The sequence below is a fragment of the Piliocolobus tephrosceles genome, chromosome 20 (genome assembly GCF_002776525.5).
Source record: "Piliocolobus tephrosceles isolate RC106 chromosome 20, ASM277652v3, whole genome shotgun sequence".
NCBI lineage: Eukaryota > Metazoa > Chordata > Mammalia > Primates > Cercopithecidae > Piliocolobus > Piliocolobus tephrosceles.
In genome coordinates this window covers 14150512-14220343 of record NC_045453.1, presented here as the reverse complement: position 1 = coordinate 14220343, position 69832 = coordinate 14150512, and the positions used below count along the sequence as shown (strand labels likewise).

General features: G+C 51.7%; 2 protein-coding genes and 1 pseudogene across 3 annotated transcripts; 2 read left to right on the top strand and 1 right to left on the bottom strand.

The window, feature by feature from the left end:
• Positions 1-24309: 24309 nt before the first annotated feature.
• Positions 24310-24417, top strand: LOC113225030 (annotated as a pseudogene).
• Positions 24418-27198: 2781 nt separating this feature from the next.
• On the top strand, positions 27199-33790 carry EMILIN3 (elastin microfibril interfacer 3). The gene is made up of 4 exons (XM_023227947.2): positions 27199-27584; positions 28893-29015; positions 30212-30435; positions 30710-33790. The coding sequence occupies exons 1-4, from the start codon at positions 27418-27420 to the stop codon at positions 32494-32496; spliced, it is 2301 nt and encodes a 766-aa protein (XP_023083715.2). The 5' UTR covers positions 27199-27417; the 3' UTR covers positions 32497-33790.
• LPIN3 (lipin 3) lies at positions 33175-47864 on the bottom strand. 2 transcript variants are annotated; one of them, XM_026455305.1, is made up of 19 exons: positions 47673-47864; positions 46039-46134; positions 44798-45066; positions 44513-44596; positions 43750-43870; positions 43240-43582; positions 41878-41977; positions 41566-41726; positions 41086-41179; positions 40925-40994; positions 39070-39162; positions 38945-38988; positions 37764-37902; positions 36592-36740; positions 36329-36415; positions 35737-35889; positions 35420-35534; positions 35229-35332; positions 33175-35050 (listed from the first exon to the last, which is right to left on the bottom strand). In XM_026455305.1, exons 1-19 carry the CDS (start codon positions 47862-47864, stop codon positions 34906-34908), a joined length of 2559 nt encoding a protein of 852 aa, XP_026311090.1. In that variant the 3' UTR covers positions 33175-34905. The 2 variants fall into 2 exon arrangements, with proteins under 2 accessions (XP_026311090.1, XP_031790557.1); XM_031934697.1 differs by having other exon boundaries at positions 44513-44593.
• Between the last annotated feature and the right edge of the window lie 21968 nt (positions 47865-69832).

Sequence of the window (69832 nt, the reverse complement as noted above, 5' to 3'; positions counted from 1 at the left end):
ATGAGCCTTTTTATAAAGAGTTTGGCTGGGAGCCAGAGAGCTTTTGGAAAGTGTATGGGCCAAGCCAAGCTGTACAAACCTGTCTCCCTCCCGGAGCCGGAAGAGGCCAGGTTGTTCCCAGACAAATGCAGAGGCGGGGCCGGGGGTTGGGAAGAAGAAACGGGGCTATTTTAGGAGGACCTGCATACTGCAGAGCCCCCACACAGCAGCAAGGGGTGTGGGGAGGCTCGGCCAGAGGCAGCAGAGGTAGGGACCTGGTACCAGGTGTTTCATGTAGACATACACATGAAACATACGCATACACCCCCAAACGCATGTGGGCACAGACACAAGTCACACAGATACACAGGCTTGTGACTGTGTAGAAGCATGTGCTGATGTGTACAGAAATATGCACAGGTACATACTAGGTAGTCACACCTGCAGCTGCAGGGACATGCACACATGCTCACACGTACAATCACACACCACCACGTACACACACATGCACAAACACTTAGAGATGTACACAAAGGATTCAGACTGAGCAATGCCAGGCTAAACGCAGGAGGCTGGGAGAGGGCTTGCACTCCCTGACAGCCCAACTCCCTGAAACCCAGCACACATGTGCGTGCACACACACACACACACACACACACACCCGGGGAGGAACCGCTTCCTCCGTAGGAACTTTTGGATCCAGGGCAACATGCAATCAAGACCTTGTGCTAGGAAAGAAAGCGCCTTTGTCTGCTGGGACCAGGGCTGCAGGAGCAGCTGCAACCTCCTCCAGGATAAAAGCCAGGCCAGTTCCTTGCCCTGGGGAAGAAGGTCAGGCCAGGCCCTAGATGGGGGGTGGAAAGAGGGAGCTGGGGGCTCCAGCAGGCCCTGCCACCAATCCCAGGACCCTGTGTCTGGCTGGTGGCAAAGAGCCCGGAAAGCTTGTTGTTCTCAGGCCTAGCCACCCTGACCTCTAACCCTAGCTTGGCCCTGTCTCCAGAACGACTGTGGTTCTGACCGCAGCCCTGGTGCGACACTGACCCAGACTGAGACCTGGCTCGCCTGGGGCTCCATGCCTGCCATGTGCCTGTGACTTCACTTTTTTTCAGCAGAGTGCAAAAAAAGTCAGGCTCTGGAATTAGAAAGATATGAAATTCAATCCTGATTTTGTCACTCTCTGAGTGATTTTGAGAATGTGCTTGACCTTTTTGAGCCCTAAATTCAAACTCCTGTTATACAGAGGCAGATCTTTTTATTTATTCATTTGTTTATTTAGAGACAGGGTTTCATTTCTCATTCCATCTCCCAGGCTGGAGTGCTTGCCATAACCTTGAACTCCCAGACTCAGGTGATCCTCTCTGAGCCTCCCAAGTAACTAGAACTATGGGTGTGCACCACTCGCCTGGCTCATTTTTTTAAAAAATGTATCATAGAGATGGGGTCTTGCTGTGTTGCCCAGGCTGGTCTTGAACTCCTGGCCTCAAGCCATCCTTCCAGCTTGGCCTCCCAAAGCACTGGGATTATAGGCATGACCCACCACACCAAGCCTAAATCCTCTTTATTGAGCCCACTGCATACAGCTGCCTTCTCCCTGTGTACACCTTCTCTTCTGGGCCTGGTGAAGCTGGGTTGGTCCTCTCAGCCCCCAGCACCCCTGCCCAGCACCCTCTCCTGCTGCGCTGGCCCCAGGGAGGAATGCAAGACCCAGGCCTGATCTCTAGGGACTGCCATCTTGGGAGCGCCCCTCCTCCCTTGTGCCCTTTTCTCACCCCCTGTGGTCCCGGCCATGTCCCTGAAACTGCCCCGTGCCCCTCTGCACTCCTCATCACACTCTGAAGGCTAAAACTTCAGTGAGAACAGCCCTGTTTTTCTAACTCAGGAAAAGGATTTAGCTTTGGAGGCCCTTCAGAGGTAACATAAGCCCCCTCCAGACACTTCCAGAACTAATTTCAGTCCTTCCATTCAACAGATATTTACCAAAGGCCTACTATGCTCTTCTAGATGCTGGAGATTCCACAGTGGGCAGATAGGCAAAACTTCCCGCCCTGGGGCTTACATTCAGGCTCCCTATGCCCCATGCTGCTTGGGAGCCTTTAACCTCACACATTCTCCACAGCTGCCTGAGGGCTGCAGTCACTGTGCAAGCGCAGACACACCTCCTCCTTCATGTTGCCACAAAACTTTGGAATGTCACTATCATCAGTGTCGCAGCTCTTTCTCCCACTAAGGCGCTCCTGGCTGATGCTAGGAATCTCAAGGGCAGGAATGCGCCTGGTGGGAATGCACTTGAACTACTGAAAGCCATTGCGGCTCACGCTCTCTCTCTCTCTCTTTCTCTCTGCCCCACCACCTCCTGCCCTCATGTAAGATGTGCCTTGCTTCTCTTTGCCTTCCACCATGATTGTAAGGCCTGCCCAGTCATGCAGGACTATGAGTCAGTTAAACCTCTTTTGTTTATAAAGTTTTAAAAAATTGGGCCAGGTGCAGTGGTTCACGCCTGTAATCCCAGCACTTTGGGAGGCCAAGATGGGTGGATCACGAGGTCAGGAGATGGAGACCATCCTGGATAACATGGTGAAACCCCGCCTCTTTTTTTTTTTTTTTTTTTTTTTGAGACGGAGTCTCACTCTGTAGCCCAGGCTGGAGTGCAGTGGCCAGATCTCAGCTCACTGCAAGCTCCGCCTCCAGGGTTTACGCCATTCTCCTGCCTCAGCCTCCCGAGTAGCTGGGACTACAGGTGCCCGCCACCTCGCCTGGCTAGTTTTTTTTTGTATTTTTTTTTTTTTAGTAGAGACGGGGTTTCACCATATTAGCCAGGATGGTCTCGATCTCCTGACCTCGTGATCCGCCCGTCTCGGCCTCCCAAAGTGCTGGGATTACAGGCTTGAGCCACCGCGCCTGGCTGAAACCCCGTCTCTACTAAAAATACAAAAAATGAGCCAGGCATGGTGGTGGGTGCCTATAGTCCCAGCTACTCGGGAGGCTGAGGCAGGAGAATGGCGTGAACCCGGGAGGCAGAGCTTGCAGTGAGCTGAGATCGCACCACTGCACTCCATCCAACCTGAGCAACAGAGTGAGACTCCGTCTCAAAAAAAAAATAAAAAATAAAAATAAAGAAAGAAAGCGAGCCACTGTGAAGTCTGACAGCAGCTTTCAATAGTTCAAGTGCATTCACGTACCAATGTCCCTTAGTGTGTCTTCTGATCTTACTATAACTTGGTATCTTTCAACTATGATGCAATTATAAGTTATTACATCATAATTGAATTATACAAAATTATTTCTCTTAATTGCATCGCCGTTAAATAACTTGCCCTTATTTTAAATAAAAGCACACTGTTTTAGGAAAAAAATCAGCCTTGCACAGCGGCTCATGCCTATAATCCCATTACTTTGGGAGGCTGAGGCAGGAGGATCTCTTGAGGCCAGGAGCTTGAGACCAGCCTTAACAACATAGCAAGGCCCCATCTCTACAAAAAATAAAAAATTAGCCAGGCACAGTGGCACACACCTGTAGTCTCAGCTACTTAGGAGGCTGAGGTGGGAAGATTGCTTGAGCCCAGGAGTTCAAGGCTGTAGTGAGCCGTGATCATGCCGCTGCACTCAAGCCTGAGTGACTGAGCGAGACCCTGTCTCAAAAAATGTAAAAGAGATGGACTGAACCTGAAGCTCAATTAGTGTCAGTTCAATTGCCCTGGTCTGTCACTCACAGTTCGATGCATTTGTTCATGAAATTTTAATTGAACACTTGCTCTTTGCTGGATATGGAGAGGGGGAAAGGGGTCCCCGGAGCCCCCTGTCTAGAGTGAGCCAGTGAGCAGAAAATGACAATGCAGTGTAGTAAGTGCCGAATAGACTAATGGGCAGTTGCCATAGGAGCCCAAAGGGAGTTCCTTGGGGGCAGCGGGGGCAGATGGATTAAAGACAGTTTTGCAGAACAGGGGATATTTGAGCTGAGCCTTGAAGGAGGAGTTGGATTTTTTTCAGGTAGAGATGAAAGAGAGTGAGCCAAGCAGAAGGACCAGCATTTGCAAAAGTCATGGAAACAGGGAAATGCCTGATGTGTGAGGAAGATGGCAAAATGTTAAATGTCCCAGGTGGGGAGGCTAGGCTGGCTGAGGAAGTGACTGGCACCAGATAAGACTGTGAATGCCAGGGAGAGTGGGGAATCCCTGCCACATGGAGGTCACCCAACCCTGGCCCTGGAGCTGTCCCCCTGAGCTGTCCACCCCCAACCTGAAAACTCTGTTCAGCCCTTCCCCTCCTACCTTCCTCCTGCCCTTAGAAACCCTGATTTCACTGTGGTCAAATTCCCCTCCATTCTTAGCTTAGGGGAAACAATTATGAGGCAGGAATTCTTGTAAGAGCTTTTTCTTTTTTTTTTTTTTTTTTTTTTTTGAGAAGGAGTCTCGCTCTGTCACCCAGGCTGGAGTGCAGTGGCCGGATCTCAGCTCACTGCAAGCTCTGCCTCCCGGGTTTATGCCATTCTCCTGCCTCAGCCTCCCGAGTAGCTGGGACTACAGGCACCTGCCACCTCGCCCGGCTGGTTTTTTGTATTTTTTAGTAGAGACGGGGTTTCACCGTGTTAGCCAGGATGGTCTCGATCTCCTGACCTCGTGGTCCGCCCGTCTCGGCCTCCCAAAGTGCTGGGATTACAGGCTTGAGCCACCGCGCCCGGCCAAGAGCTTTTTCTATATTAAAATGCTTGATCCTCTGTTAAATATTGTCTGTCATTTTTTTTCACAGTTTGACCTTATTTTATTATGTTTTAATGGAAAGAAGCCTCCCATTATCATGTGGTGAAATCTGTCAGTCTGTTCATATGATGTCTTCTTAGGAATTTGTCCCCTATCCTAAAGTTGTGTAAGTTTTCGGATTCTTTTATGGTTTACCTTCTAGCATTTAAATCTTTAAGCCATCTGCAGTTTATTTGGGTTTAAGGTAGAAATCTAACTTTTTTCCAAATTGTTAGCCAGTTGTCCAGTCCCACTTCTTAAGTAATCCATCATTTCTGCCCTGTTTTTTTTTTTTTTTTTTCAAATTTTCAATTCCTCCCTCTCCTCGATTTTTAAAGTTATACCTGCTATCCAGAAAAAAGAAGAGGAGTGAGCAGGCGGGGAATGAGAAGTGGGGAAATGAATGGCTTAGGAAGTAAAAGCCCTCCTCTCCTTTCACCTCCCTGAGGTAGAGGCAATAACTGTTCATTGTTTGTTATATATCCTATTATTATTAGTGTTACAACACTTACTAGGTTTCTCTTAAGTGCAGAGATGTTCAAAAGAGAAAACCCAAAAAGAATCAAAACCTCTGGAACATATTTTGGCATAAAAACATGTTGGCCTCTCAGGTGAAGGAGGTTGCAGTGAGCAGAGATCGTGCCACTGCACTCCAGACTGGGCAACAGAGCGAGACCCTGTCTCAAAACAAACAAACAAACAAATATATATATATGTATGTGTGTACATATGTATATGTGTGTGTGTGTATATATATGTTGTTTTTTTAAAAAAAAAAAAAAGAATACATATAGCAGGGCGCAGTGGCTCACACCTGTAATCCCAGCACTTTGGGAGGCCGAGGCGGGCGGATCACAAGGTCAGGAGATCGAGACCATCCTGGCTAACATGGTGAAACCCCATTTCTACTAAAAATACAAAAAATTAGCTGGGCATGGTGGTGCGTGCCTGTAGTCCCAGCTACTCAGGAGGCTGAGGCAGGAGAATCCCTTGAACCCAGGAGGCAGAGGTTGCAGTGAGCCAAGATTGCACCACTGTACTCCAGCCTGGGCAACAAAGCAAGACTGTCTCAAAAACAAACAAAAAATAAACAAACCAAAAAAACCATATATAAGGTTGGAAAAATAAAGCAACTCTAAAAGATACAAAATGAAAAATAAACACTTCCCTCTCACTCGCTACTGTCCCACGCCAAGTCCCGCTCCCCAAAGGTAACCACTGTTGAAATTTCCTATTTGCTTAGTGTGATGTGACATGCATTTCCTTTTTTTTTTTTTTTTTTTTTTTTTTTTTTTTGAGACAGAGTCTCGCTCTGTCGCCCGGGCTGGAGTGCAGTGGGGCGATCTCCACTCACTGCAAGTTCCGCCCCCTGCCTGGGTTCACGCCATTCTCCTGCCTCAGCCTCCTGTGTAGCTGGGACTACAGGCACCTGCCACCACGCCTGGCTAATCTTTTGTATTTTTAGTAGAGACGGGGTTTCACCGTGTTAGCCAGGATGGTCTCGATCTCCTGACCTCGTGATCCGCCCGTCTCGGCCTCCCAAAGTGCTGGGATTACAGGCTTGAGCCACCACGCCCGGCCTAGTGTGACATGCATTTCTTTGCCACATTCCACATTCTCATCTGGAGATAGGTTTACTGCTCGTGTTTCCATTTTCTGTGCCATTTCCCTCTCTGCTGCGCTGGCACAAGTACCATAATGTTGAAGGTATTCTAGTGTTACCTGAGTTTTAACATCTGGGAGGGTAAGTCACGCCTTAATGTTTTTCATCTGCGGAGATACGGTGAGTATTGTCCACTTAGGTTCTACTTTTTATTGCACCCTCTCCCTACCCCCGCCAATTTGATTGGAAATTTGTTGGAAGGGCATTGTTCGTATAGATTAATTTGGAGAAGATGATGAGTTTATCTCTTTGTGGACATCTCGCCCCTGTGACTGCATTCAGATATTGTGACTTTTCTTTTTTTCTTTTTGAGACAAGATCTTGCTCTTTCATCCAGGTTGGAGTGCAGTGGCTCAATCATGGCTTACTGCAGCCTTGACCTCCCGAGCTCAAGTGATCCTCCCACCTCAGCCTCCCAGTTAGCTGGGACCACAGATGCCACCACCCCTGGTTAATTTTTTTTGTTTTTAGTAGAGACAGGGTCTCTCTATGTTGCTCAGGCTGATCGCAAACTCCAGGGCTCAAGTGATCCTCCTCGGCCTCCCAGTGTGGGGATTACAGATGCGAGCTTGGCCCTTTTCTCTTTGAATTGGAGTGAAGGCATACCGGTTTTATTAACACGTACACAGGGAGAACCACAGTCATTCCCCCAGACATTGTGACTTTTCTTGTTTGGGATTTGGAACACTTCTCCTTAGAGCATCTTAATCTTTGTCCATCTGATGTCATAACTGCAGCTGCCTACTAGGAAAAGGGTCGGGAGACTTGGTCTCTGTCTTCCCATACTCGAGGTATCAGGTGAAAGAGGGTGTGGCCTGCTCAGCAGAGCTCCAGAGAGCAGAACTCAGACCAGTTGGGGGTCACACAGAGGCCGTCTTTGGCTCAGTGAACGGAAGAATGTTCTATCCGTTGGAGCTGCAGGGCCATGGAACGAGCCGCTGGGGGAGGTGGTGAGCTCCCCACCTTGGCTCTTTTCCAGTGTTCCAGGGAAAAGGCAGCCCGTGCTGCCCAGGGGCATCTGTGTTGCTGAGAGGAGTAGGGGGAAGGATGCTTGGTTACTTGGGCCCCTGTTCTCTCCACTCTGCCCAAAGGGAAAGCCAAGGCTTTCTGAGCCCCGCGCTGTGCTACTTACTGCATTTCATTTTGCACAATGACCTCTGTGGGCAGAATGGCGTTATTCTATTTTCCATTCAAAGACAGGGAGGCCAAGGGACTTCTCCAGGCTCATCCAGCTAGGCCTGCTTGAACTGGATTCCAAAGCAGACCCTCCCCAAGCTGCCTGTCTATGATTGTCCCCTGGGAGCCCCTGCTCAGAGTCAGGGCTGGGAAAAAGGGAGCGGGAAGACCCTCCCTGCCTTTCAGTCCAGGGACAGCTGCAGGGCAGGTGAGCGCCCAGTGGGCAGCGAGAAGGCACCCTGGCTCCTCTCCCATCCCTGATCCTGCACGTCCATGTCTCTCCCCCAGGCAGCTCTCAGCTTGGCTCACAGTGTCCTCAGGGGGCCAATGGGCTTCTTGATTCCAGGCTGCACATCTGGAAGTTGACGCTATTAAAACAAACCCCATTATATAACAAACGGACATCTGGAATCCGTTAGCAATGAGTTTTTAGAAAAAGAAATTGTTTTGGATGTGCTCTCTCCTAAGAATGTGGCAAAGCGCCCTCACCCTGGCTGTCCAGGAACCCAGGGACCCAGGGGCCTCTCCTGGGCCCACTTTTCAAGGTATCTCAGGCCAGACCAGAGGTGGGCTGGGGCACAGAGACAGACTCCTCCCTGCCCCCACAGGCAACTTCACTGTCTCCTGCTGGCTCCATCTTCGGAAGGCTCCTTTCCAATTTCATGTAAATATTCATTCAGCAAACACTTGTGTGCCTACTATGTGCCGTCAACTGCATATCATTCATATGGCCATGCCCAACTTCTCCACTGAACCTAAGCACTCCAACATAGCTTAAGAAAAAACATCATGGACTTCCCTGGATTCTAAACAGCAACGCTAAACAGCCTGAGCCTCAGTTTCCTCAAACACAGAGCCCAAACGCCTTAGCTAGTCCCTAGAACTCCCTAGCACCCTCAGGCCTCTTTCTGAATTGTCTCCCTACTCTTTCTTCCTGGGCACATTGGTGGGGAACACAAGGACAAATGACTTGGGCATAGGCTTGTGGCAACCTTGATCTAGCAACGAAGAAAGATTTTATGAGAAACGTCTAGCTAATATTTTCAAATGGAAATTTTATCCCCCCCAACATTTTATGACGAAAAATTTCAAACATACAGAAAAGTTGAAAGAATTATACAATGAGGCCAGGCACAGTGGTTCATGCCTGTAATCCCAGCACTTTGGGAGGCTGAGGCAGGCTGATCGCTTGAGTCCAGGAGTTCGAGACCAGCCTCCGTAACATGGTGAGACCCAGTTCGTATAAAACAATACAAAAATTAGCTGGGTGTGGTGTCACACGCCTATAGTCCCAGCTACTCTTGAGGCTGAAGTGGGAGGATCGCTTGAGCCCACAGGACGGAGGTTGCAGTAAGCTGAGATCACAACACTACCCTCCAGTCTGGGCAACACAGCAAGACCCTGTCTCAAAAAAAAAAAAAAAAAAAAAGAAAGAAAGAAAGAAAAAGAAAAAAAGAAAAGAAAGGGCTGGGCTCAGTGGCTCACACTTGTAATCCCAACACTTTGGGAGGCCGAGGCAGGTGGATCACTTGAGGCCAGGAGTTTGAGACCAGCCCAGCCAGCATGGCGAAACCACGTCTCTACTAAAAACATACAAAAATTAGCCGGGCGTGGTGGTGGGCACCTGTAATCCCAGCTACTCAGGAGCCTGAGGCAGGAGAATCACTTGAACCTGGGAGGCAGAAGCTGCAGTGAACCTAGATCACACCACTGCACTCTAGCCTGGGTGACAAAGCAAGACTCCATCTCAATAATAATAATAATAATAATAATAATTGTACAGTGAATCCACCATCTAAAGTCTGCAATTGTTGGTAGGTTGTTATATTTGCGTTTTCAACTATCTATTCATCTGTAGACCCAGCCATCAGTTCAAAAGCTATTTGCAAACAGCAGTACACTTTATCCCTTAACAGTATGCATGCATATTATTAACTAGAGTTCAATATTTGTTTCTGGTTTTCTTTGAGGCAAAATTAACAGACAATTAAATGCACAAATTGTACGATTCCATGTACAATATGGACTACATGTTTTATTCCAGTGAGTTTGACAAATGTAGATACTTTTTTTTTTTTTTTTTGAGACGGAGTCTTGCTGTGTCATCAGGCTGGAGTGCAGTGGCGCAATCTCAGCTCACTGTAACCTCTGCCTCCTGGGTTCGAGTAATTCTACTGCCTCAGCCTCCCGAGTAGCTGCGACTACTGGCGTGTGCCACGATGCCCAGCTAATTTTTATATTCTTAGTAGAGACGGGGTTTCACCATGTTGGCCAGGATGGTCTCAATCTCTGGACCTCATGATCCACCCACCTCAGCCTCCCAAAGTGCTGGGATTACAGGCATGAGCCATCGTGCCTGGCCAACAAATGTAGATATTTGTATAACCCAAACCCTATCACCAAATCCAGTTTTCCATCAACCCCAGAAAGTCCCCCAAACCCCTTCCTAGTATATCCCTAATCCACACTCCTCCCAGAGGCAACCACTATTCTGGTTATTTTCACCATAGTCTAGGTGTTGTGGGCTAATTGTGTTCTCCCAAAATCCACATGTTACAGTCCTAATCCCTAGTATTGCAAAATGTGACTGTATTTGGAGGTTGGGTCTTTAAAGAGATGATTACATTAAAACGAGGTCCTTAGGGTGGAACGTAATCCAGTATGCCTGGTGTCCTTATAAGAAGAGGAAATTAGGACACAGATACACACAGAGGGACAACCACATGAAAACACTGAGAGAAAGCCGCCATTTACAAGCCAAAGAGAGGGGCCTAAGAAGAAACCACCCCTGCCAACACCTTGATAGAGGCTTCTGGCCTCCAGAACTGTGAGGAAACGAATTTCTGCTGTTTAAGCCACCCCGTCTCTGGTACTTTGTCATTGGTAGCCCTAGCACAATAATACACTCAGTTTTGTCTTTTTTAGAATTTCATATAAAGTAATTTGCTCTGTGCTCTTTCATGTCAAGCTTTTTATTTGGCCCAGTGTAAGACTGTTGAGATTCATCCATGTTGCTACATGAATCAGTACCTTGTTCCTTTTCATTGCTTAGTAGTATTCCATTATATTAATACTCCACAGTTTGTTTAGCCAGACAAATTTTTTATTTTTTAAGAACAGAGGAATGGTTTGGCAGCATTTCACTTCAGTGTAGGCCCTTTATGCCACCCCAGCAACAAACCAGACATTCCGTGGCCCACTCTATTCAGCAGGAGCTTCAAAACCATACGTGGATGTCCTGATAAAAGACGTCATAACTCCAGGAATGAACAGTTCTTACAGATGAGACTAAAGTAATAGCACATCATTTTTATCTCAGCAAATATAGATGATCCATTATGTCACAGGAGCCTCAGATCTTCACCCGTTTGGCTGCAAACCGAGCACAGTGATTACACTGGCTTGGGAATCAGGCTAGGTTTGACTTTTACTTGCTGTGTAACCTTGGGCAGGTCACTTAACATCTCTGACCCCTACTTTCCTCCTACAGCAAATGGGACTAGTGATTTCTTCCTGCAGGGTTGCTTGAAGACTGAACGAACGAATGAGTTCAGGGTGTGTATTAGTCCCTTTTCACGCTGCTGATAAAGGCATACCTGAGACTAGGTAATTAACAAGAAAAAGAGGTTTAATGGACTCACAGTTCCATGTGGCTGGGGAGGCCTCATAATCATGACAGAAGGCAAAAGGCATGTCTTATATGGTGGCAAGCAAGAGAGAGAATGAGAACCAAGAGAAAGGGGTTTCCCCTTATAAAACCATCAGATCTCGGCTGGATGTGGTGGCTCATGCCTGTAATCTCAGCACTTTGGGAGGCCGAGGCAGGCAGATCACGAGGTCAGGAGTTCAAGACCAGCCTGGCCAACATGGTGACACCCTGCCTCTAAAAAAAAACACAAAAATTAGCCAGGTGTGGTGGTGCATGCCTGTGGTCCAAACTACTCAGGAAGCTGAGGCAGCAGAATCACTTGAACCTGGGAGGCAGAGGTTGTAGTGAGCCGAGATGGCACCAGTGCACTCCAGCCTGGGCCAGAGAGTGAACTCTATCTCAAAAAAAAAAACAAAAACAAAAAACAAAAACAAACAAAAAACCATCAGATCTCATGAGACTTACTCACTACCACAAGAACAGTATGGGGGAACCCCCTCCCATGTTTCAATTGTCTCCTACCCAGTCCCTCCCAACCCTGTCCCTCCTGGGAGCTACAACTCAGGATGAGATTTGGGTGGAGACACAGCCAAACCATATCAGGGTGGAAAAGGAAAGACTCGGGAAACATTCGATATGGTTTGTCTCACTCTGCAGCTGTTGGGGCCAGAACCTCTAACTGGACAGAGCAGCAAAAGTGGGTTTCTAAGCCACTAAGAGTAGAAAATGAGCTTTCTGCACTGCTATTGTAATCGCTGAGACTAAAGAGCAGTGTGGTGAAGACAGTGTCAAATCACCAGGCTGCCAAGATCAATTAAGTTGATACAATCGTAGCAGAAGTGATCTTTTTGGAGTTTCATAAAACACACTCTGAATTGTGGGATTTAGAGTGCTTCCAGGCTGCACAAATTTTGCACGTGTTTGGCTATTTCTATGTATTATTTAATTTCAACTGAATGGGACTGCTCAGAAATTTGCTTCACTTCAATATGATCATTTCTATGAAACTGTAAATTTAAATGTAATCTAGGAACCCATCCTTCATAAGAGACATTAATTTAATACTTTTCTTATGAGAAAGTAGGAAAAATGCATAATTGGAATTGCTATCATTTGTTTTATCTTAGAAGTTCTTTTCTTCTGAAGGAAATATTTTTCAACTTTGAAGTCCTCAGGAATTGGAGGAATTGGTTTTTGGCATAATTTATCCACTCTGTCCCAAGTGGCCTTGAAAGGCTCATAATTTCTCTCAGATGATGATCTTTTTTGGCTTTTAAAGGCAAAGAAAATGTCTATAGTTTCACTTTGAAGCTCTTTAGAAAAAAATCCTGGGACACTTATCATGTGGTTAAAAAAAGGTAAAACAAAAGATAAAATCAAAGTTGGAATCAATGATAGCAATTGTACACTTTGATCACCTGCAAGAGCTGAAGAGTCATTTGTTACAACTTCCTGTGGTCTAATGGTATACGAAAGTTCTTCAGCCACAGCTGAAGATGGACCGTGAGGCCCAGTCCAAAGTGTTTTCAAGAAATTGGCCAGGCATGGTGGCTCATGCCTGTAATCCCAGCACTTTGAGAGGCCGAGGTGGGTGGATCACGAGGTCAGGAGATCGAGACCAACCTGGCTAACACGGTGAAACTCCGTCTCTACTAAAAATACAAAATGTTAGCCGGTCATGGTGGTAAGCGCCTGTAGTCCCAGCTACTCGGGAGGCTGAGGCAGGAGAATGGCATGAACCCGGGAGGCGGAGCTTGTAGTGAGCCAAGATCGCGCCACTGCACTCCAGCCTGGGCGACAGAGTGAGACTCCGTCTCAAAAAAAACAAGAAAAGAAAAAAGAAATCACCCTGCTCCCTGCACACTTCATCTTCACCCACGTTCAAAGGTTTGGAAAACTCTTTTGGTGGGTACACGGTATTCTGCCAAGGAGAGAACTGAGCATTTAAGGTTTATTCTTTTCCTCACAAAATGCTATAATTACCAGAACCAAAAGATATGCAGAATTCCTCAGAACTCCTTCAATGTCACTCAATTTTCTATGCATGCTAGATGCATCTTCATAGACCTAGTAAATTTTTTAAGAAAACCTGATTTTATTCAAATCCATTCCATTTTGCTTTTTATTTTTATTTTTTTCTGATATACTTTTGCAAGTATAAGTATACTTTTGCAAGGTAATTGATCCCAGTCATCTCTTCAATATCATGAAACCCAAGAACTTCTCTTTAATTAAACCTCCAGGGTGTAGGCAGCCTGACCACCCTCCTGCCCTCCTTTCCAATCTCCAATGGGCTCCCGCAGCAGAGCTCCTGGGTCAGCCAGCAGCCAGGCCTGGTGGGTTGGACAGGGCCTTTGTCCTGATAGGGCTGGCTTAGGACTTAGTCTCCCTCTGGGGCAGACAGTAGGGACCCGCAGCAGAGAGAGCCCTGGGTAAGAACGGGACCTCCAAGGCTCCAAGAGCGAACTTGGAGCAGGCATGCACAAGACAGGCAGAGCCAGCAGCTTTGGGTGGTCCTGGGAGGCCCTGCAGAATCCCTCCCTGCCCCGAGGCTGGGAGACGGGGATGCAGAACAGCAGAATGAGCAGAGAGCTCTCTCCTGGGACACAGAGAGGTGCAGCCAATTTGTCAGCTGGATCTGAGCCTTGGAGATGATTAGGGCTGCAAGAAGGCAAAAAGACAGTCGGCACCTGAGGGAATCCAGCAGCCAGGAAGGAAGAGCCTGCAATTCACTCAGCATGGCAAGAGGAGGCCAACCACAACCTGCACAACAGGAAAAGCAAACAAAACCATAAGCTCACATTTTAAAAAACCAAAAGCATTGGGAGGCTGAGGCGGGCAGATCACAAGGAGTTTGAGACCAACCTGGCCAACATAGTGAAACCCCATCAATACTAAAAAAACAAAAATCAGCCAGGCGTGGTGGCAGGTGCCTGTAATCCCAGCTACTCAGGAGGCTGAGGCAAGAGAATTGCTTGAAACTGAAAGGCAGAGGTTGCAGTGAGCCGAGATCACGCCACTGCACTCCAACCTGGGTAAAAGAACGAAACCCCATCTCAAAAATAAAATAAAATAGGCAAAGGCGAAATCAAATACTTTCCTGAACGAGGAAACGTTGTTTTCAATTTAAAATGACTTGGAGGGGAGGATGGAGACCTGGGAAACCACATGGAAGAGATAACACAAAACCCAAAGTAAAAGTCTAAAAACGCCTCAGAGGAGAGAGATCCAGGAGTTGTAATAGGTGAATAATGAAAATAAGAATAAAAATCTCAGAAAGAAAAAAGAAGAAATAGAGGAGAAGCAATCATTTTTAAATAAGAAAGAAAATTTTCCGTGGTTTGAAGATTGAAAGGCTCATTGAGTTCCAGGCAGGAATGATGGAAAAAAGGCACACATCGAGGCATAGCCTGGTAAGTTTCCCGAATTCCACGATTAAAGAGAAAACTCAGACAAGCTTCCCTAATGAGAAAATAAGTTGCATAGAAAGAAAAGAATCAGACTGAAACCATACATCTTATTTGCAAGCTAGAAACCAATATGAATCACCTCCACAGACCACTGAGAGAAAAGCATCCTAAACCAACCAGGTTGCCATTCACCTTCCCAGAATGGAAAAAATGCAAAGGTCCACGTAATTTTCCCATATGGGGAAAATGCCATAGAAAGGAATCTAATCAGGAAATAGATGAATCAGATTTGAAGACAATAAATAATGATAGGACGGAATTTGTAATGTAAGGGCTAAGTATATTCTTTTAAACAGAAGAGAGATGCAATAACATGTATTGCTAACCTAAAGGGAAAGTGCTGAATGATGGCAAAATATAGGCATTGAGGAGGGGAAAGGGAGCCTGAAAAGGCATTTTACACATCTCCTATTGTCTGGGGGAGGAGAAACAGGGACAAGAGCTCTCCAGTGAGAGGAATTAATTGGTACCTAGTTGCCATGAGTTTCTTTTTTTTTTTTTTTTTTTGAGACGGAGTCTCGCTCTGTCGCCCAGGCTGGAGTGCAGTGGCTGGGTCTCAGCTCACTGCAAGCTCCGCCTCCTGGGTTTACGCCATTCTCCTGCCTCAGTCTCCCGAGTAGCTGGGACTACAGGCGCCTGCCACCTCGCCCGGCTAGTTTTTTGTATTTTTTAGTAGAGACGGGGTTTCACCATGTTAGCCAGGATGGTCTCGATCTCCTGACCTCGTGATCCGTCCGTTTCGGCCTCCCAAATGCTGGGATTACAGACTTGAGCCACCGCACCCGGCCGCCATGAGCTTCTTTTTAATGAAAATCAGAAAAGGCAAGGTCAGTACTTGCAGACAGCAGCATCTAGCAGAGCTTCCAAAATACGAAGGGAACAAGAGGAATGACAGGTGTCTATTGTCAATTGTTCCATCTTTTTAAAAAAAAGTTAAGACTTTATTATGGAACCATTTTATATATATATAATACATATTTAATATATATTATATATATATATATGTATGTATATATATAGAGAGAGAGGTTTTCACCATGTTGGCCAGGCTGGTCTTGAACTCCTGACCTCAAGTGATCGGCCTGCCTCAGTCTCCCAAAGTGCTGGGATTACAGGCTGGCCAATTATGGAAACTTCTGAACACACACCACACAAAAGGGGAGCCATAACATATTGAATCTCTGTGGACCCAACACTAGGGTCCAGTGACTCCTTTTTTTTTTTTTTTTTAAGCTGGGGATACATTGATAGATATAAAACCCTGTAATGTTTCAGTGTTTATTTTTCCCAGCAATTCCATTTAGAATTTGTACACTTTTGCAAAGAGCACCACTTGTCCTCATTGATCTCTTTTCCTATAATTTTTTTCTTTTTTTTTTTTTTTGAGATGGAGTCTTGCCCTGTCTCTCAGGCTGGAGTGCAGCGGTGCAATCTCGGCTCACTGCAACCTCCATCTCCCGGGTTAAGCAATTCTCCTGCCTCAGCCTCCTGAGTAGCTAGGACTACAGGTGTGCACCACCATGCCCAACTAACTTTTGTATTTTTAGTAGAGACAGGGTTTCACAGGGTTTCACCATGTTGGCAAGGCAGGTCTCAAACTCCTGACCTCAGGTGATCCACCTGTCTCGGCCTCCCAAAGTGCTAGGATTACAGGCGTGAGCCACTGCACCCGGCCTAACGGGCGATATCAACCAGCATTTATCTTCACACGATAAGAGACACCTGTCTTGGAACAGGATCATTCACTCTCTGCCTCTATTTTAGTGCTAGGTGCTAATGATTCTGGAAAACTCTGGGCCATCACTTAACTCCTTGGGTGAGTTCTTGCTGGAAAATGACAACAGACTGTGTCTTCACTCATCACAGTGACCTTGGTCAAGATGTCAAGAAGTAAAGAGTAGGAAATATCTGGAGGCACAGCGATAAACAAGCCAGGCAGGTGAGCAGGCGGACACCAGCAAGGCAGAGAAATGTCAGCGTCAGGTCCCCAGACGTTCGGTTTTCTTCATTTGTTCTTTTGTCTCAGTGAAAATGTGATTTTTTTTTTTTTACATTGCTACAAAGCAAATAGTCACATTTTCCAATTCTGAAGGCCCTGCCAGGTTTCTGTTGATTTTTTTGTTTGTTTGTTTTTTCAAGACAGTCTCTCACTCTGTCACCCAGGCTGGAGTGCCGTGGTGCGATCTCGGCTCACCGCAACCTCTGCCTCCCAGGTTCAAGCAATTCTCATGCCTCCGCCTCCTGAGTAGCTGGGATTACAGACACGTGCTACCACGCCTGGCTAATTTTTTGTATTTTTAGTAGCGAGAGGCTTTCAGCTGGTGTCAAACTTCTGACCTCAAATGATTCGCCTGCCTCGGCCTCCCAAAGTGCTGGGATGACAGGTGTGAGCCACTGTGCCCAGCCTACAAACTCCTTTGGCGATCTCTTCATTCCCGTAGCCTTTATTTTTTCTGATGAGTTAAATTCTCTTCAATTTCAAAGAAATGAGACGGGGCAGGTTTTGAACATTAGCTGGTTTTGTTGTAAGACTTTTTTGGGGGGTTGTCTCTATTTTCCCTTGTATTAGGAGTCATTTGGCCCATTCTTCTGGGGAGGGTGACCCTCGCCTAGTTGGAACCTAGACTTCTCCCCTCTCTTCCCAGGAATGTTGCCCTGACTGGCACACTTGAGTGTCTAAGGTCAGGCTCTCAAGGTGGGGGAAACCAGTTTCTCTCCTGGTGACAATTTGGGCTCCGGGTATAATAGGCAATCAAAGCTTTTCGTGATATGGGAAAAGGAGAAGAATGAGGTTTGTGGGAGGAGAAAGGGAGGGCCCCTGGAAAGGAGATGGTGAGAAGAGAGGCTAGGCATGGGGGGAAGGACGAAAAACACACGAGGGACCCAAAGCTGGAAGGGTGATCCGTGGTGCGGCAGCCACCTGGGAAGTGCCAGGCCCGTGGAACAGGGAAGGATGGCCTCCGCCAGCCGTGCCCTCTGACCAAGTGCCTTCATCAGCTATCTGGGAGGAGAGGGCACCAGGACAGCCAGTCAGCCACTTCCCTGTGGCCCTAACAGGAGCCCTGGACAGCAGTGGGATAGGGTGGACCTCTGACCTTGCACTACAGCAGGTCCCCGCCCTTCCCCCAGCTTCAAAGGGGCAGCCAACAAATGGGACACCTTAACAGTGTGTATATCCTGCTGCCCTGCAGACAGCCTTCTCCCCCGGGGTGCCTGAAGGCACCTCCAATTCAGTATGGCTTCCCTCCAAACTGGTGTGCCCCTCTGTCCTTGTCTCAGCAAAAGGCCCCCCAAGCCAGAAGCCTGTAATCATTCAGGAGCCCCTCAAAAGTCGAAAGGCCTCATTGCCTGGATGCTTTCAGCTGCTCCCTTCCATTCTCACCAACGTGGTTCCAGCCTTCACCCTGGCTCAGGCACCAGCACTGCCACCTAACTGGCACTACCAACCACCCACTCCATGGTGCGCAGCTGGGGGGACGATGGGCCTTTTCATGAGGCCAGAGACACAGGAGGAGGGTGGAGAGAGGGAGGGGAGGGGAGACTGTGACTGGAGGTGGGACTGTGGGGATATGGCCAGAGAGGAAGATGCCCTAATCCCAGTGCAGCTCCTGGGGCAAGGGAGGGAAGGAAAGGATACAGTCCCACCCGTGGGAGCCTCCTGTCCGCTCTTCCCCAGAGGAACTGGGGCTGCTGGCCAACTCCAGCATAGCCAGGAATGTGGGATTCCCGGCTGCAAAGACTCAACCTGGGGAAGGCCTCAAAGGTCACATGGTGGGTAGCGAGGACAGGTGGGTGGGACCTGGGCAAAAGGAGAAGGCTGGGCTGCTCTGGAGGAGAAAGGGGTGTCAGAGAATCAGGCCCTGGCAGGGAGCCCTTTTTTTTTTTTTTTTTTTTTGAGAACGAGTCTCGCTCTGTCACCCAGGCTGGAGTGCAGTGGTGCGATCTCAGCTCACTGCAAGCTCCGCCTCCCAGGTTCACGCCATTCTCCTGCCTCAGCCTCCCGAGTAGCTGGGACCACAGGCGCCCACCACCACTCCTGTCTAAGTTTTTGTATTTTAGTAGAGACGGGGTTTCACCGTGTTAGCCAGGATGGTCTTGATCTCCTGACCTCGTGATCCACCCGCCTCGGCCTCCCAAAGTGCTGGGATTATAGGCGTGTGCCCAGCCTGGGAAGCCCTTTTGAATAGATGCCAAATATATCATCTAGCTCTAAGCATAAGACAGAATCCTGGGGCCCCACCAACCCTGACCTTAGCCCTGACCCTTCTCCAGCCAGCTCATTGAAGCCTGGTGACTCTCTCTCCAAAATGCCCACCCTCTCTCATCTCCAGCGTCTCTTGCCTGGATCCCAGTGCCAGCCTGCCTAGTGCCATCTCCTCATGGCTACAGAATGACCCATTTAACACCCACGGTGCATCCATTCAGCCAACTTGGGCAGGAGATGGCCCCTGCATCCAGGACTACCAGTCTGGATTGGAGCTTGACTCAAACAGAAAATGGCAGTGGCACTAGGAAGTGGTCTGGAGTGGATTCAAGGGGCTGAAGGCCAAGGGTCTCCATGTACCACCCCCCCAAGCCTCCTCAAGTCCTCAGCCTGCATGCAACCCTCTCCCCTCCAGCCATGTCCCCTCCTAAGTCCCCCCCGTCTAATTGGAGCACGTGCCTCCCACCATGGATGCTCCTTCCCCTCTCACCTCCCCAGGCCCCTTTCTGGCCCCTCCTGGGGCTTCTCTAACTCTCGTCCACCTCTGCCTCTCTGGGTGCCTTGAGTACAGAGCCTGGAGCCGACCTGTCTGCGCTTCCAGCACCGGGTAGCCAGCAAATGTCCCAGCAAATTAAGGAATTAAGGCAGAGCAGGTCTGAGATAAGGACAGTGTCTGGGTGAAGGTCACGTTCTGCCTGTCCAAGCATGAGTCTTCCATGGCAACAACCTCCCCTTCCTTCCCCCCGTGGAGAGTAGCCCCCTCCCGTGCTCGTTTTGGCCTCTCTGCACCCGCCCTGCATTGCAAGTCTGCCTCCCCCATCACCAGCGGGTAATCTTGTGTAGTTTTTACTCTGGTGCCCATGAATGGAAGAGTTAGAGAAGAGCTGACGGAGAGCCCTTCCCAGGGCCTTGCAACCACACCCCCGCATTGGTGCCTGAGCAGCTCTGCACTCCACTTCACTCCCCCGCCCCCAGCTTCTCCCCATCCCTGTCCTAATCAGGCCTGAAGGCCAGCCCCTCCAGTGAGGGGCAGCCCCGGGTCCTACTGGGGTCAGGCCAGCTGTGCCACATACTCTGGTCAGTGTCCAGACCTTCCAGCTGGAGGCTCAGGCTGGCTCTAGCTGTGGTGGACACAGGGAATGCAGACCCCTGCCCTGTATAGCTCATTCAACCCTGCCTCAGCCCTGACATTTTGTCTCCCCTCTTTGTGGTGCCTTCCAGACTCCTTCCCATACCCAGAGTCCCCAAATTAGCCACCAAGGCCTTTTAGTCCTTTGTCCTGAAAGCCTTTAGAATCTCGCCCTGTTCCCCATCTCTCGGTCCCTGTTTGCCTGGTGGCTGACAGCTGCCAGGGCCACCCCACTGGCACCCCCACCTCCCGTGTCTGCTCCACACAGCTGCAGCCACAGGATGTTTTTCCTGACAGTTCTGTATGCCTCGTTTCCCAGCTGTAAAGTCCACATTCTTCACTGGGGTATTCAAGGCCCCTCTCATCTGGCCCCTGCCAACCTCTCTCGGAGCCTGGGCTACCCAGAGCTCTGCAGGTTCCCCAAACATACCAGGCTCTCTCCTGCCTCCAGGCCACGCACATGCCCTACCCACCACCCAGGGTGCTTTCTCCCCATGTGGTGGACTCTAGTGTTGCCTGTTCCGTGAAACACCCTCTGATCCCTTTCCCCAAGCCCAGGAACCCGGGTGCTTCTTCCTCTGTGAACCCATGCTACCCTACGGTTCCTGACTATACAAGTTAATGTCCCCCTCTGCATGCAGGTCTGTCCCCCTCTCTTGGGTTGGGTTCCACAAAAGCAGATCCTGAGACAGTGATCTAGTTATAGGTCATTTATCGAGGGGGCTCCTGGGAGAGACACATAAGGGAGCTAAGAAAACAGGAGAGGATGGAAATAGAGCAAGAATGGATCCCAGGTAGAGTCTAGAGGGGCCTGACCAAGGGGGCTCTGCAACATAAACTAACACTGGGCTGTCCACCAGGAGACGAGGAGGCTGCCTTATATGTCCCCCTGGGTATTCGTCCGTTTTCACGCTGCTGATAAAGACATATTCTAGATTGGGCAATTTACAAAAGAAAGAGGTTTATTGGACTTACAGTTACATGGCTGGGGAGGCCTCACAGTCATGGTGGAAGGTGAAAGGCATGTCTCACATGGTGGCAGACAAGAAAAGAGAGCTTGTGCAGGGAAACTTCCCTTTTTAAAACCATCAGATCTTGTGAGACTGATTCACTATCATGAGAACAGTGCAGGAAAGACCTGCCCGTGTAATTCAGTCACCTCCCACCAGGGTCCTCCCGCGACACATGGGAATTGTAAGAGTTACAATTCAAGATGAGATTTGGGTGGGGACACAGCCAAACCATATCACCCTATCAGCCAGTCACTCCTCAGCGAAGGGCAATTCGCAGAAGGGGCAGCTGGGAGCATTCCCAGTCATCACACCTGCAGCCAGGGGATTCGTGGGTACACTGACCAGGGAAAGGGAGTCTGGGTGGGGTACCCACAGCACCCCTATTGAGTGTGATCGCTGCCAGATTTCTTGATGAGTGAGAGGAACACGGATTCCTGGCCCATCCAAGCACTGACATTTTCCAAACCCAGAGCTGCATGTGCTTCCTTGCAAGAAGGTCCTGCCCATGAGCTGAGGGGGCATAGTTGCTACTGCAGTGACTAGAAAGGAGCCCCAGATATCCAACCCCCAAGAAAGGACTCTGTGCAGAGCCCTGCCGCACTCACTGGGCATCTGTTATGTGCACGACTGTGCACGTGAGAGCCTTGGCAAAAGTTCTCATCTATTCCTCATAATAATAATCATTTTATTATAGGAAAGCAGAGGCTCAGAGGGGTGAAGTGACTCCAAGGAGGTCATGCAACTTGTGAGTCGAAGAGCTGGGATTCAAACCCGAGTCTAACTGACTCCTTGCCTGATTTCTTCCCCCCAGTGTGTGAACCACCTTGGAACAAAGCCCTTCCTGCCCACCATAAGCAAACTGGCAAGTCCTAGCTGGGTGCAGTGGCTCACACCTGTAATCCCAGCACTTTGGGAGGCCGAGGCAGGTGGATCACTTGAGGTCAAGAGTTCAAGACCAGCCTGGCCAACATGGTAAAACCCCGTCTCTACTGAAAACACAAAAATTAGCTGGGTGTGGTGGCTCATGCATGTAGTCCTAGCTACTCCAGAGGCTGAGGCACAAGAATGGCTTGAAACTGGGAGGTGGAGGTTGCACTGAGCCAAGATCATGCCACTGCACTCCAGCCTGGGCAACAGAGTTCGAGTCAGTCTCAACACACAAAAAAAAAAAAGAAAGAAGGAAGGAAGGGAGGAAGGAAGGAGGGGGAGGAAGGGGGGGGGGGAGGGAGGGAGGGGCAAGTCCAGGGTGATCTCTCTGCCCCACAACAGGTCTCAGCTAAACTCAGGGTCCTCAAGGACCATATCTGGCATTTGCAATAGTTGGGAGACCTGTGCATGTATTTTGTATATAATTTGCACAATGTTGCATCTGGTTTGCATATGTCCATGCTGAGAGTCCATCAGCATTGCACAATTTCTAAGTTGTTCCTAAGCTACTCTCACTCAATGGAAGTCTGTCCAGGCTTTACAGAGCCCAGTTTCCACAATTTCTGGACTCTTCCAGGACCTCACCTTCAGGCTGCACATCTATCCCCTGCCAGGATCCTGGACAAGTCCTGCTTCTGCCCAGCTGGATGGGGTCAGTGCAAACCCCTGCCCCAGAAACTCATTTGCATTTGGTATAACCTGTTTTGATGGTGCAGGTATAATCAAAATGCTGATGGTGATGATGTGCAGAAAAAAGTGAGCCTGGGCAAAGAGCCTTGCTGCACAGAACTTCCAAAGGTGGCTCTATGTGCAGGGAGGCCTAGCTGTGCACTCTCAAAAAAGAAAAAAAAGAGGGTAGGGGAGATGGGCACTGACAAAGGGCTATACCTTAGGGCTGGTACCTTCAAGGGCTGTGGTCCCTGTGCAGGAGGGGTCCATCTGCAGCAGGAAGGGCTTGTGCCAGAAAGCCAGCAGCTTCAGTGCTTTCTATTTCTGTGTCTTTTAGGGGAACTTCATCCCACACAACTTTGTGTGGCTTTTAATAATCTTATGTGCTGGGCCCTCAATAAGAAAAGGAAAGGCCGGATGTAGTGGCTCATGCCTGTGATCCCAGCACTTTAGGAGGCCGAGGTGGGTGGATCATTTGAGACCAGCCTGGCCAACATGGCGAAACCCTGTCTCTACTGAAAAAAAAAAAAAAAAAATTAACCGGGTGTGGTGGTGTGTGCCTACAATCCCAGCTGCTTGGGAGCTGAGGCAGAAGAATCCCTTGAACCTGGGAGGCGGAGGTTGCAGTGAGCAGAGATTATGCCACTGCACTCCAGCCTGGGTAACAGAGTGAGACTCCATCTCAAAAAAAAAAAAAAAGAAAAGAAAAGAAAACAGAAAAGGCAGGATGCATGGGGTTCTCCCCTGTAATCCCAACACTTTGGGCAGGAGGATCACTTGAGGACAGGAGTTTGAGACTAGCCTAGGCAGCACAGTGAGACCCCATCTGTACAAAAGGAAAAACTGTGTGTTCATGCACATGCGTGATAGTGGTATAGGGGATGGGTTGGGTGTGTCTGGATGTGGTTATGCATGTCCCTGTGAACAGAAACTGCACTCCCACTCCTGTGTGTGGCCCGTTTCCATTCAGGTGTAGAAACTCCAGTCGGAATCAGAGGAACATGACTGCCTCCTTTCCTCCTCTGCTTCTGGCCTTCCTAGATTTCCCGTCTGGCAGAGGCAACGTGGCCTCATCGTCTACTTGGGGGGACCCCAGCTCTGGCCTGATCCAGCCAAGACCCTGAGCATCTCCCTATACTGAGGTCCTCCACCCCCACTAGAATGGGGCCCAAATCCTGGCTCCCAAAACTGTTGCAGTGAAAGAGGGAGCATGGTGTTTGATGTCAGCTACTTAGAAAAGGGGGAAGTGGGGTCCAGCTGTCCCTTCAGCCCCTGTGACATGGATATTCCCAAGCTCAAACAGGGTCCAGCCTCTTCCCTGTGAGTTTTGGGCTCCACATCTGGGGCTGGGGAAGGGAATGAGAGGAAGGGGTGGGACCCCTTGGAAAAAGATCACAGCCTCTGGGGTGGGGGAGTTTCCTCCCAGAGCCAGTCTGGGCAATGCTGCCAGGCAGGTCAGCACCCAGCCTAGGATGAGGAGCTGGTTCTGTTCATGTTCCCCTCAGATGTTTCTCACTTCCTAAAAAGCGCAAAGTCAGTGATTACAAGATCAAGAGCATGTTGTGGATATGGTGTATCTTGCCCTCAGCAAAATGGTTCATAACATCTCTCTTAGAAGTTGGAGAATATAATAGCACATTCGGTGGTTTCATGGGGAGAACGAAAGGCTGGCTTAGGCACCATTTGGTTGCTGTAAGACTATACTTCCAGGGATCATTTCTACAGTTCGTTACTAGAGAAGTTTCTCTCTGTAGGGCACATTTGGTTGCTGGGATCAGAAACCCATGCAAGCTAGCTCCAGTGCTGGACTATTGGGAAGCAGATAAGGAAGACACAGCTTGTCCACAGATGTTTACTCCCCACACAGCCCCATGACTCTGCCCCACTCTCCCCTGACCACCCTCTTTCTCCATTTCCCATGATTCCCCCAGAGCTCTCGTGGTCTCTCCTATCATTACCAGCCAAGTGTTCCTGTAGTGGACTGAATTGGGCCCCTCCCAAAACTCATGAACATTTGGAACCTCAGAACGTGACCTTATTTGGAAATAGGTCTCTGCAGATGTACTTATTTAAGATGAGCTTATGTTGGGCCCTACATCCAATGACTGGTGTCCTTATAAGAAGAGGAGGCTGGGCTGGGTGCAGTGGCTCCCAGCACTTTGGGAGACTGAGGTGAGAGCATCACTTGAGCTCAGGAGTTTGTGACCAGCCCGGGCAACAAAGTGAGAGCCCAACTCTACAGAAAATTCAAAAATGAGCCATGCATGGTGGTGCACAACTGTGGTCCCAGCTACAGAGGAGGCGGGGGCAGGAGGATCGCTTGAGCTCAGGAGGTCGAGGTTGTATTCCAACCTGGGTGATGGAGCTAGACCTTGTCTTTATTTATGTATTTACTTATTTATTTATGGAGATGGAGTTTCACTCTTGTCACCCAGGCTAGAGTGCAATGGCATGATCTTGGCTCATTGCAATCTCTGCCTCCAGGGTTCAAGCGATTCTCTTGCCTTAGTCTCCCAGGTAGCTGGGATTACAGGCACCTGCCACCACGGCCGGCTAATTTTTGTATTTTTAGTAGAGATGGGGTTTCACCATATTGGCCAGGCTGGTCTCAAACTCCTGACCTCAGGTGATCCACCCACCTCGGCCTCCCAAAGTGCTGGGATTACAGGCATGAGCCATCGCGCCCAGCGCTGTCTCAAATTTAAAAACAAAACCAAAAAGGCCGGGCACGGTGGCTCATGCCTGTAACCCCAGCACTTTGGGAGGCTGAGGCGAGCGGATCACGAGGTCAGGAGATCGAGACCATCCTGGCTAACACGGTGAAACCCTGTCTCTACTGAAAACAAAAAAATTAGCCAGGCGAGGTGGCAGGCATCTGTAGTTCCAGCTACTCGGGAGGCTGAGGCAGGAGAATGGCGTGAACCCGGGAGGCGGAGATTGCAGTGAACTGAGATCACACCACTGCACTCCAGCCTGGGCAACCAAGCGAGACTCTGTCTCAAAACAACAACAAAAAACAAAAACAAGAGGAAAGGACACAAACCAAACAAGAGGAAAGGACACAGAGAAAAAAGGTCACATGAACAGGGATATGTGGAGGTGAAAGCAGAGGTAGGAGTGATGGTGATGCTGCTACAAAGGATCCTTGACCAAAGAATGCCAGAGATTGCCAGGAACCACCAGTGGCTGGAAGAGGCAAAGAAGGCTTCTCCCCAGAGCCACTGGAGCAGGCATGACCCTGCTGGCCCCTGGATTTGAGTTAGCCTCCAGAATTGTGGGAGCATACATTTCTATGTGTTAAGCCACTGAGTCTGTGGCTGTTACCACAGCCCTGAGAAACTCACACAACCTACACCTGGAAACTGGATTCCTTCCGCTTCTGTGTTCTGATTCCAAAGCCTGGGAGAAAGCAGAATGCGCCTAGCTGGGGTCAGGTGTCTGCCCCACAGAACCCACAAGCCACTAAAGCTGAGGGCAGGGAATAGATGTGGGTTTCAGAGCTGCCCCTTCCAGTATCCTTGATAACCATCGCCCTATCCAAAAGGTACTAATTCCTATCTCAAGGTCAATTTGGAGGGAGGTCTCTCCAGGCAAGCCCCAGAGTTCCGTGCATTCTGTACACCTATCAGCTCTTGGGGCAAAAACACAGAAGGCTGTAGCCACCCATGTGGATGAGACAAGTCCAGGAAAGTACCACTCTGATGACAGAATCAGGATTCAAGGGTTCTGTGCAGGTTAGAGAGTTAGCAAGGTGATATTGGATGAGGACGACGACAAAACCCACCTCTTGGGTTCCAACAGTCAACTTCACAAGCAAACTGTGGACGACGCCTGGCTTCATGGCAGCAGTGCCTTGTGAGAAAGACCTGAAGATTTTCTTTGACCAGCCGGCTTAGAGCTTCAGTTGCACAAAAAGCATAGCACTTTTGGCTCGGCTGGGGCGGTGATGGGCCTTTCGGGCTCGGTGCAGCCCATACCTAAGACAGAGAGGAAACACAGGCCTCTCCAGAGAACCAGAGGTGCAACAGGGCCACCAGGCTAGGTGGCAGAGGTTGTGGGGTAAGGGGGAGGTAGGACGCCTGGGGAGAGGTCAGCGGAGTTATCAAACTAAGGGTCCCGGGCACCCCCAGATAATGATGGTACCAGGAGGCAGAGCGAGCAAACGGGGATGATCTGGGGTCTATTCCAAAGAGGTGGCGGAGGAGGTGGTGCTGGTGTGCCCCCAAACACGGCCATCTCTGCTCCAGAGCCCTGGAGAGCAGTTCCCGGGTTCACACGGACTCTGAAGACACCCGTATCCTGCGGGTGGGCGGCTCCTGGAGAGCCCACGCCCAGGCTGGCCTCAGGGGTCTGCTTCTTTGCTTCTCGCCCTGTGCCCGTAGGCGACAGAGTGGCTGGTGTGCTCTGGGGCCTCCCAGGGCGCGGCGGCCTGCGCCCCTGCCACCTGGGGCTGCTCCCTTCGGAACCTCCTGTTCGCAGGCGGCCCCTCGGCTGTCCGCTCGGAGCTGGGGCGGGGGGCTGGCGGCGGCGAGCGGCGCGGCCCCAAGTTTATGCTAATCCGCAAAGAGCCCGCCTCCCGCCTCCCCTCCGCGGCCCCAGCCGCGAGCAGCGCCGGCCACTCCGCGGGACGCAGCCACCGCGAAGCGCCAGGCGGCCGGGCCAGCGAGCTCGGGGGGTCGAAGGGGACCACGGGACCCTCGGGGCGGGACCCGGGCCGACCAGCGGCGAGGGCGGCGCGGCGCTGCGGGAGGACACCCGGCGGGGGACACCGCGCGGGGCCGGGCAGAGGCGCGGGGACCGCGATGGGCCGCCGCCGCCTGCCCGTCTGGCTGTGCGCCGTCGCGGCGCTGCTCTCGGGGGCGCAGGCCAAGGGCACCCCGCTCCTGGCGCGGCCCGTGCCTCCCGGTGCCTCCCGCTACAGTCTCTACACGACGGGATGGCGCCCGCGGCTGCGCCCGGGGCCGCACAAGTAAGCGCGGGCGGGCGGCGGGCGGGAAGAGGGAGGAATGGGCCGGCGCGCGCCGCCGCTCCCACCTGCCCGCACCGGCGGGGGGCGTCGAGGCCACGGGCCCCTCGAGGCCGCTGCATGGAGGAGGCGGCGGCGTCCGGGGCAGAGCCCCCGCTCGGGCGGGCACCCCACACTCCGGGAGGTTGCGGGGCTGGCGAGGAAAAAGGAACCAAGGGGGCCTGGCGCGGCGGCTTGGGATCCTGGCAGTGCCCGCGGAAACCTTTCCAGCGAAGTAACATTTTCCAGCTGCGCTGTGTGCAGACTCCGGGCGAGCGGACCAGGTGGAGGGAGAGGAGGAAGGGCGGTCCGCGCGCTGAGCACGCGGGGCTCCCCCGCCCCGGGCCTCCCCTTTCTCCCCTGCCCCGCCAGGTAGAAGATGGAGCTGCGCATCCGGGCGGCCGCTCCCCACCTCAGTCAGCCTGGCCCCAGCAACCCCATGGGAGCCCCAGCGTGGCCTGGTTGCAGAGCCAGTGCGGGCTCCTGGCTCCGGGCCCGTGCTGTGGCACAGCCGTCCACAGTGGTCGGCTTATGCCAGGCAGCCACCTCAGCCATTATGGCTCATCAAAGAGCTTGCTGCCCCCGCCTCAGCTTCTGGTGTTTCGTGGGCAGTGGCTTGCAAACTGACCTCAGTTAAGTGGGCTGGAGGCTCTGCCTGGGGTGCTGGCTGAACTTGAATTCTAGCTGAATTTGAGTGCTGTTGTAGGAGGAAGAATACTGACACTCAGTGGGCCTGGGTACATCAGAGCGAGCCTCCTAGAGGATGTGGTACAATAACTGCTCTGAGAGTGAGGGAACAGGACCAAAGGCAAGGGCTGCAAAACTACAAGGAGAAGTGGATTTCTCTGGGAGCCAGGCAGGGGAGGAAGGACAAGACGTGGTGCTCTCAAAGGAGTCACCGAGTAGGGACTCAGGAGCCTTGAATGCCAAGATAAGGAGTTTGGAATCAGCGAAGGATGGGGGTGTGGCAGGGCACTTGAGGGAGAATCCAGGCTGGCTTCTTCCCCATGCAGGGAGGGGCAGCCACATCAGACTCCTGGTTCCCAATAGTGCTTAGCCCAGGGGTCACCCATCAGGGAGGCTGGAATCAGAGAACAGCAGTGGGGCTGGACCCCAGACCGAGGGCGTTGGCTTCCAGGGACACAGAGAACAGACAGAAGAGACATGGGGTCTGGAGCCCTGCTGAGGCCCACAGACCGAGGTGGGAGGCTAGGAGCCTCCGTGGGCCTCGCTCAGCCAGAGATATTCCAGGGGTACCATTTTCTCCTGTAGGGCCCTCTGTGCCTATGTGGTGCACAGGAATGTGACCTGCATCCTACAGGAGGGAGCGGAGAGCTACGTAAAGGCTGAATACCGGCAGTGTGCGTGGGGGCCCAAGTGCCCCGGGACAGTCACGTAAGTGCACTCCTCACCTACACACTTGGAATCCCCTGGCACAAGCGCCAGTCCTGCCTTCAGCCGAGAGCAGCTGCCAACTCCACAAGGGGCTTCTTGGACTCCAGAGAGCCCACCTGAGCCCCCATGCAGGCCAGAGTAGAAGGCAGCCCCAGAAAAGAGTGTGCCAGGGAGGATCCCAGGGATTTGGGCTTGCAGCAGAGTATCACCTGCACAGACAGGGGCAGGCTTGGGTTGGAGCCCCGGAACCACAGAGGGACAAGGGGAGGGTTCTGGGGGCAGAGGCAGCACAAGGCTAGGAGGAAGTGACAGAGGCAGAAGGTGAGGGGAGAGGAGGGGGCACCCACCCTTAGGCAATGGGTGATGCCACAGGGGGGCCTGGCAGGCCCAGGGAGGACCATGGTGACCACAAGGAGGCAGGCCATGGGGGCAGGGAGAGGAAGCCGGAGTAGCAGGGCTGCACGTGAGGACCTGTGGGACTGCATGCACGTGGGATGCACAGGTCTGTACTTGGAGAGGTTCACATGTGTGTGTGGAAACAAACCTGTTGTCTCCGGTGTGTCAGTGGGTAAACAGGTATGTGGCCGAACAGGTGAGGGCATGGACCCTCGTGAGCCTGCCTGCACCCCAGACCTTCCCTTTCGTGCTCACAATCAGAGGTGCCCATCCACCAGCCTCTCTGACCAGAGCCAAGGTCCCGGAGCAGGCTAGAGAGGAGTGGAAAGAACTAAGGGGAGCAGGTGAGAGCCAAGAGTGGTCCCCAGGGCAGTGAGGGGACTGCCAGCGCCAGCTCCAGGGCAGTGCCACCCCTGCCCACAGGGAGGGCTGGGGCTGTGTCTGAGTTCTCCCAGGTGCCACTGCAGCCTGAGTGGAACTTCTCATGGCAGCATGAGCTAGAAGGGGTCCAAGTGGTCTTGGGAAGTGATGGGGCGAAATTCCTGCTTCTCTCCAAGCTACCAGGATGGGTGGGACTTCTGCCTGCATCCTTCCCTAACATGACTGTGAGCTCCAGGAAGGCCTGCCCTTACCCCACCCCTGTCACCTTAAGCACAGAAAAAGTAAAACCCTGGGGGTGGTATGGGGGTGGGGAGACACACAGCCTTATGCAAGTGTCTGAGGGTGGCCCTGAGTGCCAGCTAGGGGAGGAGCACAGCCCTCAGGTGCAGGATCCTGCTGTCTTGCTCTCCCTGGCCCAGGTACCGCACAGTACTCAGACCCAAATACAAGGTTGGCTACAAGACAGTGACAGAACTCGCCTGGCGTTGCTGTCCTGGCTTCACTGGGGAACGCTGCCCTGAGCACCTCACGGACCATGGGGCTGCCCCACCCCAGCTGGAGCCTGAGCCTCAGATTCCTTCGGGGCAGCTGGGCCCAGGTCCCAGGCCCCCTTCCTACAGCAGAGCAGTCCCCAGTCCTCACGGTGAGTCTGCCCAAGGAGACCCTCCACGGTGACTGGGTTTCTTGGGCTCAGTGGCAGGGGCAGGGAGGGGACTGATCCCAGGCTAGCTGAGCTCCGGCATGGATGGGGAGGAGGAACCCCCAAGCCCCACCTTCACCCCATCATAAAGCTGAGGGAGTTGTGCTGAGTGAGAAGGTAGGCTTAGAACAGAAAGCCTCTTGGGTAGCCTGGCAGTGTGACAAGCGGAGAGCGTGAGGCCAGTGATGCCCCGGGGCTCTCTTCTCCTCTTTCCCAGGAAGGAAAGGCCCAGGGCTGTTTGGTGAGCGGCTGGAACGCCTGGAGGGTGACGTCCAGCGCCTGGCCCAAACATATGGTACCCTCAGTGGCCTGGTGGCCAGCCACGAGGACCCCAATAGGATGACTGGTGGTCCCCGGGCTCCTGCTGCCCCTGTGGGCTTTGGGGTCATCCCTGAGGGGCTTGTGGACCCAGGAGACAGAGCCAGAGGGCCGCTAACACCTCCCTTGGACGAGATCCTAAGCAAGGTGACAGAGGTGAGCAACACTCTTCGGACCAAGGTGCAGCTTCTAGACAAAGTGCACGGGCTGGCACTCGGCCATGAGGCCCACCTGCAGCGGCTGCGGGAAGCCCCCCCATCCCCGCTCACCTCCCTGGCCCTGCTGGAGGAGTATGTGGACCGACGGCTGCACCGACTCTGGGGGAGCCTGCTGGATGGCTTCGAGCAGAAGCTGCAAGGCGTCCAGAGTGAGTGCGACCTGCGGGTGCAGGAGGTGCGGCGGCAATGTGAGGAGGGTCAGGCCGCCAGCCGGAGGCTGCACCAGAGCCTTGATGGCCGGGAGCTAGCCCTGCGCCAGGAGCTGTCACAGCTGGGCAGCCAGCTGCAGGGCCTGAGTGTGGCTGGCAGGGGCAGCTGCTGTGGCCAACTAGCCTTGATCAATGCCCGTATGGATGGCCTTGAGAGGACCCTGCAGGCAGTCACCGAGACCCAAAGGGGCCCCGGTGCCCCAGCCGGGGATGAGCTTACGAGGCTCTCTGCTGCCATGCTCGAGGGAGGTGTGGACGGGCTGCTTGAGGGTCTGGAGATGCTCAATGGGACAGAGGGTGGAGCAAGGGGATGCTGTCTGAGGTTGGAGATTGGGGGGTGGGGAGCAGGTGGCTTTGGGACCATGCTGGAAGAGCGCGTGCAGAGCCTCGAGGAGCGCCTAATGACATTGGCTCGGGAGCTAAGCCGTGACAGCGCCCCTCCAGGTAGGTCAGCTCGGCCCCTTGTGCAGACAGAGCTGGCCGTGCTGGAGCAACGGTTGGTTTCACTGGAGACTTCGTGCACCCCGAGCACCACCTCAGCCATCCTGGACAACCTCGTGGCAGAGGTGAAGGCCTGGCAGAGCCGGAGCGAGGCCCTCCTACGCCAGGTGGCCAGCCACGCAGCACTGCTCCAGCAGCTCAATGGCACTGTGGCCGAGGTCCAGGGACAGCTGGCAGAAGGGACGGGCAGCTCACTCCAAGGCGAGATCACTCTGCTCAAGGTCAATCTGAACTCAGTGAGCAAGTCGCTCACGGGCCTCAGTGACTCTGTCAGCCAGTACTCTGATGCCTTCTTGGCTGCCAACACGTCCCTGGATGAGCGGGAACGCAAGGTGGAAGCCGAAGTCCACGCCATCCAGGAGCAGGTCAGCAGCCAAGGCTCCAGGCTTCAGGCTGGCCACAGGCAGGTCCTGAACCTGCGGGGGGAGCTGGAGCAACTCAAGGCTGGTGTGGCCAAGGTGGCTAGTGGGCTAAGCCGCTGCCAGGACACAGCCCAGAAACTTCAGCACACAGTGGGACACTTTGACCAGCGGGTGGCACAAGTGGAGGGTGCGTGCAGGAGGCTGGGCCTGCTGGCTGCGGGCCTGGACAGCTTGTCCACTGAGCCACTGAGGTCCAGAGAGGGCCTGTGGAGCCATGTGGACCAGCTGAATCGTACGCTGGCCCAGCACACACAGGACATTGCCCGCCTCCGGGACGACCTACTGGACTGCCAGGCCCAGCTGGCTGAGCAGGCACGGCCAAGGAAAGCCAACTAGACAGGCTGGCCAGGACCCAAACCCTAGATCCCACCAACTTGGGGAACATCACCCCAGAGCCCAGCCTTATCCAGCAGCGCCTTCCAGCCTTCCCTGGCTAGCCCAGATGGCACTAAAGAGGCCACTGAGGGAATGGTCTTGGTCTAGCTCCATATGGCTATGCACAGTGCTGCACAAACTGGACAGTTCCGGACAGTGGTCAAGGCAAGGATGTCGTGCTTGAAGGCCAGGGTGGACTTGAGAGATGTCACATTCCACTGTCTGCAAATCAGTGTCTGGGCAGCTAGCTGCAGGGCCTGAGCGTGGCTGGCAGGGGCAGCTGCTGTGGCCAACTGGCCTTGATCAATGCCTGTGTGTAAGGCCTTGAGAGGACCCTGCAGGCAGTTAGCACCAGTGTCAGCAACTGTGCAAAGACCTACAGGCCCACAGCCAGTGGCCTGTCCACATTGCCCTGTGCCCATAAGCAATAGTCCACAGCCTTTGGTGGCTTCTGTTCCTTGTCCCCTTAGCTTCTCCTTGCAGCCATCAGGACTAGGTTTGTGCAGGAAGGTGATGCCCACTGGAACTGTCCTCACACCTGGCAGCTTCATGGATGCTGTATCTGAACTAAGGACCAGAGGCTGCCAGACGTTTCTGGCTCCTCACACGTCCTTCAGGACAGAACAGAAGCACAAAGACTCAGACGAGAGTTCTCTTTATTCCCTTTGATCCTCCCCCAAGGTGAGGGCTTAGGCAGCTGTAGAACCCCAGGAAAGAATGAAGTGCAGGCAATCTGTTTAGAGACCCCTCACCCCAAATTTATCCTTTTCCTTTCCTTCCCTTAAAATGTTTCCAGGGCTCTCTGGTGCCCACACTGTCCTCTTCCTTCCACTTGGGGGTGGGGAAATCCTTCCTGCCAGGTCAGGCCATTTCTCTAGAAAGTGGCCTGAATGAGGCCAGGCCCTGAGAAGGAGCCCCCAGCTGGAGGAAAGGAGCTCCAGGCCTTGCTTTTAACACCCCTGCAAAACCCCCACCCTCCCAGGATGTTCACAAAAGGTGAGAAATTCAGGTACGAAACCATCAATGGACAACTTGAAAATGCATGTTCCTCAGGCCTATGCAGTTCCCAGAGACTCTGACACCCGTCTCTGCTGAGGCTCCCAGCCTCAGTTTCCCCCACAGCAGCACGGGGCCCGCTGTGCTGCTCTTCAGGTCCCCACAGCCCTGCCTTTTGTTCCTGGACATTTGGTATCCCGCCCTCCACTCTGGTACTATCGGAGTAGGGCAGGCTCTGGATTAAAGCTTTTAGCCAGTCTAAAGCTACTTTCTTCACCAAAGACAGTGGGAGGAGAGGTTGCTGGGGCATCATTCCTGCTTCCCATAGCTCCTTAGGCAAGAGCTTACCGAGCAGCTGTGAGCACCAAGCTGGCCAGCAGAGACTGTGGGAGGACTGTCAGGCCAACACCCACCTGCCCCGGCTGAGTTTGGGACTGTCTTTAAGGGAGGTCTGGAGAGAGGCAGTGGCAGCAGCCGGACGGGGAGCAGGCCAAGCCGGAGCCACAGTCTCTTAGCCTGCGGGTGTGGGTGTGTATCATGTGCTGAGATGCCAGGGCAGCAGCAAGGGGGATGTGTTGGCAGTGATGTCTGGCTTCAGAGGGTACAGTCCTGACTCCCAGATAAGGGGCGGGGAGAACACTACGTCCTTCCAGAGGCTGCACCACACTCCCACTGCTGCCACCAACCCTTCACTGATGCCTCGAGCCTCCGTGGGGCCTCCCTCTTCTCCCTGTCCTATCAAGAGTTACAGCAAGGTCCCAGGTTGACAGGGAGAGAGATATCGAGGGCATAGAGAACCCTGCAAGGAGGCCAGGCATGGTAGCTCATGCCTGTAATCCCAGCACTTTGGGAGGCCGAGGTGGGCAGATCACTTGAGGTCAGGAGTTCGAGACCAGCCTGGCCAACATGGTGAAAACCCATCTCTACTAAAATCACAAAAATTAGCCAGGCGTGGTGGTACATGCCTGTAATCCCAGCTACTTGGGAGGCTGAGGCAGGTGAATCGCTTGAACCTGGGAGGCGGAAGTTGCAGTGAGCCGAGATCATGCCACTGCACTCCAGCCTGGGCAACAGAGCAAGACCCTGTCTCAGGAAAAAAAAAAAAAAAAAAAAAAACAGAACCCTGCAAGGGCCCAGATGACAAACTAATTGCCCCGGGCCAGTGCCACACTGACGCCTGGAGCATCTGCAGCTTAGCTGGCAAAAATAGGACGGGGAAGATGGGGGAGTCTCTCTAGCTCCAACCAACCTGCAGCCCCCTTCTTCCCCTTCAGTGGGTTTGCCCCGTGGCAATCCAGCTCCCACCCTCCTATACCCCGGTACACCTAGTCAGTTCTGGGCCGGGCCAGGGAGGAGAAGCCAGCCAGGGCAGGTTCAGTCCAGGGTATCAAAGTCCACAGTGGGCAGTGGCTCCCGCCAGTAGCAGAAGTTACTGTATTCAGGGTTGGCCAGGTCTGTGCTGGGGCCACGGGCCACAGGTGGGAAGAGGAGCTCGACCACCTCACCAAGCCGCTGATACCTACAGGCAGAAGGGGGCCAGCACTGAGCCTGAGCTGCCACCAAACCACGGCCTCGGCCATGGGAGCCCAGAGTAAGGGACAGAATCCCTGGTGAGAGGTGAAATTGGGGCCCAGGAAGAAGCCGGGGCAGGGGGACGTGGCAGGGCATGGGGAACACGTGGCAGGGTTTGGCCTCACGTGGACTTGTGGTTCTTCATGAGCTCCTGCATGAGCTCTCCGCGGGGGTTGACTGTGAAGATGCGTGACTCAGGTAGGCCCACCTGCCGGTAGGCAAAGACATCCTGTGGGAGACAGGAGAGGCCCATGGAACGGAGGCCTGCAGGCAGCTGGGGAGAGATGGCGCAGCAGAGGGGAGGGGACACACTCACATTGGGCCTGTTCCCAAAGGCAGCAGAGAAGGGCTGTCCATGGGGCAGAAACAGCTGCTGGATGTCACTCAGGCAGGCGACCTTGAACACCTCTGGTTTCTTCTCAATCACCTCTCTGGGGTGGCCAGAACCACAGCAGGGAAGGGGGCCAAAGTAGGGAAGAAGCCAGAGGGGATGGTAGGCTCAGGCGATGGGGGGTCTGACCCCACCCTCCTTGCCACCTGAGAGCTTAATGCCAGCCTGCTAAGGCTGGCCTGGCAGTGAGCCTGCCTCTCCCCACCAGGGGACCATGGGCTTGTACGTGTAGGGGTGGTTACCTGTGGAGGGCAGAGAAGAGGCTGCTGGGAGACAGAAGGATGGGGCCCTTGGGGAGGCTACAGCCCCCCTCGCTCACCCACTGCAGGTACCCCTTGGTGAGGTCCGCCATGCCAATGGCCCGCGCCGAGCAGTACAGGAACTTGTACCCATTTCTGAGAGTGGGGAACAGGGTGGCATAGAGCCATCAGAGACTAGCCAGCCCCCATCTGTTTCCTTGGCTTCAGCCTGCCCAGCCCAACTGTGGGGCGCTGATGTTCCAGCCTGTGCAGGGAGAGGACCTGGGGAGAATGGCCAGGCCTCATCAGTGGACTCAGCTGGATGGTGCACAGAGTCCTGAGGTCTGGATGGACCAGGATGGAGAGGGCCTCCCCTCTGGCCTCAGGCCAGTAGGTGGTCCTGATCCTAGAACACAGCCCCAGGGGATGAGCCTTTCACAGAACTGCGGGCCAATAGAGAGGTCTCAGCACCCGAGGCACCTGCCCTGGCGGCCTCCCTTGTGGTCCCTGCTGGTCCCCAAGATGTCCTGTCCTGTCACTCCCTCTCTAGAGCTAGGGGCCTTGCCTCAGCCCCAGCCCCAGCCCAGGCACTCACAGGTAGATTTTGTGATAGAGACTGGTGATGCCCTGGTGTGTCCAGTCTTTCCCCAGCTGGGGCAGGATATGGCCCAGAGCATCCGACCTACAGCCAGAGAGGAAGGGTCACTCCAAGGCAGCTCCATGTGGCCCAGCTCCAGCCCCAGGATGCCCCACCAGGAAGGGAGGGCTCCTCTCACTGTCCCCACCACACCCAGCACAGAGCGAGGCGAGTCCATGACCCCTCTCTCCCTCTCCTTCCCACAGCCAGCTGAGCCTCACTTGGTGATGGTGCCGTCGATGTCAGAGATGACCACCTTGTCGTCCCATTTCCACAGGTAGATGGTGGCCTTGCAGCGGCAGGTGCCCTGGTACTGAGTGGTCACACTGAACACCACATCATTGGCACCTTCTTGCAGGTTCAGGCGCCGCTGAGGCCAAAGAGGGGTGCGTTGTGATCAACGACAGCCAGGCACTGCCTACCTCTCCCCTTCTGCCATGGTCTCCAGTCCCCTCGGGCCTCTCATTCTCCTCTTCCTCCCAGCTCAGAGACCCTTCTTGGATTCATCAGAGATAGCCACGCACAGACACACATCCATGTAGGCAGAGGGTGGCCATGCTGATCAGGGCTCTGTCCAGGGCAGGCCACAGGAGCCCTAGCCTCCATTCACTCCCCTTCGAAATGTAACTCACAGACAAAGCCACATCCACGACTCCCTGCCCAGGACTCCCAGGCCCAAGGCTGGGGTTGCTGTTGGCAGGGAGACACACCCCTCCATAGATGGGGGTCCTGTGGGGATCTCCATAGGAAGCCCCTCCTTGGGGCCAGGGTACCTGAGTCAACATTGCCCTAAGGAGAGGTGTAACCCTGTACGTGGTCCACAGAGAAGGATCAGGGCCATTCCCCACCAAAGCCCTGAGTTGAGTGTGAGCTCCAGGGTACCAGACAGATGGCAGCTGCTTTGTACTGGCTGGTGAGTTCCTCCTGGACACCTCCCTGACCATGGAGCCACACCCATGAAGAAAATATATTCTTATTCCAGGAGCCACCAGTTACTGAGCTTAGAGAAGATGTGACTTGGGGCCGAGAGTTGCCAGAATCTGAGGGACTGTCATTAGCATTTGATTCTTTTCAGTGTTGCTTCCAGGGGCTGACCCAGAGCCTGCTGGCTCACTACAGGTTGATATCTCAGGAGGACCTAAGAGACAGCTTTCCCAGTGTCTCTTTCCCAGGACCTAAGTGACAGACAAATGGGCTGGCATGTGAAGAAGTGAGCGCTCTACCCTTGGAGGTATTCGAGTGCAGGCCATCAGGGAGGCTCCCAAGGGGATAGATTCTGGCCTTTGGTGAACGTGTGGCTCCCTGGAGCCATTTCTCAGCCGGGTCCTGAGGGACTCTCAGACAGAATTAGCTCAGCCCCTCCCCAACCTCCACACAGACAACCCACACTTACAATCTGATCGGAGGAAAGGCGGAGGGACTTCTTGTAGGTGGGAGTGGAGGGTGGAGTGGAGGGTGGCAAGGAGGGGATCTCGAGGATCACAGGGCTGTCTGGGGCGTCGTCATCACTGCTCAGGACATCTGTCTTCTGCCTGTGGACCGCACTGGCTCTCAGGCCATCTCCTCCAGCCAAAGGGCCTTCACTCCCAGGAGATGCCAAGAGGAGCCTGGGCCTGTCCCCGCCATGCCAGGGCCTGTCCAGGCTATCAGTGATCCCTCTCTCTAGGTACAACCCATTTGGAGTGGTGGCAGACACAGGGGTGTAGGCTGGTGGTCTCCACCCAGCCAAGCAACAGCAGAGGAGGCCGAGACCCAGGGCTGCCAGCTCGCAGGGCCTGCCTTGGAGATATTTACCTGAATACCTAACGTGTATCTCCGGGCTTATCCCCAGTCCCACCTGCTTTGGTTTCAGTCAGGCCATCCTTAGCTACTCTCCACCCAGCCTTAGGCAGCTGGGTCACTTCAGATGTGGAAAAAGGAAACAGAGTCAGCTGGCTTCTTTGGGCTGGGAGAGGCCCTGCCCCTCCTTAATAGGGATCCCCTTGTCTGGGGCAGGAGCCTGAGGACCTGTGCCAGCTCTGCCATTTCCTGGTTGTGGGCCAGGAAATGTGTCTCCAGGCCTCATTTTTCCCATCTGTAAAATGGGGCCATTTCTCAGGAAAAAGAAAAGGTATAGAAGTGCTTGTGGTGGCTCACACCTGTTATCCCAGCACTTTGGGAGACCAAGGTGGGCGGATCACCTGAGGTCAGGAGTTCGAGACCAGCCTGACCAACAGGGTGAAACCCCGTCTCACTAAAAATACAAAAAAATTAGCCAGGCGTGGTGGCTCACACCTGTAGTCCAGCTACTCAGGAGGCTGAAGCCGAGAATCTCTTGAACCTGGGAGGTGGAGGTTGCAGTGAGCCAGGATCGCACTATTGCACTCCAGCCTGGGTGACAGAACCAGACTCTGTCTCAAAAACAAACCAACCAACCAAAAAAAAAAAAAAAAAGAAGTGCTTGGTGCTTGAGGAATGACAAATAAAGAACCTACGGCTGGAGACAGGGTACTGGCTCCTCCCTGCTGCCCCCCGACCCAGGGCCATCTTTCCCAGGCTCCTACTGCAGAGCCCCGGATAGGCGATCTCACTCACCCCTGCTGCTCCTTGGCTGCAGTCTTCTCCCTCTGGGCACTGCGCTGTGGAAAGAACATCCATTAGTGAATCCCACCTCCTGCCTGTGCCAGCCCTGGCCCTGCCCCTCGACCATGACCACCCACCTCCTCGGCCAGGAAGTCCCTGCGTCGCCAGGAAAACCACCATCGCCCACCCTTCCGGGGCATCTTCTCCTTCTCCAGCTTGTCCATGGTGCTCTGTGGGCAGATGAAAGCCACGACAGTGTTTCCTACCTCCTACCTCCACACAAACCTCCTACCTTATGTTGTTCTTGGGACCCTTCTCCCATGAGCCCAGAGTCTGGGTCGACCCTAGAGCAAGGTGCTGTCAACATCTGGAGGCCAAGGAGGCATGCTCACCTCCATCCTGGGATTCCAAGCAATGACTCAGGTGAGTTATGTTCAAAAGACCGAGGGCTATTCCTGCCCCCAGCCCCGATCCCTAGCTCTAGGCTCAGCCTCAGCCTGGCCTCCACATCTTGTGGATCCATTCCTCTACTAGAGTACTTAAAGGCAATGCTTTGGGAGTTTCTCAAGATCTGGTACTCCCTATGTTGAGACCAAGTGGTAGCAGGGAGAACAATCTTCAGGCAGTACTCCCCTCAACCTCCAGGACTGCCCCAGGCAACCTCCTAAGGTCGGTGATCCTATCCCACAAACAGCCCCCTTTTCTGTATGGTACCATCGCTGTCTGGTTGGGGCAAGTTGACCTTGTGAAAAAATGCTGATGAGATCTATGCTATTATAGATAACCCCAGGGAGAGCCCAGGCAAGGCCCATCTCGGGGACACACCAGCATTCTACAGACCCAAGTCAGGAGGATGTGGGCTTGGGCTGGGAACAGCCAGGGGGCCCCCTTGAGCTAGAAACAGGCTGGCGGGGCAGGGGTCTCTCAGGGACCTCAAACGGTGGGTCTGTCTGGGTGAGGTGAGGAGATCCAAGCAGGGAAGGGATCCTCTTCCTTCCCACAGACTCTGGGTCCTAGCTCAGACCCCGTACCAGCCAGAGGACGAAGCTGTCACCCAATGGCAGTGACAGCTGTCAACATCCGTTAGTGATGCTCTTTGGGGAAGCCAAGAACAATAGGCCGCGCCGGGTCAGGGTGGTGCCTTGGATAGCTCCTAGAGGGGCAGGTGCAGGTTGGCAAAGGCTGGCACTGCCCAGGAGGGCACCATCCTCCATGAGTAGGGGAAGGTGGCTGGGAAGACCAGGGAAGAGGTTCTGGGAAGAGTAAACAGGCTGGGCATACCCTCATTCCTTCCCCACTCTGGGCATCATACATGCTGTTCCCCACCCCTGGCCAGCCCAAGGCCCACCCATCCTTCAGTCTCTACCCAGGAGGTAGAGATTGCTTATCAAACCACCTTGCCGTGGGTTCTCCAAGCACTGCACACCTGTCCTTCCCAGCACTCAGGGCTGAATTATATTCATCTGGGTGAGTCTTTGGTTAACCTAGTCTTCCTTGGAGAGCAGGAATAATTTTGTTTCATTTATTCATGACTGTCCCCAGCCTAGGCCTGGGACATAGTAGGTACTCAAGAAATGTGTGCAGATAAAGAAAGTAAGCACCCTTCAGCCCAGCCTGGAGGAATAGTCTTCAGGCAAGGTGAAGGGAGCAACTTCCGTTTCCCAAACCCCATATTTCAGATGCAAAGGCCTCCTGCTAAAGACATGTCCTTGTTTAAGCATCTGTTGGGTTTTTCTTCCCCTCTGGTTTGTCCTGAGCTCCTCTGAAGTCCAGTTTAAATACAACAGGATTCAGCCATGGCCAGAAAACCAGGGAAGGGTGGGGCAAGGCTTCAGGGACCTGTGTCACCTCTCCCAGAGTGCGTCTTGCAGCCAGCCAGCCCCTGGTCCCCAGGCGCATCTCTGCTTACCCTTCACTTCCTTGCCAAGGGTCTCCCTGCCCCGAGGCTATGGCTACCTTCCCCAGCAGGGGCAATGGTGCTCTAACCATTACCTTGGGCAAGTTTTTCTGGAAGGCTTGCAGGGAGAGGATCATGGGGGCAGCCACAGCCCAGTTATAATGCCTAGAGAGACAGAATAGGGCATCAGCAGCTGCAGGGTTGTGGAGAGGGAAATGACTCTCCAGCCACCAGCAGCCCCAGCTCTGGGACTTACTTCCCATTGATTTTCACCACTAGGTTTGGGTCATCCAAAAGTCCAGGGTTTTTGGTGAGGTCCTGGTAGGAGACGCTGTGCTGGTTGAATTTCTCTGGGCACGGAGGCAGAGAGTGACGGGTGAGGCTGGCACATCCTATATGACCCGCTGCCCCAGCCCCCTGGTGCTCCCCACTCTGCTGTTCACCTCCTGTCGGTTGGCTCTGTAACCTGGCAGTGCTCCTCCCTACCTGTGGGTTTTACACCTGTTCCCACCCCAGAATTCACAGGTAACTCACAACTTAGTGTCAAGCATTTGCTTCATGGGGACTTGCGAAGGTCTAGCCCCTGCTGGCAGAGTGTGGGCTGCACAGGGCAGAGAGCTGCAGGGAAGCCCAGCCTCCCACTTCTACTGCCCCACCCTCGCAGTCTTCCCTGCCCTTGCCATCCTCTGGGCTCAGCACCAGTCCTCGAAAGTGCTTGGGCCATAGTCGAACATACCTGGGGAGATGTCCCGGCTGTCAGCCAGTCCACCACAGAGGGACAGTGCTATTGTATCTACTGTGTCCAGAGTGGGTTCAGGTTCATGTTCAGGGTTGGGGTCCCTCAGGGACTTCTGACTGCTGGGTTCACTCCATCTTCTGGGCCCCAGCCCAGAGTCACTGTGGGCAAAGGGGCCAACAATGACGAGAATACGAGGAGGGTAGGAGATGGGTCCTCTCTCCTCCCAGGCCCTTGATAGCCCTTGAGAGCCTGAACCCTTGGCCCCAGGTGCCCAGACCCAAGACACCCTGGCATCCGGAACCCAGGCACCTCTGGGGGAAGTAAAGTGCTGCATTCTCAGAGTCCAGGGAAGGCAAGTCGTCCAGGTAGATGTCACTGGGGCCCAGGTGCTGGCTTCTGTTTGCAGAGCCTGAGGGTTGAAGAGAAGATATCTGTGGAGCTGACATGTGCTTAGCGGTGTGGGCAGTAAGTGCCCTCTGACTGAATTCTCTAAGGCAGTGCTGCCCAGCAGAACCTTCTGCAGTGATACAAATGTCCCATGTCTGTACTGTCTCATATATTAGCTGCTAGTCACATGTGGTTATTGAGCACACTTAAAATGTGATCACAGTGTGACAGAGAAATGGAATTCTAGGCCGGGAGTGATGGTTCACACCTGTAATCCCAGCACTTTGGGAAGCTGAGGCAGGTGGATCACGAGGTCAGGGGATCAAGGCCATCCTGGCCAACATGGTGAAACCCCATCTCTACTAAAAATAATAAAAATTAGCTGTGCGTGGTGGTATATGCCTGTAGTTCCAGCTACTCAGGAGGCTGAGGAAGGAGAATTGCTTGAACCCGGGAGCTAGAGTTTGCAGTGAGCCAAGACTGGAGTGCAGTGGTGTGATCATAGCTCACTGCAGCCTCAAACTCCTGAGCTCAGGTGACCCTCCTGCCTCAGCCTCCTCAGTAGCTCGGACTACAAGCACATGCCACCGTGCCTGGCTAGTTAAAAAAAAATTTTTTTTTTTTTTTTGTGGAGATGGGTTCTCACTACATAGTCCAGGCTTTATCTTGAACTCCTCAAGCAATCTTCCCACCTCGGCCTCCCAAAGTGCTGGGATCACAGGCATGAGCCACCACGCTGGCCCTAATTTGATTTTAAATGGCCACATATAGCCAGTGGCTACTGATTTGGACAGCACAGGTCTCGTGCTTTCCTAGCGCTCTGAGATAAACCTGAGCTTGTGAGCTGGAGCCATCTGACTCTGCTCATCTCCCCGACTTCCTATCCCGACGGTCTTCTACTTCTTGCTCAAGGCATGCCAGCTGCCTTCAGTTTCTGGACATGAAACTTCTCTCCGGCCTTACAGCCCAGGCACATACTGTTTCCTTCCCCTGCTCCTCGCTTGGCTGAATCTTCATTATCCGTGTCTCAGCTCCAACAGCACCTTCTCGGAGGGGCCTTCTCTGACCACCTGGTTTAAACAGCTCCCATTCCAACCAATGACTATGCCCATGGCACGCCCGTCCACACACAGAGCATCTGTCTCCCACACTGCACTGTAAGCCTCATGAAGCTGGTGCCAAGAACAGCACCTGGCACCCAGTAGTTGCTCAAAATGTACCAGCACCCACCCAGGGGACAGGGCGAGGCCAGGAAGGCAGTGAGAGAGTCCCGGCATTACTCACCTTTCCCCCTGGAGACCCTCTCTGGCTGCCCGGTGGGAACTGGACCCTCCAGAGTGGCCCAGCTCCATGACTTGGAGGCAGGAGGCAGGCCCATGTCCCCAGAGCTCTGAGTCTTGGTTTCCTCTGTCTCTGGGGTGTGGAGAGGGGGACCCAATAGAGTGGGATCCTCTGTGTCAGGATGAAGGTCGGCACCAGCCTCTGTTTGCTGGATTGGGGGTCCCGAAGGGTCCACGCTGCCAGCCACAGAGGTAGAGGGAGTGCTGGGTCCTCCCCGAGGAGGAGAGGTTGCCCCAGCTCTGCCTTCAAGGACCATTGAGGACTCGGGCCGCTCAGCTCTGGCCACCTTCAGTGGAACAAATGGAGGAAGATGTGGGCCAGGGCAAGGCCTGCCTCCCATGCTTCACAAAGCTTTGGGGGCAGTGGCCCGAGTTTCAGTCCCTCCAACCCTGATCCAAGGGGGCCAAGGAGCCCCTGAAAGGCAGGGCCTGGGGTTGATACAGAGGGACTCACCTTAGGCAGCCTCCCCCAGGCCCACTGCATGTGGGACTCGGCTCTCAGGGGACTGGGCTCCGGGGTCCGCACCTCCAGCTCCGAGTCGCTCTTCGGGGATGTTAGCTGACCTGCTGAGAGGCTGCAGGAGACATATCCAGAGGCCCTGAGCCTGCCTACCCATCCCTGCTGCTGCCCACCCCAGCCAGGGAAAAAAATACGTGCAAACTCTATTTATGCCTGTGTTGAATCCAGAATGTATAAGGAATATGTAAAGGTCTAAAGAGTATATAAATATATGAATAACTTATGCTAATCAACAATAAGAAGACAATCCAGTAAGAAGAATGGGAAGGAGGGAAGGAGGGAGGGAGGGAGGAAGGAAGGAGGGAGGGAGGGAGGGAGGAGGAAAGGAAGGAGGGAAGGAAGGAAAAAAAAAGATGGCGAAGTTGTAACTGGATTGCCTCATGGGCATAGGGTCTCCATTTGGGGGATGGAATGTTCTGGAACTAGATAGTCGTGATGGTCATTCAACACTATGAATGTACTCAATGCCACTGAATTGTATACACTTTGAAATAGTTAAAATGGTAAATTTATGATATGTATATTTTGCCGCAATTTAAAAAATCAATGAAAGACTTGAACTCTTTACAAAGGAAAAATACGAATGGCTGGTAAACATATTAAATGGGTTCTGTGTTGTTAGTCATCAGGAAAAATGCAAATGGAAACCTCAGACTGTGATCTGGAGTCCCGGTCTGCAGCCCACCTGGCCTCTCACCTGGCCTGGGGGGGCCACTCGCCATCCGAGTAGGGGTAGATGTCTTTGGGCTGCGGTGAAGACTTCTCTTCCAACTTGACACTGCTGAGGGGCCACAAGGAAATGGTCACTGATCGGGCAGGATGCCCCAGGCAGGCATGAGAGCCTGGACAGCAGGGGCTTGGCAAGGTGAAGCAACTACTGCTCAGAGAGGTCAAGGCCCTTGCCCAAAGTCACACAGCATGAGCAGAGGAAACAGCACTTGAACCCCCAAACTGGGATTCAAGTCCCTTGGTCCTTACACACCCTGGGGGCTCTGGCCTCGGCTTTTCCAGCAGGGACAGCTCACTCTCAGCGCCTGCCTCCAGTTCCTCCGAACTAGAATCAGTTGCCACTGCATCCTCCTTCTGCTTGGGTTTCCTCCTGCGACGCCTCTTCTTCCGCCCAATGGAGGCCGTGCCTGCCATGACGAGGCCCTCGGGCTCACTGGCATTGCCCAGCGGGGAGTCTGAGGGGAAGCCAGACAGACCCCCCCAAGGGATGGGGGAGGTGCACAGGCCGGGAGGCACGTGTTCCTGTGGAACAGATCAAGAACTGAGCTGGGAGGCTGACCCTAGTGGGACTGCCCTCACCACACAGTCATCTTGAGCCTTGCCTGGGTCCCAGCCCTGGAGTGAGCTCCTTTAGGGTCAGGAAAACAGGTGTGGAGGCACCAGCCTGGCCCCGTAGCCACTACTGGCCTCAGAGCTCCCCAACAGAGCCACCTGCCACCATGGCAGGCCAGGCAGAGATCTTGGCATCAGCCTCTGATCTTCTCTTTTACCCAAGTCTATGACAGCAGGCATCTACTTCTGCTTTAAGATTCAGCCAGATGTCTCCTCCTCCAGGAAGGAGCCTTGGCTATCCCTCTCCCAGTTCCAACATCTCTCACTGCAATGACCAAACAGTTCATCATCCATTATTTACGTGTCTAGCTCCCCAGACCAGTCTGTAACTTTCTTTGAAGGCAGGGGTCACCCGTCATCTGAGTCTATTGCACAGTGTCTGGCATACAGTAGGGACTCAAAGTTTTTCAAGTGGAGTTTCAACTCCTCTATTGGCTTCTGCTGGGCCCTGCCTCCCCTGTGTGAACACCCACCACTTACACACTTCTAGGTTCCAGCTGCACGGAGCTGGCACCAGACCCGGGACAAGCCAGATGTTATACTTTCCAGCCCCTTCTTCAGCTCCCGCCTCCTCTCCAAGCTGCCCGGGGAAGGCCTCCTTTTCATCCCACAGGGGCCCAGCTCAGGGGTCCAGTCCTCTGAGAAACCTTCCCCAACTTCCCAGTAAGTAGAGTTAGCTGGTACCCTGGCCCCTTCCTCTGGGCCCCCACAGCATATCATGTGTGCCAGAGGCCAGCCCCAACTGACACCCCTGCCTCAGCCCTCCGCTGGTGGGGTGCTCCCAGGGATGGGCGAGGATGGTGACAAATCCCAAGGCTCCGCCCAGAGGAGGCACAGGAGAGGGGTGGGAGGGGCAGGTGCTGTTGGGAGGGCAGCACTCACCTCATCGCTCTCCAGCTCCTGAACAAAGAAGGCCTCCCCGCTGTCCCCGAGCTTCATGTGCAAGTCCACAGGCTCCCCATTGATCTCAATGTCTACCTGCAAATGGAGAGCAGTGGCAGGGACATGGGCCCTCACACCCATGCTTCCAACCACAGGTCTCCCTGCTGGTCCTCCGGTGGCTCTTTGCCACCCCAAACACCGTACTTGCTGGGGCTCCCTCCCCCCGGACCTCAAGTGCCTGGCTGCTCCCGACGATGGGGGTCTCTGCTGCATCTCCCCTTCCTCAGAGAGGCCTTCGCTGAGCTCCCTACCCATCTCTCCCTCACTCATACTGCCCCACTGTCTGAGCTTCATTGCACTTGTCACTGTCTCGGTCTCCTTGTGTATTGCCTGGTTTCCAAGTTCTTCCCTCTCTCACATCCACAGGAATAGGGATGTGATCTCTCTTGTGATCGCTGTGTCCCCAGCCCCCAGGTTATCGGCTGCGTGAACAATGGTGGGAATTTCAGTGTACTGGCCCTTTGTGGAGTGTGTTCTATAGATTATCTCATTTAATCTTTGCAACCCCTTGCAGTAGCTCCTATCATTACCTCCACTTTATAGATAAGGAAACTGAGGCTTTGGGGGTTTAAGTAATTCGCTAGGAGGCAGCCTCACAGCAAGCAAGCCTATGAACCTAAAAAGGCTGAGTGTACAACCCAAGCTACTACCCTCTTAGATATTCTGTTTCCCGTAGGCTACGCTTTTCTATTAGGATCCTGGAAACGTCACAGTTGCCTCAGTGTGAATCTTGATTCACACCCTAGACTTTGCTGCTAACAAAAATCTCTGCTGTGCTTGCCTGAGTCCAGTGAAGGTGGAATGGATTTATTTATTTATTTTATTTATTTTTTGAGACGGAGTTTTGCTCTTGTTGCCCGGGCTAGAGTGCAATGGTGTAATCTTGGTTCACCGCAATCTCTGCCTCCCGGATTCAAGCAATTCTCCTGCCTCGGCCTCCTGAGTGGCTGGGATTACAGGAGCCCACCACCACACCCGGCTATTTTTTGTATTTTTAGTAGAGACTGGGTTTCACCACGTGGACCAGGCTGGTCTCAAACTCCGGATCTCAGATGATCCACCTGCTTCGGCCTCCCAAAGTGTTGGGATTACAGGTGTGAACCACCATGCCCAGCCTGAAGTGGATTTATGAAGAGAGAGAAACTAACCTTTGAGCCGCATAGCTGGTCCTGGGACAGTATTATCAGTTGCTATTGACCTGTCCCACCAGCATCATTAGGCAGATAAAATCATATGCATTTGTGCAGGTGAAGTAATTGGGCTCAAGAGACATGAAGTGACTTACCAAGAACACACAGGTAAGGTCTTAGTAAGCTGAGCCAGGTCTGATGGCCCCAGCACCGGGATGAGACCTACTGGTCTGTTTCCATGAGAAACTAACTGTGAACCCTCCCAGATCAAAACCCCCAAATCAACCCAAAAACCTTCAAAGAAAGTACAAACGAAGGGAAGCCTGTCCAGAGGACAGATCCCCACCTAAGGGAGGCCCCAGGTCCTGTCCTGGGACTGTAGTGACTGCCCCGACTTAAAAAGCCCACCCTGCAGTGGCCACCTCGGCCAGCCTGAGCACTCACCACCTTCTCCCGTGACCGCAGGACGCCCAGCTTGCCAAAACGCACGTGGAAGGGTGAGCACCGGAACGAGCCGTCCACCTGCTTCACCACCAGCACGTCAATGCCGCCGCTCAGCGTGGCTGGGTTCAGGCCCCGGTACAGCTCCTTCACCGTCCCAAACACCGTCTCTGCCAGCTGCCCCACGTAGTTCATGGCTGGTGCTGGCAAAGAAAGGCAGTGGCTTGCACAAAGGTCTGCTCCAGATCCTCCACAAGAAGCTCCTGCAGCCTGATCACCCAGACCCCGAAGTTTACATTTGTGTCACGCCTTGGAGTGCCTTCCCACAGATGGCAGCAGCCGTGCAATGGGAGGTGCACCCGTAGATGTGGGTCTAACCCCAGCTTGCCCACTGGCCTGCTAAGGGACCTTTGGGCAGCTGTCTGCCTTCTCCAAGTGCCGATCTCCACATCTGTAAAATAGGGCACAAGGTAAGACAATACCCGGTTGCTCGTGCTTCTAAATGCCATGACTAATGATAATGAGCACAGTGTTCCGTGGGCATGGCTCATTTCATCTTCACAGCAACCCTGCGAGGCTGGCTGAGCGGGTGTCATTATTCCTGTTTACAGACGAGCCAGCAGAGACTCAGAGAGGCGGAGTGAGCTGCCCAGAGCCTCGTAACTATGAAGGAGGGAACCTGAGATCTGAACCCAGGTTTGTGTGGTTCCACTGGGATGGTCCGACTGTGAAAACAGGAAGGGGTGGGAAGAGGGGGCAGCCTCATTAGATAGCAGGCTCAGGGCCCTGCGGGATAATGGGTGACTGTGCTAATGAGTGCTCTTCTTTTCCCAGGAAGTAGGAAGGAAGGAGCCTCCATTTTTCCATCTGAGAAATGGGCTCAGTTGTCTTGCTGTCTCCTGGTCCTGTGAGTTGGAAGGTGTCTTGCTGGGCGATTGTAGCTGACTTACGGGGGACCAGGGGTGGGAGCACCCCAGGTACTCAAGGCTCTGTTCAGCCCCATCCCTGGGGTCAGATGCTCAAGGCAGAGTATCCCCTATAGCTGGGGGCTTAAGGCCCCAAACTACAAATTCCTTTTCAGTTTCCCTGGTGGGAAGCCTGTCCATGCACAGCCTGACCTCAACGGTGTCCAGGCTATCGTTCTCAGACCCCAACTTCAGCCCAAACCCCAGCTCCTCAGACCAGGGCTCAGCTGGCTAGGCGCTCAGATCCACAATCAGGCCTTGGGCTGGCCCCAGCCCACTGAAGCTGCTCCTTCCCCCAGCCAGACCGGTCTCTCCAGCTTTCCCACAGCAGGCAGGGCTGGGTAAGCCCAAAGCAGGAGGCTGAGGCGGCCTCAGAGAAAAATCAGGGCTATGATGACAGCCTCCTCCAAGCTGGCACAGTGCCTGCCCCAGCAGCTTCAGGTGGTCACCCCTGCCCTCCTGGCCAGGCCAGTGGCCTGCTGCCCCTCTGCCTGCCAAGACCCAGACCGTCCCACCTCCACAGGCACTTTCTTCTCTCAGACCCTGGGTCAGAACCCCTGGAGGACAGCCTGCCATGCAAGACCACTTAGCAAAGAAGCTAAGTGACTTACCCAAGGTTAAGTGACTTTATAGATGAGGAAACTATTCAAGCTCTATTAAGCCGAAAGGCCATAGAAGGGGTATAGGGAGGGGAGAGAGGGAGTAATGACTCATATCCAGCTCTCCTGACTAGAGCATGGTCTCCTTCCACTCTGTGCTTCCAAACCACCCGACAGTTGGCTGCATGGCCCATGGCCACTTCTGCACAGCCCTGCAACGCCCTGCACTCAAAATGTGGTCCATGCACCAGCAACAAAAATCAGCATCAGCATCACCTGGGAGTTTGTTAGAAACAGAAACTTAGGCCCAACTCAGCCCTACTGATTCAGCATCTGCATATTTTCTTCTTTTCTTTTTTCTTTTTTTTTTTTTAAACAGGGTCTCACTCTGTCACCCAGGCTGGTGTGCAATGGCACCAAAATGACTCACTGTGGCCTCAACCTCCCAGGCTCAAGTGATCCTCCTGCCTCAGCCTCCTGAGTAGCTAGGACTACAGGCATGTACCGCCACACTTGGCTAATTTTTAAATTTCTTTTGTACAGACAGGGTCTCGCTATGTTGCCCATGTTGGTCTCAAGCTTCTGGACTCAAGTGATCCTCCCACCTTGGCCTCCCAAAGTGCTGGGACTACAGGCGTGAGCCATTGCACCTGGCCTAGCATCTGCATTTTAACAGGATCCCCAGGTGATTCCTGTAGCCTTTCGTGTGTTTGAAAGGAACTGCTTGTGTGTTTCCAGTCCACAGCTTACTCTTGGAAGAGCCTGAACGACAAGACCTCCGCCCCCACAGCATTTCTCAGATAATGCCACATCCTGCCCATCCTGGGACATCGGACAAAGCAGTGGATTCTTTCAGTCTATGTCAGAGCGTCACAAACGTTAAGACACAGAATTGCCAAAGAGAAAATGGGATGAAATGAAACTCCTTGGACCCCTAACATGTCACTCAAATCAAGTTTATCTGCAAGGCACCTGCCATGTGCTAGATAGGACATTTCCATTTTGGTTTCTCCCTACCTAATGCCAAACTCCCAATATAGGTCTGGGGAGACAGTGGTGACAGACACTTGGTGGGTAGACCTCTAAACCACTGTGCCCAGGAAAAGCAGAGAGGACTCCAGAGGCTTCCAGTGATTAAGGAGCAAGCATGGGGAGGGGCAGAGCTGGGGTTGGGGCAAAGGTCCATCCAGCTGGAGGCCCCAGCCTGAGCTCTCTGCCCTGTTAAGCCCTAGTGCAGTTTGTCAGCTTCGGCATTATTGCCCTTTGGTGCCAGATAATTCTTTGCTGGGGGGTGGGTGGGTGCATTGTAGGATATTTGGCAGCATCCCTGGCCTCTGCCCATTAGATGCCAGTAGCGCTTCATCCCCCACAATTCCAGGTTGTGACAGCCAAATTGTCTCCAGACATTTTAAAATGTCTCCTGGGGGACAAAATTGCCCCCAGCTGAGAACCACTGATCTAGTAGAAAGGGCTGAATAGCAGAGATGGCACCCAGGGTCCTGCTCGGATCCAGCCCTGGAGTATTCTCAGGCAAGTAACTGGCTGGCCTCAGTTTCCCCTTCTGTGAACCAAGGCCTCCGTTTTTTAGAAACATCTCAGCTCTAATGTCATGGGAGTCCAGAATTCACTCCTCTGTTCCCCCCACTTCACCAATGGATGTCCCTCCCATCTGCCTGCTCAGCATTTTGGGGGCCTCCTGTAAGTCCCCCCACACCCCCCACATCTGCCTACTTAGCATTTGGGGGGCCTCCTGTGAGCCCCCCACATCTGCCTGCTCAGCATTTTGAGGGCCTCCTGTGACCCCGTCCTCTGTCTTCACCCACCCCTTAGGCACCCCCTTTTCCCAGGACCCAGCTCTGCCTCCTTGGTCTTTTTCCAGACAGAGGAGAGCTCTGCTTGGTTCCCCTCTATCACCCTCCACCCACAAACTAACATGTCTAAAATTAGCCACTTCACTCCCCACATCTTCCCAGGAAGCCGAATACCCCTTAGGACTAGTCACTATCCCTCCCTCCCTCCCTAGCCCTCTAAATCTTCTCCCCGTTTCCTGCTCACCCAGCCCCTCCTTTCTCCAGCTGTCCTAGGACAAGGCTTTACTACCAGATGCCCAGATCACGGGTGGCCACAGGACATTAGGAGAAAATGCAGCAGATTCTCTGGGTGCTGATCCCCACTCTGCCATTTGCTGGCTGTGACTGTGGGCAAGTAACTTCATCTCTCTGACCCTCAGTCTCAGTCTCTGAAATGGGAATAACATCAGATTCGTGTGAATAACTAATAAGAGACTTTGTGTAAAGCCCTGGAATGCAAGAAAAGCCTGTATGTGACACCTATCAGCAGCAGCAGCACGACAGGCCCACTCATGCAAGCTGGTCCTGTGGGCACTGCAGGTCATACTCTGATGAACTGTCCCCACCAGCAGTCGAGAGTTTGGATTTCTTTTATTTATTTATTTTTTCGAGATGGAGTCTCACCCTGTTGCCCAGGCTGGAGTGCAGTGGTGCAATCTCAGCTCACTGCAAGCTCCGCCTCCCGGGTTCATGCCATTCTCCTGCCTCAGCCTCCCGAGTAGCTGGGACTACAGGCGCGTGCCACGACGCCCGGCTAATTTTTTGTATTTTTAGCGGAGGCGGGGTTTCACCGTGTTAGCCAGGATGGTCTTGATCTCCTGACCTCGTGATCCACCCGCCTCAGCCTCCAAAGTGCTGGGATTACAGGTGTGAGCCACCGCGCCCAGCGGAGTTTGGACTTCTTAACTTGGCATTCAAGGCTGTGCACAATGGTGGTGCAACTGTTTGCCAAATGTGCATGTGTGCTCCAGGCAGGCCTCACACCCCACCTTGGGGATGTTCACAGGCCTTCCAGGCTAGATTACAACTCCAGCACAGGGAAGCCAGAGCAAGCTGCCCTAGGACTGAGCTCTCAGCCCTCGGGGCTCCCAGATTTGGGTGGATGACGGGTGTGGCTCTCCACCGAGGACCAGACCCAGCAGGAGAGTAAGCACTCCTAGTACCCCAGGAGAGAGAAAGCGCCACCCCAGCTCCCAGCAGCTACAGCATCTGACCTGCCCAGTCTCAGGGAAAGCAAGGCAAGGGCCAGACACTGTTTTGCACCTGAGGACACTGGGTACCAGAGAAAGTGGCTGTCCTCCTCAAGGTCACACAGTCAGGCTGGGGTAAAGCTGGGCCAGCCTCCCCTGGGAGGTTTCGGCGTTTGTCTCCTCGCCAGACTCTACGTTTTGGGTGTCCAGGGGGCCTGCAGCCGCTGGGCCAGGGAGAGAGGGACGAAATGAGGCCGGCCCCTCCACCCCTGCGTCCCCATCTTATAGCTAGAGGTGGACCCAGGCCCGCGGACAGGAAGGAAGGAATGTCGGATGGCAGGACAGATGGGCAGGGCGGGAGGGGAGAGGGTCATCTCTTCCCCGGCCCGAGGTGGGCCCTACCTGAGGAGCTGCCCACTGGAGCTCCTGGACTCAGAGCCGCCGCCTCTACCTGCGTGCACAGGCTCCACAGGTGAGTGTCTTCGGCCCTCAGTCACTTGGCGCTTCCGGGTCCTCTAAGACAGGGTGAGATCACGGCTCCACTCCTTCCACGATCCTAGTGCGGCCTCCACAGGCTCCAATCTGCCCAGGCTCCACTCCCTGAAAAGACCCCGCCCCCCCGCTCCGATCCACGCCCAGGGCGCCCTTTGGCCTCTGAGGCGGGGGCGGGGCCAGACATCAGGCCCCGCCCACCATGCCCCGCCCCAAGTCCTTGTGCCGCAGCCTGCCCCACCTCCAGAAAAGTGTGGATTTCGGGACCGGGCGGACCTGGCTCCTCCCAGATTTGCTTCCAGCTTGCTGTGTGATCTTGGGTGAATTACTTCCCCAATTTGATCCCATTTCCTGTTTTGTCAAGGGGGGGGAAGCCGCCTTGCAGGATTTTCGAGATGACATGAAATGACTGCGCGGCTCCTGGCGCTCAAACGTCCCCTCCTGGGGGCAGCTTTTCCTGAGCCCTCCCGTATCTCCCAGACTGGACAGGCCCCTCGCGTCATCTGTTCGCATAGCTCATAGTTATAATTTCATATTTGCTTGAATGACTACTTGATTAATGTCTGTCTCTTCATTTAAATTTGAACTCTGAGAGCAGGTCATGTACATCCTTACACCCCAGCGCTTATCAGTACGTTGCCTGACAAACACCAGGCGCTCCATAAATGCCCGCTTCTTCATTCCATCCCTGGGACGTTCTGGTCGAGCGGCAGCGGGATCAATACCGCCACTGGCCAGGAGAGGGCAGACGATGATCAGCCTTCTCGCCCAGTCGCGCTCCCTCCCTGTCTGCAGGCACCGCGGGAGGGGACAAGGTGAGCCCAGGGGCGCCGAGGCCCGCGGAAGGTCCATTCACTCTCGTGCCTTGGGCGACGCCCGGGCTGGAAACGGCTTTTTCCTCTTGAATCTGTGGTTCGCGGCTTTCCTGGACCAAAGACCTTTCCAACACCCTATGGCCCCTGCAAAGAAGCTGCTCTGAGAAGGACCTGGAGATGAAGTAGTTTGTTCTAAAAGAGGGAGAGCACCGAGGAAAGGCTTGGCGGAGCAGCAACAGCGACGAGCCAGGCTTAGAAACGACTGGGCGGTGAGGAGGAGAGGAGAGGTAGCTGCCATTATTCTGACTCAGGGTGACAGAACCTGTTTGGAAGTGACTCGCCTCAGTTGTCCTCATTTTGGCAGAAGTCATTCAGTATCAGTCCTGATTCCAGGTAGTGCCTGGCTGCTATCTCAGAAGAACCCTGTTGGGAGCAGAGCTATGTCAAGGTGGCTAGGAGGGCAGCGTCATACATACCATTTTCTGTAACATCAGGAAATCCCTGAAGGGAATCTGAGAAGGAAGGAAGGGGAGGTCACAGGCTGGGGCTATAGATGCCTAAGTCAACTTACCTCTTTGAGCCTCAATTTCATCTGCAAAGGTGGTGATAAAAGCTACCTTGCAGGATTCTACTGTGAGGATTTACAGGATGAATTAAATAAATGGTTCTCAATCTTGACTGTGTGTTAGAATCACTGTGCGCTAGACGAATACTGATGCCCTGGATACTGGGCATTTAAAAACCTCTCCAGTTGGTTGTAATGTACAACCAAGGCTGAGAAATACTGAGCCAAATTAAATGCTGAGCACAGCGCCAGGGCACACACTAGGCATTCAGGAGTGTTTATCACATATTTATTTTTATTTAAAAATTTTTTGTATCACACACTTTTTAAAGATGGAGCACAAATTGTTTTCATTGTTCATTGTTAGAGGAAAAAAAGTTGATATAAAGGTTGTTGCAGAAATTGCATTTCTGGCCCTGGTGCAGTGGCTCACGCCTGTAATCCAAGCACTTTGGGAGGCAAAGGTGGGCGGATAGTCTGAGGTCAGGAGTTCGAGACCAGCCTGGCCAACATGGTGAAACCCCTTCTCTATTTTTTTTTTTTTTTTTTTTTGAGACGGAGTCTTACTCTGTTGCCTAGGCTGGAGTGCAGTGGCACGATCTCTGCCCACTGCAAGCTCCGCCTCCCGGGTTCACGCCATTCTCCTGCCTCAGCCTCATGAGTAGCTGGGACTCTACAGGCGCCTGCCACCACGTCCGGCTAATTTTTTGTATTTTTAGTAGAGACGGAGTTTCACCGTGTTAGCCAGGATGGTCTCGATCTCCTGACGTCGTGATCCGCCCGCCTTGGCCTTCCAAAGTGTTGGGATTACAGGCATGAGCCACCGCGCCTGCCCCCCTCCCCCATCTCTATTAAAAATACACTTTTTAGTAGAGACGGAGTTTCGCCATCTTGGCCAGGCTGGTCTTGAACTCGACCTCGTGATCCACCCGCCTGGACCTCACAAAGTGCTGGGATTACAGGCATAAGCCACGGTGCCCGGTCACACCTAGCTAATTTTAAAAAAATTTTTGTAGGGATGGGTGTCTCACTATGTCACCCAGGCTGGTCTCGAACTCCTGGACTCAAGCAATCCTCTTGTCCCTGCCTCTCAAAGTCCTGAGAATACAGGCATGAGTCATTGCATCCACCCTATGTGCTTTGTTAACCACAGACCCAGCGGTTAGTGACTGTGCCCCTCTACTTTCTTGCTGGGTGAACCTGGCATGAGGTGAGAGGGCCCCTCACCCAGGCCTGTAGCTGTGATCACTCAGAGCAGCAAGACTGGCTTCTGGGAGCAGCTCATCATCACTCCTGGTGGCTTTGTTGAAGGTGGGAAGGGAGGCAGTGGACCCTGGGGCTGGGTCTCCCACTGCATGCAGGACTAAGCGCTGGGGGGCAGGCAACGGGTATCTGGTTGGGATTGCCAGATTTAGCAAATAAAAATAAAGGACACTCAGGTAAATCTGAATTTCAGATACACAGCAACTGCTTTTTAGTATAAGTATACCCAAGCAATATTTGGGACATATTTATACTAAAAGAAAGTATTGGCCGGGCGCAGTGGCTCAAGCCTGTAATCCCAGCACTTTGGGAGGCCGAGACAGGCGGATCACGAGGTCAGGATATCGAGACCATCCTGGCTAACATGGTGAAACTCCATCTCTACTAAAAAATACAAAAAACTAGCCGGGCGAGGTGGCGGGCGCCTGTAGTCCCAGCTACTCGGGAGGCTGAGGCAGAAGAATGGCGTGAACCTGTGAGGCGGAGCTTGCAGTGAGCCGAGATCTGGCCACTGCACTCCAGCCTGGGCGACAGAGCGAGACTCCGTCTCAAAAAAAAAAAAAAAAAAGAAAGAAAGTATTCATCTGAGATTGAAATTTAACTGGGCATACTTTGTCTTCTTTGCTAAATCTGGCAACCCTATGTCTAGCCAAACAGCCAAGTCTCCAGCACGTGGGACTTGCTGCCAGCAATGGCCTCCTGCCCCATATTGCCACATTCAGCTTCCACCTGTCACTGTCCTGCTCCAGAACTGTGCGTGGCTCCCAGTTGCTTCGACAGGACACTCCCTGGCTGCTGTGCTGGGCCTTGACTCTTCTGCCAGCCCAGCTGACCTGCTTGGGCCCTTTCCCATCTCTGCTCCTGTTCATGCTTTCCCTGCCTGCCATGTCTCCTGCCTACTCCCAGGAGGAATCACTAACACACACTGAGCGCCTACTGGGTGCATGAGTTCTTCATTTGCATTATCTCATTGGATTCTCATAAAACCCAGAATGGTGGGGACAGTAGTTAACCCCATTTTATCAGTGAAGAAACTGACACCCTGAGATCGTGATTTGTGTGATCTCGGTTCACCGCAACCTCTGCCTCTCAGGTTCAAGCAATTCTCCCGTCTCAGCCTCCCAAGTAGCTGGGGTTACAGGCACGTGCCGCCACGCCTGGCTAATTTTTGTATTTTTAGTAGATACGGGATTTCACCATGTTGGGCAAGCTGGTCTCAAACTCCTGACCTCAAGTGATCCACCCATGTTGGCCTCCCAAAGGTGCTGGGATTACAGGCGTGAGCCACCGTGCCAGGCTAACAGTGATTCTTTTTTTTTTGAGATGGAGTCTCGCTCTTTCACCCAGGCTGGAGTGCAGTGGCGCAATCTTGGCTCACTGCAACCTCTGCCTCCCAGGTTCAAGTGATTCTCCTGCCTCAGCCTCCTGAGTAGCTGGGATTACAGGTTTACAGGTTCATGCCACCATGCCCATCTAATTTTTGTATTTTGAGTAGCGGTAGCTTCACCATGTTGGCCAGGCTGGTCTCAAACTCCTGACCTCAAGTGATCCGCCCACCTTGGCCTCCCAAAGTGCTGGGATTACAGGCGTGAGCCACAACACCTGGCCCCAACAGTGATTCTTAAAGTGTGGTCCCTGGACCAGCAGAAGCACTTGGGAACTTGTTAGAAATATCAATTCTCAGGCCCTGCCCCAGACCTATTGAATCAGAAGCTCTGGGGGTAGGGCCCAGAATCTGTATTTTAATAAGTCCCTCCCGGCCTGCACCGCCAGGTGATTCTGATGCTCACTCTAGTCTGAGACCTGCTGCTGTAAAAGATAAAGTGACTACAGACTCTCCCATCCCAGCAGAGGAATAGAGGACAACAGGGTGATTGCATTCTTCCTAAGCACCATGCCTGGGCCAGGCACTGGAGATGCTGCAGCAGCCCCACAGTCTTAAAGGATGGGGAAGGGAGGGGAAGAACAGACCAGCAACCAGGGAATTGCAATATAAGATGATGAAACCTGAGGTGGGGCAAGCCCACAAGCCCTTAGTGGGGTGGGAAGGGTCAGAGAATACATTCCAGAGAGTAGAAAAATAAGTTGGAATTAGGTGAAGACAGGTGAGCACAGCGTTCCAGGTGCAGGGACTCATTTGAGCCACCTGGGGGTAGTTCAGGTTGGGAGGTTGGGAGGGGGTGGGGGGTATAAAGTCCCTGCCCTCAGAGCGAAGGAAGACGCTGTAGTGGGTGCTGAGGGGAAGTCTCTAGTTTCCAGGTGGAGTGAACACTGGGGAAGCTGGAAATTGGGGTGTGAAGAGAGACCCAGGAGGTGCCAGGCCTCCCCGCTTCCTTCAATCCAGGAGCTTTTCTCTCAAGACATCTGCTCAACCCCCAGCCCTGTCAGCGGGCAGTGGACAGGTACGTGGTTGCGAGGTCGGGGCTGCCGGGTGCAAGCGCAGCTCCTTCCTGGGCTAGGGAGAGATGGAGTCGGGGGAGCAGCCCCGTCCGCCCCCAGCCGGAGAGGTTCCTGCTCCGTGTCCCTGGTTGGGTTGCTTTTGCCTTCCTTGTTTCCTTCTTCTGAGGATGTGACCAGAACTGTGCACAGTCACTGGGGGCCTCTCCTCCCAGCCAATGCGGACAGGTCCTGGATGGTATCGGGGACCTTCAGGCTGGAGGGCAGGAGACTTCTGTTGCCATCCCTAACTCCTGCCTCCTCTCGTGCCCGATGAGGAGTGACCCGGCTTGGCTAGATTGCTGCTGCGCAGTTCCCGAGTCCCGGAAGGACATAAATTTAGCAGCCTTTTTGGAATTTGTTTGTAATTTCTAGCCTGGAGAGGAATCCTGAAAGATCATTAACCAATGTATGAAGTGGAGCTTTCTGTAGCCTAAAAATCCCGACAGGATTTCCCGACTGCCCCATGGGCTTGACCCTCAACAAAAGGACCTCCTATTCTTTGTCGTCTTGGGGTGTACCTGCTACCCGCCCCTCCCCCGCCACCCTGCATCTGACATGTGGGCCATGTCTTCTGATGCTTTGCAACTCGAAGAGGATCTGGCACTGGGTTCTCCACTTAGATATTCAGAAATACTGTTGACAGAATATTAGTTTATGCTGGGCCTTGAACTATATATAGATGGGGTGTATATAGGAGGCAACAGGCGGTCTAAGTGGGTGGAAGTGGTGAAGGGATGGGTATTGAAGACAAAGCTAATGCAAGGAGATAACCTTGAATATGGGCAAAATCATGGGCACTGGGGAGCCATTAATGATTATTGAGCAGGAGAGTGATACAATATTGCTAGTCACTAGACGAGACCCTTTGTGTAAGTTGTACACACCATTTGCCTTCACTGTCCTGCCCCTTCTCTGCCTGGACAGTTCTTCCCTCCCTCTGGCCACATGGTTGATGCCAACTCATTTTTCAGATTCCAGATCCATTGTTACTGTCTTCAGTGGCAGACAGACTCTAAGGTGGCCCCTGCATTTCTGCCTCTTGGTGTTCATGCCTTTGTGTAATTCCTTTCACTGAAGTGTGGGTAGGACCTATGACTTGGTTTCAACCAATAGAGTACGGCAAAGGTAATGGAATATCACTCCTGTGATTATGTTACATTTCATAAAATTCTACTTTGGCTGGGTGTGGTGGCTCACGCCTGTAATCCTAGCAGTTCAGGAGGCTGAGGCAGGAGGATTGCTTGAGCCCAGGAGATTGAGACTAGCCTGGGCAACGTAGTGAGACCCTGTCTCTACAAAAAATTTTTTAAAAAATTAGCTGAATGTGGTGGCACGTACCTGTAGTCTCAGCTACTTGGGGGACTGAGGTGGGAGGGTTGCTTAAGAGCAGGAGGTTGAGGCTGCAGTGAGCTGTGATGCTGTGACCATGCTGCTGTACTCCAGCCTGGGCGACTGAGCAAGACCCTATCTCCAAAAAGGAGGAAGTTGCATTTTATAATGACCATTTAGAAATGAATCCATAAAAGAAAAAAATCAGATCAGCGCTTTAATTATCAAAGTAGAGTAAAATTTAACAGAAGAAAGCCCTGTGATGTTTATGTTATCATGGTGCCTGTCTACGTTTTAATCCTTTTTTATTTTATTTTATTTTTTTAAAGATAGTCTCACTCTCTTGCCCAGACTGGAGTGCAATGGTGTGATCTCAGCTCACTGTAACCTCCACTTCCTGGGTTGAAGTGATTCTCCTGTCTCAGCCTCCCGAGTAGCTGGGATTACAAGCATGTGCCACATGCCTGGCTAATTCTTTGTGTTTTTAGTGGAGACAGGGTTTCACCATGTTGGCCAGGCTGGTCTCAAACTCCTGGCCTCATGTGATCCACCCGCCTCAGCCTCCCAAAGTGCTGGGATTACAGATGTGAGCCACTGCACCCGGCCTTAATCCTAAAACTAATAATTTCGGGATTAAAATGTACACAGGCACCATGATAGCATTTAAGGCTCGGCTTTCCTCTGTGCAGTGAGAAACAGACCCCCAAGACCAGTGTGAAAGTGATGAAAATTAACTTTAACATGAAAAATTTTCATCCAGTTTTAGAAAAAGAAAACCTGACCTTCTAAAACATGAAATTTATTTGGGGTTTTTCTATGATTATAATAAGCTAGGAATAATTATATCTTAGAATTGAGTAGAAAAATGTACTAATTCTCTTGATAAATTTTAAAATACTAATTCTGTTAAAATCTTGATTGTGAAAGAACCTAGACACCTCACACTGAAAAAAATACCAACACACATAATATACACATTAATCACATACATAGACAGTCACGCAAATCTAAACTGGTGATTTTAGCAAGCTAGGCAAAATACCATATACACGTGAATATAAGATAATGCCAAGCCATGAGCATAAAATTAAGTCAGTGACTTTATTTTGAACAAGGAAGTGGCATAAGCAACTCAGAATGTGTCCCCTAACATAAGAGCTCTTCCCTCTACCACTTCCCACCTCAATGTATAATTTTGGGAGAAAAAAGTGGTTAACTAACTACCTGGTTAGTTATCTACTATTGCACCTTGTTACAAGGCAGGCATGACATCATGTCCAGATAGAACGTATAAGGAGACACATTTTGGGAGATGAAACTCTCATTTGGACTAAAGATGAGTGCAGGCACTAACACAGGGCTACTGAACCACTAGTCTTGATTGTATTAGACAAAACGAGGATGACTTGTCTTCATTTCCACAGTTGCTTCCATGTAAAAATCAGTTTTATAGCTCCTTTCATTAAAAAATATTCTGAGCCAGGCATGGTGGCTTGTGCCTGTAATCCCAACACTTTGGGAGGCCAAGTCAGGCAGATCACTTGAGGCCAGGTGTTTGAGACCAGCTTGGCCAACATGTTGAAATCCTGTCTCTATTAGCTGGGTGTGATGACGTGCACCTGTATACCAGCTACTCAGGAGGCTGAGGCATGAGAATCACTTGAGCCTGGGAGGTGGAGATTGCAGTGAGCTGGAATTACACCACTGCACTCCAGCCTGGGCAGCAGAGTGAGACTGTCTCAAAAAATAAAAATAAGACAAGAAACATTCTGATCAAATAATCTTGCAAAGGAAAGACAAGTTTATCATATAAAAGCAAAGGGAAAAATGATTTTGTGCTGGGTTATGTTTAAGACCTTCACAAAGCACACATTCTCAGGAAGCACTGCTATGCTGTCTGTGCCAGAAATTTCATGAACTGTCCCTGGACGTTGAAATGGTCAGTTGGCCCATTGTATGCTGTCCACACTGGGTCTCCCTGAACGGCCATATGGCCTTCATGTACTTATTTTCATGCAGCGTGAGGTGGTGATGAATTCCTGTGGGGAGGGTTATGTCACCTTTCTCCATGAAGATGTGGATTCACTTGTCCTTTATCTGTCATCCAAGTATCCACTGCCACCCAGGATGTAACAGATCTGATCAAGCGTAAATGCTCCTCATAAAACACCTTAATCTTTTCTTCCTCATTTGGTAGTTTATCTTTACACATGCTTATTATGTCTATCCAGGAGTAGCTTCTCTCTGAGTCTTTTCTAATTCTGGATTGTTCTCTTATTTGTCAGTGTCCAGCTTTAGTAGTGCCCCCTGAGCCGGCATGGCTGTTTCTGGCCCACTGGGTGGCGAGGGACTCGGGGTGGTGGGGCTGCCTCCAACCGTCTGGGAGCTCATCTATGTACTAGGTCTGCACCATGGCTGCAGATGCCAACAGGCAGAGGGGGGCTAGAGAGGGGAGGCTGCATGAAAGGGCTGCCACTGGGAGTGAGGAGCTGTTGTGGTTAGAACTCAAGGCTCTCAGGAGCTGGACAAAAGGTGGAAACTGTTATAGATGAGGAAAAGGAAATCAATTATTGAGTACACTTAAAAGTATACTTGCCGGGCATGGTGGCTCACGCTTGTAATCCCAGCACTTTGGGAGGCCAAGGCGGGTGGATCACGAGGTCAGGAGATCGAGACCATCCTGGCTAACATGGTGAAACCCTGACTCTACTAAAAATACAAAAAAATTAGCCGGGCGTGGTGGTGGGCGCCTGTAGTCCCAGCTACTCGGGAGGCTGAGGCAGGAGAATAGCATGAACCTGGGAGGTGGAGCTTGCAGTGAGCCAAGATCATGCCACTCCACTCAAACCTGGGTGACAGAGCGAGACTCTGTCTCAAAAAAAAAAAAAAAAAAAAAAAAAAGTATACTTGGTCAGATGCAGTGGCTCATGTCTGTAATCCCAACATTTTGGGAGGCTGAGATGGGAGGATCGCTTGAGCCCAGGATCTCAAGGTTACAGAGCTGTGATTACACCACTGCACTCCAGCCTGAGTGACGGTGTAAGACTCTACATCAAAAAAGGCACACTGGCTGCTTCCTTTGCCCAGAAGTTTCTTTCCCTAGATGCCTACCTGCCTGGCTCTCTCACTAACCTCAAGACCACACCAGTGTCCATGAAGTCTACCCTGACCATGCCCAGACACCTCTCCATGCTCTAATCTTTTCCAGTAGCCCTAACGGCTTCCTCGAGTGCTAATTTACTTTTTGAGGATGTCTGGTATGTGTGTGTCTCCCTCCAAAAGAATGCAGACCCCGTGAGGACAAGACATCTGATCTGTCTTCACTGACAGTTCCTAAGAACAGTCTGGGGCCGGGCATGTTGGCTCACGCCTATAATCCCAACAGTTTGGGAGGCCGACGTGGGTGGATCACTTGAGGCTAGGAGTTCAAGACCAGCCAGGCCAACATGGTGAAACCCTGTCTCTACCAAAAATACAAAAACTAGCCAGGTGTGGTGGTGCACTCCTGTAATCCCAGCTGTGGGGGAGGCTGAGACTGGAGAATTGCTTGAACTGGAGGTGGAGGTTGCAGTGAGCCAAGATGGTGCTGCTGCACTCCAGTGAATGAGACTCCATCTCAAAAAAACAAAAAGCATCTGGCACATAGTAGGTCTCCAATAAAGATTAGTGAGTGAAAGTCCACATCTTTGAATGTTTTGCCTGTATCATGAAGTTTCTGTCCCTTGGGGCTACCTCTTTCCCCAGTACTCTTGACCCTGCCCCAGGTGATATGACCTGTTGCCCAGTGTCTGCCTGATCAGTAGGGTCTTCCTAGGGTGCCAGCGTTTTGACCTCCATGTGTCCTTGCCAAATTGCCAGCAGGTGTGAAATATTAAACTCCAGCTGTTTTTGTTTTTGTAGGGCAAGAGGGTTAAAGAGGAAGGAGTGGGAAGAGGGGGAGATGAAGAGAGGAGCAATGGTCAGAGTGGAGGGGGTGGAAAGAGAATACAGTCACGGATTTCCCCACCCCATCAACTTCCCAAGCAGCTCAGAGTGGCAGCACAGCCGCGAGTGAGGGCTGCGCACCACATATCCGGAGCTGTGTGCCACGTGGCAGAAGCTGTCCGGTTGAGTCATGGGATGTACTGCTGCACTGCTCTAGAGTTTGGTGTGTAGAGTATTTTTGGTTTTTACAGTCCAGCTCTCTGTGTAATGACTTCCTTCCCGTGGCCTTGTTCATCGAGGTGTCCCTGAGCGACTAGCTGAGTCACAACATTCCTTGCAGCTTAAAACACTGACCCAAGGCAGTTTCTCCATGTAGTTGGGAACTTAGAAGGCTGCCAGGGAGTGCCCAGGGAAGACAGTCTGTAATGCTCCTGTCTCTAACCGGCACTCCTCCCCGAAAACATTTAACAAAGCAAGTTGAAAATACAGAAGAAATTCCGGCACCCCTCCCCGAAAACATTTAAAAAAGCAAGTGAAAATAGAGAAGAAATTCTATCTGTTAAGTCACTAGGAAATGGCCTCAGCCCCGCGACAATCTGAAGAGTAATTTTTCAGTGACCGTGAAGTCAATTTCAAATTGCATCGGGGCACCAGGAATCAACATCCATCCTCTCAGTGTTACTGCAACACAAAGGGTCTGAAACCCATGTGAAGAGATTGGACTAGTGGGAGTATAAACTTGCTCAGCCTTTCTATAAAATAAGCCAGTAGTTCTTAGTAAAACTAAGTATGCATAGGGCTCAGTAGTGTAGCAGTCTCACGCCTGGAAATATATTTTGAAGAAAGTTTGCTCAGATCCGCAAGAAGACAAGCGGGAGGTTATTTGTTACAGTATTAATGGCATACAGGAACTAGAGGCAAAGGAACTAGGGGATGAGTTAGTAAAATGTGGATACATACCTTGGAATTCTACATGAAATAGACGTAAAACAGCAGGGATAGAATTTACAGTGTTAAGTGGAAGAAAACAGTAAAAGAGATTTAAAATGCAAGGCCAGGCGTGGTGGCTCATGCCTGTTAATCCCAACACTTTGGGAGGTCAAGGAAGGGGGGCTGCTTGAAGCCAGGATTTTGAGATCAACCTGGGCAACAAAGCAAGAGGCTGTCTGTACAAAAAACATGTTTTTAATTGTCTGGGTATGGTGGTGCATGCCTGTAGTCCTAGCTACTCTGGAGGCTGAGGCAAGAGGATTGCTTGAGCCCAGCAGTTGGAAGCTGCAGTGAGCTATGATCACCACTACTGCACTCCAGTCTGGGCAGAGGAGTGAGACCCTGTCTCCATAAAAACAAAAAGGGTGGGGGGAGATTTAAAACAAGCTTTTTTTCAGTTATACTGAGGTATAATTGATGTATAATAAAACACATATCTAAAGTGTACACTTTGAGTTTTGATGTATGTACCTGTGAAATGATCACCACAATCAAGATAATACGTTCACACCCAAAATTATGAAGTTTCCATCACCCCCTAAATTATGAAGTAGGTGTCTATGTATTAAAACATGTTTAACAGATGTTTAGCAGCTGTTTAAAAAAGGTAAACAAGGCTGGGGGCGGTGGCTCACGCCTGTAATCCCAGCACTTTGGGAGGCCGAGGCGGGCAGATCATGAGGTCAGGAGATTGAGACCATCCTGGCTAACACGGTGAAACCCCATCTCTACTAAAAATACAAAAACTTAGCCGGGCGTGGTGGCAGGTGCCTGTAGTCCTAGCTACTTGGGAGGCTGAGGCAGGAGAATGGCATGAACCCAGGAGACGGAGCTTGCAGTGAGCCGAGATTGCACCACTGCACTCCAGTCCCGGCGACAGAGCGAGACTCCGTCTCAAAAAAAAAAAAAAGTAAACAATATGTGTAATACAATACCATATTTATAATAACAAATGTTGAGAAATCCTGAAAAAATCTGGAGGAACATACAATAAACTTAATTATGTTTATTGTTGAGAATCTTTCCAGAGCTGCATGGCCTTCTTGCTAATGTGCATTGCACCTCAGGAATTGCTTGTCCCATATCATGGCCTCCAGTGCCTGATGAAGGCTTAGCATGCTATAAATGGGTCATTATGACCCCCTAACTTTCAGTGACTTTATTAAAATAACCCTGTAGCTGGGTACGGTGGCTCATACCTGTAATCCTACCACTTTGGGAGGCAGAAGCAGGTGGATCACTTGAGCCAGTCTGGGCAACATAGTGAAACCCTGTGTCTACAAAAGAAAATACAAAAATTAGTTGGGCGTGGTGGTGCATTCCTGTAGTCCCAGCTACTCAGGTGGATCACTTGAACCTGGGAGGTTGAGGCTGCAGTGAGCCGTGATAGCAACAGTGCACCCCAGCCTGGGTGACAGTGAGCCCCTGTCCAAAAAAAAAAAAAAAAAAAAGTAACACTGAAGTCATCACAATGGATTCTAAGAGAAGGGTGGCCTGACCATAATAATGTTCTGTATCCCCACAACAGAGAGCTGTCAGTCACCCCCTTGAGCTCCATCACCTCCAAGGCCAATTTCTCTCCGCATCCCTCCACACAGGAGATATTCCAGTAGGGTGTTGGTTTTCTGTGCCTGGGTACAAAACGGTGATTCCCTAACTAGTTACTATGAAATCTGTCTTTATTACCACTCTTCCTGTGCGTCATAAGTAGAGGAGTGGTGGAGAATTGTGGGGGAGGGACATGTTTGGTTTTGTGTGGCTATGGGTTTTATAGAAAGGCAGTCTTAAGATGTGTGTCTGACTTCTCTGGCTTCACACTCGTTGCCAGATTCTTCCATGGTACTGTGCACAGCTATACTTCATTCATCTTCAGTGCCGTCTGTAGTGTTCCGCTGAGTGAATATACCACAATTTATTCCTTCTGTTACTGATGGGCATTTGGGTTGTTTCCAGCTTGGGGTTATTATAAATAATGCTGCTGTGAACATTCTTGTACATGTCTACTGCTGTATTTGGGCACGTGTTTCTCATGGGTGTGTATTTTGGAGCAGAATTTCTGGGTTATGAGCTATGCCTGTGCTTAACTTAATGCTGCTGGGCGCGGTGGCTCATGCCTGTAATCCCAGTACTTTGGGAGGCTGAGGCGGGTGGATCACGAGGTCAGGAGATCAAGACCATCCTGGCCAACATGGGGAAACCCCGTCTCTACTGAAAATACAAAAAATTAGCCAGGCGTGGCAGCGCACGCCTGTAGTCTCAGCTACTTGGGAGGCTGAGGCAGGAGAATTGCTTGAACCTGGGAGGCGGAGGCTGGGGCTGCAGTGAGCCAAGATCACGCCACTGCACTCCAGCCTGGGTGACAGAGCGAGACTCTGTCTCAAAAATAATAATAATAATAATGCCAAACTGTTTTCCAAAATGTTTACACAAGTGCACTCCCTTCAGCAATGTATAAGAGCTTCCCTTATACATTCACCAACAGTTCTCACCGACAGTTGTTACTGTCAGACTTGGAATGTTTAGCCACCTGGATCTGTACTAGTTGTTCACTGTATTTCATTTTCTTCATTAATGAGGTTAAGCACTTGCTACATGTTTATTGGCTATCTGGATTTGTGTGTGTGTGTGTGTGTGTGTGCGCGCGTGTGTGAAGAACCTGTTTTTGCCCATTTTTCTATTGGTATATCTTTTCTTTAGTTTTCTGTATATATTGGATACAGAACTTTTGTTATGTGCATTGCAAATCTTCTGTGGCTTCTTCACTCTCTTAGTGATGTCTCTTGTTGAACAGTTCTTAATTGTAAAAAAAAAAAAAGTGCAATTTATCGATATTTCCTATGGCTAGTGCTTTTTCTGTTCTATTTAAGAAAACTTTTTCTATCTTGAGGTTATGAAGATATTATTGTATGTTATCTTCTAAAGCTTTATCGTTTCACCTTTCATATTTAAGTCCATATCCAACAGAAATTGGTTTGGCTGTTCATTGAATAAGTGAAGTTAAGTTGGAGCAACATATCACATATATGCACCCATTCATTCAAGATATATTTATTGAGTATCTTCTGTATGTCAGGCCATGATTATAGTTATACTTTGTGTATTTAGGTCACAAGCAGTCCACCTGCCTTAGCCTCCCAAAGTGCTGGGATTACAGGAGTGAGCTATCAGACTTGGACAGCATCAAATGGTTGAGTCTTGTTTGTTTGTTTTAATTTCAGTTTGTCAATTTTCCCCTTTTGCTAGAATATTTAGTCCATTCACATTTAATATAATTACAGATATGATTTCAAATCATTTAAGTCTATAATCTGGCTATTTAAAAAAAATCTATTTGTCCTACCTGGCTTTTGTCCCTATTTAATTTTTTTGTCCTCCTTATGGACTAGCCAAGTACTTTTTCTTCCATTTTATTATCTCCATTTGATTTTTTTCTTTCTTTCTTTTTGAGATGGAGTCTTGTTCTCTCACCAGGTTGGAGTGCAGTGGTGCGATCTCAGCTCACTGCAACTTCCACCTCCCGGGTTCAAGCAATTCCCCTGCCTCAGCCTCCCAAGTAGCTGGGACTACAGGTGTGTGCCACCACACCTGGCTAAGTTTTTGTATTTTAGTAGAGATGGGGTTTCACCATTTTGGCCAGGATGGTCTTGATCTCCTGACCCTGTGATCTGCCCACCTCAGCCTCCCAAAGTGCTGGGATTACAGGCGTGAGCCACCCAGCCCGTTTGATTTTTTTCTTTTTTTTAGATGGAGTCTCTCTCTGTTGTCCAGGCTGGAGTGCAGTGGTGCAATCTCAGCTCACTGCAACCTCCACCTCCCATGTTCAAGCAATTCTCATGCCTCAGCCTCCTGAGTCGCTGGGATTACATGTGAGCACCATCACGCCTAACTAATTTTTGTATTTCTTGTAGAGATGGGGTTTCACCATGTTGGCCAGGTTGGTCTTGAACTCCTGACTTCAAGTGATCCACCCACCTCGGCCTCCCAAAATACTGGGATTGTAGGTTTGAGCCACTGTGCCTGGCCCTTTATTAACCATTTTTAAGTGAACAGTTCACTAGTGTTAACTTCATTCACGTTGTTGTGCAACCAATCTCCAGAACTCTTTTCATCTTGCAAAACCAAAATTTTATACCCATAAAACAATAACTTCCAATTCTCCCTTCCCCCCAGCCCCTGGCAACCACCACTTTACTTTGTCTTTATGAATTTGACTATTAAGTATTTTATATAAGTGGAGTCATACAATATTTGCCTTTTACTAACCAGTTTACTTAACCGGTTTGAAAAATGTCCTCAAGTTTCACCTATGTTGTAGCATGTCAGAATTTAGTTCCTTTTGAGGATTAAATAATATTCTTTCATATGTATATACCATATTTTTCCCATTTATCTGTCAATAGATGCTTGGGTTGTTTCTACCTTTTGGTTACTGTGAATAAAGCTGCTATAAACATGGGGGTACAAATATCTCAGAACTTAGCTTTGCACCTGGGAGTGATGTACGGTGAATTATACACCACACAATGATGTTTTGCATATGCAATGGTGCAACATTGTATGTGCAGTCAACGATGAACTGCATGTACAGTGGTGGTCCCATAAGATTGTAATGTAGACTAAAAACTCCTGTCACCTAGTGGCCTGATAGGCATCATAACATCAGAGTGCAATACGTTAGTCACAGGTTTGTGGTGCTACTCATGTAAAGAAACCTTGTGTTGCCAGTTGTCTAAAAGTACAGCACATACAATTATGTACTGTACATGATACAGGTAATACAAATAACTTGATACTGGTAATAAATGACTATTACTGTTTCATGTATTTACTATACTATTTATCATTATTTTAGAGTGTACTCCTTCTACTTATAAAAAATAACTGTAAAATAGTCGCAGGCAGGTCTTTCAGGAGGGATTCCAGAAGAAGGCATTTTCATCATAGGAGTTGACAGCTCTGTGTATATTATTACTTCTGAAGACCTTCCAGTGGAAAAAGATAGGAAGGTAGAAGACAGTGTTATTGATGATCCTGACCCTGTGTAGGCCAAGGCTAATATGTCTTTTTACAAAAAAGTTTAAAAGGTTTAAAAAAAGTTAATAGTAAAAAGCTTACTGTTGGGAGCCCAAGGAGGGTGGATCACTTGAGGTCAGGGGTTCGAGACCAGCCTGGCCAACATGGTGAAATCCTGTCTCTACTAAAAATACAAAAATTAGCCAGGCATGGTGGCATACACCTGTAACTCCAGCTACTCGGGAGGCTGAGGCAGGAGAATTGTTTGAACCCGGGAGGTGGACATTACAGTGAGCTGAGATTGCTCCACTGCACTCCAGCCTGGGTGTTGGAATGAGAGCCTGTTTCAAAAAAAGGAAAAAGAAAAAAAGGCTTATAGAACAAAAATATGAAGAAAGAAAATGTACAACTGTATAGTGGGTTTGTGTTTTAAGTTCAGTGTTATTTCCCAGGTACTTGGGGAGCTGAGATGGGAGGATTGCTTGAGCCTAGGAGGTAGAGATTGCAGTGAGCTGAGATCGTACCACTGCACTCCAGCCCAGGTGATATAGCGAGACCATCTCAAAAAAGCTAAGTGTTACTACAAAACAGTCAAAAAGTTAAAAATATTTAAAAGTGTATAAGTTAAAAAAGTTATAGTAAGCTAAAGATAACTAAAGAAAACCTTTTTTCTAACCTATTTTTTATTTTCCTTTTCTTTTTTCTTTTTCTTTTTTTTTTTTTGAGATG

Coding starts and splice junctions, on each gene's coding strand:
- EMILIN3 (XM_023227947.2), top strand. CDS start 27,418: ATGGGCCGCCGCCGCCTGCCCGTCTGGCTGTGCGCCGTCGCGGCGCTG. Junction 27,585..28,892: donor CTGCGCCCGGGGCCGCACAA/GTAAGCGCGGGC, acceptor TTTCTCCTGTAG/GGCCCTCTGTGCCTATGTGG. Junction 29,016..30,211: donor AAGTGCCCCGGGACAGTCAC/GTAAGTGCACTC, acceptor TCCCTGGCCCAG/GTACCGCACAGTACTCAGAC.
- LPIN3 (XM_026455305.1), bottom strand. CDS start 47,864: ATGAACTACGTGGGGCAGCTGGCAGAGACGGTGTTTGGGACGGTGAAG. Junction 43,583..43,749: donor CCTGGGGGAGGCTGCCTAAG/GTGAGTCCCTCT, acceptor GTTCCACTGAAG/GTGGCCAGAGCTGAGCGGCC. Junction 38,989..39,069: donor GGGACTTCCTGGCCGAGGAG/GTGGGTGGTCAT, acceptor TTCTTTCCACAG/CGCAGTGCCCAGAGGGAGAA.